The 72,089-nt window shown below is 41.9% G+C and overlaps 1 protein-coding gene across 1 annotated transcript; it reads right to left on the reverse strand.

Moving 5' to 3' along the window:
* Positions 1-19,118: 19,118 nt before the first annotated feature.
* LOC128474908 (alpha-2Db adrenergic receptor-like) lies at positions 19,119-47,415 on the reverse strand. Its single transcript, XM_053457371.1, has 4 exons — positions 47,259-47,415; positions 20,978-21,269; positions 20,031-20,067; positions 19,119-19,148 (listed from the first exon to the last, which is right to left on the reverse strand). Exons 1-4 carry the CDS (start codon positions 47,266-47,268, stop codon positions 19,119-19,121), a joined length of 369 nt encoding a protein of 122 aa, XP_053313346.1. The 5' UTR covers positions 47,269-47,415.
* Between the last annotated feature and the right edge of the window lie 24,674 nt (positions 47,416-72,089).

The following is a 72,089-nucleotide window of genomic DNA, read 5'->3' on the forward strand; positions in this document are numbered from 1 at the left end:
CTTTTAGGTGTGAATGGACATGTGCTGGTTGCCCAAATGCATAAAACGTGTGATTTCAGCCACTGCTCCACCATCCGAGGTAGCTGCTCCCCGGCAAGTAGGGATCAAGGGCCAGTTGGGGAGAAGCGCTGATCTCTCCTGACTGGCCCAGGGTGCTGTAAAATCAATAAACGCCTGTGCCATTGCCCAGCCCTGCCCATTCCCGATGCTGACCCTGCCGCATCCCACCGTCGATCTCTGCCCACCATGTACACCCCTCAACACAGGTTTCCTGATTTGGAAAACTGAAGTGTTCCAGGTACGTGTACATAAAACTATGGAGTCCTGTATGCTCCAGTATATTGTACTGCATGCAAATTCAAGCATGCATTATTGTTAATAGGAACTAGAGAGCAAGCGTGTGTGTGTGCGTTAAAATACCCTTCAATCCATCAAAAATGGTCTCCAATGTGCAATAAAAAATGTAAACATTTAGGGACTGGGACGTTTCTTTAGGGCAGATTGCATGTGTCTCGGGTAAGATAATATCATTTTGCTGTATGGTTGCCCCCAGCATGTTTGAAGCCCCCTGCCTTTACTGCTATAGTTATTGGAGGCTGCAATCTACTCGCGTCCTTGTATGTCACGTTACTGTCCTTGTGTTCTGATTATAATTACCGCCTCCCCTCAGGCATCTACTCGCGAAAGACTACCTTCAATCATACCCTGACATATCTGTGTCTATATTTAGCTGCATGTATTATGTTTTATTCAGATGCACATTACATGGCGCTTAATACATAAAACAAACGAGAGGCTGCTACGGAGAATAACAGAGCTACGTTACAGTAACCTACATCACGTAAACACGATAATAATAATAAAGAATTAACGAACATATAAAACAAGGCAGGGACGGCTTCCCATCAAATGGATTTCCCATCAGACAACCTATGCATGCGTGGAGGCAAAGGTTCTTCAGGACCAAAAGAGGAGAGACAGAATACTGACCCCACTCACTCCAATGTGTTCACACTCACGCTTCACTAAGGTTCCACCCCCCCCCATTTACTGAACCCTAGTGCCATGTCCATCAGTGATCTAATTTTAATCTTGGCCCCCGGCAGCAAGAACTCCCCCAGACAGCGAAGTCATGGAGTCGACACCACAACTCTTACGCGAAGTCTTCACAACTTTTCCCATTGGGGAAAAGACCCTAATGAATCGAGAACTGTAATTGGTGGAACTAAAAAGAAATGTATCCATGTGATAAAACTGGTTTTATCTGATATATAAACATAACTTTATTATTATTCATTATATTTAATATATTTTAATAAAATGAATCGTCTGGTGGGGATCGTGGTAATGCTATTGTCTATGGGATCTTGAGGAACAATTAAAAATAAAAACAATGACCACATTTTATTTGAAAATAATTGACCTTTTAGAATTAAGAAGGTTTTATGGGACCATTTGGTGGCCTCATTGAAACTGGGAGCAGTAAGTTCCCTTTAAAGCATCAAACACGCTAAAATGTTTGACTGTATGCGGGGGGGAGGGTGCGCCCCTTTTTTACTTAAATTTCGACCAAGCTTAAAAAAAGACGGGCATTTTGAATAATTCAATTGTCTATCCCAGGGGTAGGCAAACTTCGGCACTCCAGATGTTGTGAACTACATTTCCCTTGATGCTTTGCCAGCATTATGACTGTAAGAGCATTATGGGAGATGTAGTCCACAACATCAGGAGTGCCAAATTTTGCCTACCCCTGGTCTATCCTAACGAGCAGGAACATTTCTGGACAGCATGCCCAGGGTTAAATATATTTCAGGCTCTTCAAAGCCGTATCACTGGTATGATATCACAATTCGGCTGAATATTAGAGAGGAGACGCAGTGTGCACCTTGACGTGACCCTCTCCGGGTGTCAAGTTCCGCATACCGGACCCCGACGAAGTCACTCACCTGATCCAGCGACGCGCCTCCTACTTTCTCCTCCGCATCCAGCACACACACGCACACACACACATGCACACAGACACGCACAGACACGCACACAGACACGCACACACACATACATAAAATCAGTTATAAAATTTGGTACAACTGAATTTTTCACGGATGCAGGGAATAAAACAGGACATTTAGTTTGATCTTTGATTAAACAAATTGAAATCCTCTGTTCAGGAAGCTTATGTCGAAAGATTAAGGAGCCGCTTTGGACCTTTGTGTTGTTTCAGTATTAGTCACAGATCAATAGCGCATGCCGAGGAATATTAAAAAAAAAAAAAAAACCTGTAACAATAAATGCTTCTGGCATTAGATAGAACATAGCATCGGAGGTCGTACTTAGAAAGCAATAAACCAGATGTTTCTTAACCGAGAAATTAGGATTGGAGGGTGAAAAAAGACAGAAACTGCTTGAGTCTTTATGTATTAAAAAAGACTTCATCCTTAACCCCTTGAAGACAACTGACGAGCCAGGTACGTCATTGTCTTTCCCCTTATCGCATCCTTGCGAATGAACCAATCACCAAAAGGAAGGAGCAACTTATTTCCCCTATATATATGCCCTTTACATAGGCATGGCTTTATAAATAAAATAAATAATAAATAAAATAGGAAAAGGAAATATATAGATAGTATAAGAAAATATATAGATATTAAAGAAAACAGTAGGGTTAGAATGGTTAGAATACAATTGTGTGTCTATATACATATATCTGACAGTTCACACATTCGCACCCTTATTCATCCTTACACAGGCACTACTGGGACAGATTGAGTGCCGTACGCAGGACTCCTCCATCTTCTCACATATGTTTAATGTAAGCCTATCATTTCTTTTTGATAAATTGTATTTATATGGATGTCACTACGAGATGTCCTTTTGCTTTACATTATACACCTTTTTGATTTATCATCTCAGAGTCCTGCGTTTCAGCCTTGGTGTGCGGTTCCAAGCGTAGTTAGCTAGAGATCGATTGCTCCTAATCACGTACATGATTGCATTTGGCTCTCACTTTGTTGAGCTTGAAGTTTGTGTATAACAGAGCGCTCTATTGTGTATTTTATTTTGTTTATTCCATATAGACGCCAATGATGGAAGAGATTTATTTGTTTTCCCGTCTTCACATTGAGTTCTATTTGGTTTCCCCTGATCACTGACATTGTGTTCCTAAGGAATCTCAGGCTTACGTTCCTCTTCCGCTAATGGAGCCGTTCATTTCTCTTATGCTTTGTCTTACACAAAAATGACCTTTCAATTACATCGTACAAGAGAGTGGATTTCACCAAGGTACGATCTCCGTACTCGCGCTCTAATATCGTATATTTTACGTGACATTTTATTGTATAAACAGATTATGTACACTGTATAACAGGATAATGTAGCCGAGCAGCAGGGGATGTGGAAACAATTTTATGTCGGAAATGAAATCATCATATGATGTCATATAATAATTGCAAAAAAAAAATCACGGAACAGAAATTATTGTTAAACAGGGTATTTTCGGTCTTATTTTTAAATGTATAAATAGATTGGAATGTTTTTGTCATACATATTATATTATATATATATACTTTATATATATATTATATACATGTATTTTAAATAACACTGGACAACATTAATATATAAAAAATATAAAAAATATACATGTATTTTAAATAACAATGGACAACATTAATATATAAAAAAGGTAGAAGAACAGTTAACATAAGATGAAGTTTTGAACAGTACTGTATTTATATATATATATATATACACTGAATATATCTATCTATCTATCTATCTATCTATATATATACCATTCTATATCAGTATGTGAAGCTCCATTCCTTGAGGATCAATGTTCCTCTGCTTAAGGATCTGCTATTTTAGCCGCTTGATTACTTAGAGAGATTATAAAACTCTGTTCCAATTCGGCCACTGAGGGCCGAGCACTCAAAGTGCCACTGCTTAATTTAGAATGCCGTGTTGTACATCAGAGGCTGCCGTATTCATGATCTCCATCAATCAGCTTAATTCACTTTCCGCTAGCCATGAATTTCTATTGAATAGCTTCCTAGAGAGAACGTAGCGCAGTTGTTAATAATGTCAACTGTGACACGGAATCTGAAACCGAAAAGATTAGGACATCACTCAAGGAAACTCAATTACGGCCACGCTCAATCAGGAACAGGAAAAAGCGCGGGGGCTTGAGTATGTAATACATGTTATGATATATACATGTTTTCATGTTAATTCATGTTCTTTTTGGAAGAACGCTATTTATCTGATAATAACTGCTAATTCATTGTTTAAGAGAGATCCTAAATTGGTCATATAATCATCAGAATATGTTTTTTTTTGGTTAGTAAACATGAAATAAAACCAAATCCAGGCCATATATCGGTAAAACCATTGATTTGTAGTCATGGAACGTCATTATGAGTTTTATACTTTTATAATGTAGGCGTTATCATAACTGTGTTATATTCAAGCTGCTGTCCAAGGTGCCAACGCTTTGCTAGACCCTGGATCGAGGCCGCTGTCCGTGGTCCTACAGACACTCGCCAGAACTTCATTCAAGCTGCAGTGCGGGGGTTCCATGGACTTGCTATAACTATATTCAACCTGCTATCCAGAGCCTTATAGAGGAGCCCCCCTTTATAAAGCCCAAGTACAGCTTCCTCTTCTAAAGGTAAAGTTTCATAAACGCTTTATTGATCCACATTTAGTCACCAAATGTAGGGTTCCATTCTGTACGAGCCGGTCCTTTCATTCTTCATAAAGGGAGGACGGGCATTATGTAGCCCAGGCGTCAAGTCGAAGCAAGTTGACCTGCAAACATTTGGCCAATAGTATGTTGAATAAACTCAGGGACTACACAGAAAACATAAATGATCCAGTCAGGGTATAAATGCTCAGTAGCGGTTTGACACCTCCTAGAAACCCTGTTGGTATGATATGTAATTTCAGTTAGGAAACATTTAGGCAGTGGACCCAAGTCTTCCTTGCGAGCCCTCTTCTGCTCATCATTTACAGTTCTTGGCCAAAGGCTCTCCTGAAGATGAGACTGGACCAAAGACCAAGTACTGTTTAAGGTCGTATAACAAGTAGGGGTCTAATGCCTTAAATTGTTTGTCACAGGCTATCGTCCTATGTACCGTATTGGCTCGGAGATAGGCTGCACCCGAATATAGGTCACACCCTAAAAGTTAGGTGCTTTTTTTAAAGAAAAAAGTTTCTGCCCCCCCCCGGAGATATGCTGCCACTCTGTCCCAAAGATGTACCCCCCCGAGATATGCTGCCACTCTGTCCCCAAGATGTCCCCCCCCACCAGACTTACCGGTGCAGACTCCACAGGGTCTTGCGGGGCCGGCGGGGGACATCTACAAATAACGCATATTCTACTTCCGGTGCTGGCACTTCCGCCGTGGGGAGTACCGGCAAGGAAGATTGTTCGCGCAGACATTCACCGGCAGCGGCGATGCTAGCATAAACAACCTCCGCTGCCGGCACGTCTGCACGATGCGCTTGTTAAAGCACATCGAGCAGAAGTGCCGGCACAAGGTCGTTCACGCTTATCGCCGCTGCCGGTGAATGTCTGCGCGATGCGCCCCCGTGGAAAGTGCCGGCAGGGGAGGCTGTCTGAGCGTATCCGAGAGTAGGATGCAGGTCCCCTGCACCGCTGCGGGGGATCTGTATTCTAACCCCGCTGCCTGCCCGGCGCTCGGAACTTCATGTCCCGGGCGTCGGGCGCTAGACCCCGAATATAAGCCGCACCCCCACTTTAAAGACTTAAAGTGGGGGGAAAAAGTGCGGCCTATATTTGGGCCAATACGGTATATCTGTGGTTCTTTTCAACACATATTCCTAAAAGTCCTTAATCCCTAAAGCAAATACCTTTCGAATAGATATTGTGATTCAAACTCAATGCAATTCTACGTCCTCCTACATTTAAGGTTGTGGTGACTTAGTTATTTCACCCAACTATAATGGCGAAGCCAACTACTTCAGAAGTAACTTCTCCCATTTGTGAAGCTTTGACTATGTGCTTGGATTATAAATACATGAATATATAAAGTATGTCAATCTGCTATCTTAAGAACGGAAGTTTTCAAAAGAAGCAATTACCCTGATGGCGTGTAACATTGTCATTTGAATTGTCTTTTCATGAGGAACAATCTGTGATTTCCCGCTAAGCAGCCATTTGCGGAGTTTTGGCCCAGTTTTTAGATATCAATGGGAGGGTTTTGTCGGAAGATGGCACAGACTCAAAGCCGATATAATCTCTCCTGCAGGCTTTAAAACGGAGCTACAATATGCTTTAGAATCAGAAATGTTACTTCTGCAAAGAACAAATGACTCTTTTTATTATTATTATTCTCTAAATTGTTATCTAAGGTTGTGAGGAAGCATCTACACTACCGTTCAAACGTTTGAGTCACCTAGAAATGTCCATGTTCCATGAAAACAGATAGCTGTGCTAACATAATTGCAAGAGGGTTTTCTAACGATCAATAAGCCTTTGAAACTTAAACTTGGATTAGTGAACACAACGTGCCATTGGAACACAGGAGTGATAGGAGTGATAAAGGGCCATTGGAACACAGGAGTGATGGGAGTGATAAAGGGCCATTGGAACACAGGAGTGATGGGAGTGATAAAGGGCCATTGGAACACAGGAGTGATGGGAGTGATAAAGGGCCATTGGGACACAGGAGTGATGGGAGTGATAAAGGGCCATTGGAACACAGGAGTGATGGGAGTGATAAAGGGTCATTAGAACACAGGAGTGATGGGAGTGATAAAGGGCCATTGGAACTCAGGAGTGATGGGAGTGATAAAGGGCCATTGGAACACAGGAGTGATGGGAGTGATAAAGGGCCTCTGTACGCCTATGAAGAGATTCCATAAAAAATCAGCCGTTTCATGCTACAATAGTCATTTACAACATTAACCCCGTCCGCGCTGGATTTCTGATACATTTCATGTTATTTTAATAGACAAAATTTGCTTTTCTTTCATAAATCCAAAAAAGGAAGAGATGCTAGATAATAAATAGAATAATGAATATGGGGATAACCCGTTCAACTAGATACCAAAACCAAAGAGGAAAGAAAGGATTCAAAAGCAAATCCTTGCAAAACCCAGATATAAATGATATAATATATAATATAACTTATAATTCATAGAGATAAAAATAAATGTAGGAAGAAATAATGAATAAACTCTACCTAATATGTATGAAAAAGGGGAAATGGGTGGGGAGTGGGGCGCCTTAAGACCCCGCGTCCCGGAGGATTCAGGTGTTGACTCGGAGAACCAGGAGAGTTCCCAGGTATTGGGCAGGTCAGGTGGCCAGATGACCAGCCCGGCCCTGCCCCATATACTGTATACTAAAATATTGAAATGGTGTATCATATTATAATTAAAAAGGATATGGCACTAGCATTACGGGAATACATATTAAGAGTTTATAAGGCTGGACAAGCATTAAAGCGTTTATATTGAAATGTCCCAAATTGTGTTGCTATTCAGAAATATTGGATATTTTTCATTTTCTCTTCATATTCCATCACCATCCACATGGATAGGCCTTCAAATTGTGCAATCAAAAGCTAGCGATTCAGTCCCGTTTTAAAATATATTTTTATTCATGGCATTTCCAATGACCGTAAGACCATAATTTCCCAAGGTTTGTCAAACACTAATCCGTGCTTTCATCCATTATTTCTTTTCACAGTTTAATGATTAATGGCAATTAATTGTGGCCTTTAGGAGCAAAATCCACATTCCCAAAAATTGTAAAAAACGATTGTAATATCTCAGTCATTCGCCCGCGCAGCGCTGAGAAATACGTCCTGTATTTCTTTCTCGAATAATGCAGACAATGTATGGTCTGAGGGGCTATTCCCCCCATATATTGGCAGATTTAACGATGTGGCTGTTAGTACGTTTTTGAAATATGTTTGTGGCTACTTTATTGCGTTCTTGTTTAAATGTCCTACTCAGTGTTATATTTCATGGTGGAACTGTCATTTCTACTAAAATTCTACTTTTATACAGTTCTGTATACTAAGTAAAGCTATTTAACAGTCATATTATATATATATATATATATATATATATGTAAACAGTATATATATATATATATATATATATACACACACTGTATATATACACTGTATATATACTATTTTTATACTATATAATATATAATGTATATATATATATAATGTAACAAAATAATATATATATATATATATATAATGTTAATAGTTAACCCCTTCAGGACTGGTGTTTGCGTACTACGTCTTCCCTTGAAGACCGCAGGTTTTTTAGAATATTTTAATTCCATGCTCGTGATTCGCTTCAAATCGATCACGTGCACGGAATTGGGGGGGGGGGAGTGGCTTCCCGGTCTGGCCGTGACCTATGACCAGGAAGTACCAGGTACGTCCCGGTCTTGAAGGGGTATACAGTGTGTATATATATATATATATATATATATATATATATATATATAATCAAAGAGAAGGTACCTCAACTTCCTCTGCATGATTATTCCTATTATTTTATCTCTTAACTGTTAAGTTGCTGATTGTTGTTAATTCGTTCAGGCGACCTTTATAAGGGTGGCTGAAAAGAATAGGAAATGACTTCCTCTCTCTTCATTCTTTTCGGATATGAAATTAATCGTATAATATTCCCTTTGCCACATTGAGACACAGGTCTCAGCTTCTATGTTTTAAGAAGTGCGGTAATTACCGTTTAATTAAATATGTCCGTTTCCCTTTTTAATATTAGGTTGTAATCCTAGTTGGAGCCAATTCCTTGAATCATTAACCAAAAATAACCATTCCACGTATAAGAATGAGACGGGAGATCCAGCTAAATGAGACATTTTGATTGTAATTCTATCTAAAAATAAGTGTTTTTCACGCTACAGACCCTCGTGCCAAGAATGAGTCGGGCTCCTCTTCATCTTTTATGCGTCAGTAAGTGTGGCTTCGTTTAATCTGTTTTAATAGAGGCTAGTAGCTTAATTGTAATAAAGAACATGATGCCAGTGAGTAGGTTTATTGCGGGCACGATATTAACCCCTTAATGACAAAGCCCATGTACATGTACGGGCTCTAAATGCATTGTCCTTAAGGGGTTAAATGGGAATTAAATGTATAGTCTGTTTAAAAGACATCTCATCTTTAAACGCTGATGTCCAAGAAGCGTTTGTTGGCAGCGGGAGACACTCGTTTTGCTAACTATCATCAAGGGAGGGATCATACAATTTATTATAAAATAAAAATCAAAGGGAACACAGATCGTAGAAAAGCTTAATGCTTAGGTCTTCTTAGCCGCCTGGACACGGTAAATAGCGTAACAGGGCTACACTCTATAATTAAATTCTATAGTAAATATTAGTGTATATGAAGAGTAAGACATACAATAGCTCACAATCAAATATTATACCGCTGAAATGTCCTGGATGAATCAGCACAGGCTTGGCTTTATAGAGTCATTGGCTAAAGCAAGAAGGGGTTAGATATAATTAAATATTTTTATGGAAAGTAAAAGGTCAACACAGTTTTATGAGTCATAGTTTCTGCCAAAAGTCAATCTTTGCCTTTTGTAGATAAAAAAAAAGCATGTTTTATAAAATGTGTTTCATCAGCAGCATAACATAAATGGTTGCCCCCAACCACCCAAGCCCTCTTCTGTGCTGCGGAAAAGGCCGGCTTTTGGCCATAAGTCCTGTTGACGTGATCTTGAATATTTCGCTAAGCTCTATTAAAGGGCCACCTTGTCATGAAAGAATCTTGTTTTGAAGACGACCTTTATTTGGTTGGGAGTAGGAGGAATGGGGGTGGTAAATGGACTTGGTCCCTTGCCTGGAGAAAGGAGAAACTGACCCGAAGACCCTGAGAAACAGAGCTTCACTAGGAGACTCCTAGTCAACCCCCCTGAGTTTTCAGATTTGCATATATTACCATATCATATCACTAACTCACCACATCACTACAATTAAATATTATTATTAATACCTTTTCATCATTAAGCGCCATTTCAATGGGGTAGTTAACACATACATAACAAATGTACATGAATACATCAGAAGCTGAGGACATCTGAAGATAAATAGAATAATCTATGCTTGGGTCCATTGTTGTTTTTAAGATTTGCATTGTTAGGCGGGATAAAACTGTGGCTAATTCAACCTAAAACGTATTATCTTTAGATGTTCATCGGCTCTGAAATCCTGATGGAAAAGCTATCTAGAATCATGACAAGCAGCATTGTTTTTATTTGTCTGAACACGTGTTACCTACTCAAGTACTTTAAATAATTTCGTATAAATCACAAGGGTAACTTGTCCTAGTTACACGCAGTGCTTCCTTAATCAGAGATCTACAACCGTGGGGCGCGTGGGGCGTCCACTCATCTCCGTATGAAAGGAAATTCACAGCAGGTTACAGAATAACTCAAAGGGACGCCTGACAGTAGAATCTGTCTCCCCGCATGGCTTCATTATCCATTGGAGAGAAGACGAGGACTGAACGTTGTAATAAGGAATCCGTCGTGCACAGATTGTAGCTTGGAATTCACAGAACTACTTACGAGCTTCAAAAAATCCACTGAACAGCGATAATGACTCTGACAGCAAGCCCGAGCATCTGAAGAATATTACAAATGACCGCCTTTGTTCCAGCAATACATGGAAGTGTAAACCGTGGGGTGCCACAAGTCATGTCAATCGGCTATATAATAGTAACAAATGGTTACAACGGCAACGCTTTTTTATTTTACAAACAAGTGAATGTAACAATACACAAGATATTGTACCCCCATATGCTCTTATCTCTAAATAGCCTTATATTCTCCCTCTTCATTCCATCCCATGTCCATTACAAATATGCAGAACACATTTTACAATACTATGGGTTTATAATATATGTAGATATACAGTATATATATTATATAAATATATATAGATATACAGTATATCTATCTATATATATATATATATATATATATATATATATATATATACACACACACTATATAGCCTTACTTATAATCCTTACTGGAGTATGTTGAGAATGTACTAGGTTCTGCATCACCAAATTTCCCCTTGTGATTCCGGAAAGCTTTGTATTTGTTTCCTGAAGACTCAGATCCCGAAATCCTCTGCCTATTGCCCACGGCTATCACCATTAACAAAGACCTGTCACTTTCCAAAAACATATATTTTTCACCGTTCGCTGCCCTTAATAGCTCTGTGCCATAAAGAATCACAGTAAAGTTTAATATCTTCATTCTGTGGCTCGAGTAACAACAGATTTATGAAACAGTGGCTATAAAGTCACCGGTATATATATATATATATATATATATATATATATTGTAGGGAACAGCTCACGCATGGGGCGGCAATGACAGTCTTCACACAGGTTTCCAACGTAAAAGCGTGTTTATTTAGATGCTGTAGGCACAGAGCACCTGGTAAACAAAACAAACTCTAAGCCTGTCCGGCTCTAACTAAACAGCAGGATACCTCTCTAGCAGCCTACAGTCTGGCACAAAGCAAAATAACAGGTTTTGTACGGGGTAAAGCTTCATACCTGGTGGGCTGCAGCGCTGGCTGTAGCTGCTCCTTCACTCAGTTTCTCCTCTCTCTGCAAACCTAACAGCCCTCTCTTTTAAGGCTTCCTCCCCAGTAACGAGCTTAGGAAGCCTCACCTGAGAGCACCTGGGTTTGCTACCATGCCTGGCTGAGGTAACCAGGTGAGATATATATCCCATCAACCACTCTCCCATACACTTTACCACATATCCCCCCGTCGACTCCAGACCAGAGGTCTGGACAGCGTCAGCAACCATACAGTACACCCTGGACAACGCATCCGCATTCCCATGTAACTTCCCTGGTCTATGCTCCACTGTAAATCTAAAATTTTGCAAGGAGAGAAACCATCTGGTCACTCTTGCATTTCTCTCCTTATTCTGTTTCATCCATGCCAAAGGAGCATGGTCAGTCACCAACACGAATTCCCGGCCCAGCAGGTAATATCTCAGGGACTCCAATGCCCACTTGATGGCGAGACACTCCCTCTCCACTATGGCATAATTTTCTTCGGCTGGGGTCAGTTTCCTACTCAGGTACAGCACTGGGTGTTCTTCCCCATTAACCACTTGCGACAAAACTGCTCCCAAACCTGTAGCAGACGCGTCTGTCTGAACCAGAAATGGTTTCCTAAAATCTGGGGAAACGAGCACTGGCTGGTCATACAGGGCAGACTTCAGACTCTGAAAAGCCTTCTCTGCCTCGGGGTTCCACTTTACCATCACTGACTTATCACCCTTCGTTACGTCTGTCAATGGTGTTGCCATTGAGGCAAAGTTGGGCACGAACCGACGGTAGTACCCGGTTATGCCAAGGAAAGCCCTCACTTGTTTCTTTGTTACTGGCCTAGGCCAGTTCTGTATCGCCTCAATCTTATTGATCTGGGGTTTAACCAGCCCCCTACCAATGATATAACCCAGGTATCTTGCTTCCTCCAGACCCACTGCACATTTTTCAGGGTTTATGGTTAGGCCTGCATCACAAATGGAGTCTAACACGCCCTGTACCTTACAGAGGTGACTTTTCCAGTCAGACGAAAAAATTACCACATCGTCCAGGTAAGCAGCGGCATAATCACGATGCGGTCTCAAAATCAGATCCATCAGCCTCTGGAAGGTAGCAGGGGCCCCATGTAACCCAAATGGCATCACAACATACTGGAACAGGCCCTCTGGAGTGGAAAAGGCAGTCTTCTCTTTAGCCTCCTCAGTCAACGGTATCTGCCAATAGCCCTTTGTAAGGTCAAGTGTTGTGATGTACCTTGCCTTCCCAAGCCTCTCAACCAGTTCATCCACTCGGGGCATGGGGTACGCATCAAACTTTGAGACCTCATTTAATCTCCTGAAGTCATTACAGAACCTCCACGTCCCATTGGGCTTTGGGATTAGCACAATGGGGCTTGACCATTCACTAGTGGATTCCTCAATCACACCTAATTCAAGCATGCGCCTGACCTCAGAGGATACCGCCTCTCTACGTGCTTCTGGTATCCTGTATGGCTTCAGGTTCACTTTACTGTGAGGCTCAGTTTTAATATGGTGTTTTATGAGGTGGGTACGGCCAGGTAGGTCCGAAAACTTGCGTCTGTTTTCCTGCAGGAACTCCCTCACCTCCTGCTTCTGGGGCACTGACAATGCCTCTCCTATTGTTACTGGGGGAACGGGTTGCCCCACTTCTTTGACCCCTGCCTGGGTTGCCCCCAAAGACTCCCGATCTTTCCACGGCTTGATCAGGTTTACGTGGTAAACCTGGAAGGGTTTTCTCCTGCCTGGTTGATGGACCTTGTAGTTCACCTCACTCATCTTCTCTACAACCTCATAGGGACCCTGCCACTTGGCTAAAAACTTACTTTCAACGGTGGGCACTAAAACCAGGACACTGTCCCCAGGATTAAAGGCCCTCAACCTGGCAGATCTGTTATAAATTCTGCTCTGGGCAGATGCGTTTTAACTATAGGCATCACTGTCGCTATTCGGTCCTGCATCTGAGCCACATGTTCAATAACACTTTTATATGGGGTGGCCTCGGTCTCCCAAGTTTCTTTGGCAATATCTAACAAACCCCTTGGATGTCGGCCATAGACTAACTCAAAGGGGGAAAACCCTGTAGACGCTTGGGGCACCTCCCGGATAGAGAACATGAGGTAGGGTAATAGACAATCCCAATCCCGACCATCCCTTTCTACCACCTTCTTTAGCATATGCTTGAGGGTTTTGTTAAACCTCTCCACTAACCCGTCTGTTTGAGGGTGGTACACTGAGGTACGGAGGTGAGTGATTTTAAACAACTTACACAGGTCTTTCATGACCCGTGACATAAAGGGCGTACCCTGGTCAGTAAGAATTTCTTTAGGGATCCCCGTGCGAGAGAACATGTAAAACAACTCCCTAGCAATATTTTTGGAGGCCATGTTTCTTAAGGGTACCGCCTCTGGGTACCGGGTAGCATAATCCAATACAACCAAAACGTATTGGTGTCCCCTAGCAGATTTGACAATGGGCCCTACCAAATCCATGGCAACTCTCTCAAACGGTACTTCGATGATGGGAAGTGGCACCAAGGGGCTACGGAAGTGTGGTGTTGGGGCACTTTTCTGGCATGTGGGGCATGACTCACAATACCTTTTTACTTCTTCATATACCCCAGGCCAATGAAACCTTTGGAGGACCCTCTCTTGTGTTTTATTAGTCCCCAAGTGCCCCCCAAACACATGGTTATGGGCTATGTCCAGCACCAGTTGTCGGTATGGTTTTGGCACCAGAAGCTGTTCCACAATTTCCTTGTTAACTTTGGTGACCCTGTACACTAGATCCCCATTCATGGCAAAATGCGGAAATTTCTGGTCAGCTTCGGGTTCCTGTGGTACCCCATTTACTACCGTGACATTTGCCCGTGCAGTTCCCAGAGTGGGGTCTCTCACTTGCTCGGTCCCGAAGTTACCCCAAGACATTTCTAAATCTAAGACCTGTTGGCCGGGTAGGGAAGTTTCTTCTTCTTCCTCCTCCCCAGCTAACACCTGCAAGGGGAAAGAATCTTCACTATACATTTCAGGTGGGCCTACATCCTTTTCATCATGCCCCTTACTGGTATCATTGTTTCCAATGGCCGTCTCACATGACCCATTATTTACAGGGAAGGGTACAGACTCTGCCGGAGTTTGTTCCCCCGCTGCAGAAACGTTCCCCCTTCTCCACAACTCCCAGAACAATGGGAAATCGGGGCCTAATATAACCGGATGCATAAGTCTTTCTACAACTCCGACTTCGTAGGTCACAGTTCCAGATGGGGTCACCAACTTAATGGGGGCCACAGGGTAAGCGACAATATCCCCGTGGATGCATAGCACTCTTATGTGCTTGTTCGGCACGTAGTCCATAGCCACAAGGCCGGCCCGAACCAAAGTCACCAGGCTACCCGAGTCCAAAAGTGCCTTCACGGAGCAGTCATTTATTGTCACCATACAAAAATGTGGCTCAGTCTCTGACTCTGGAATGGCTGCACAAACAGGTTCTGCAAATAGGGACTGACGCCGACTAGCGTCACACACCATGGGTTCTGAGTTAAGAGGGCAATAGGCGGCTATGTGTCCCCACTCATGGCACCTCCAGCACTGGGGGTCCCTGGCCTCTTTAGTAGGGAGCCCTTTCTAGGACTGTGGGGCACCAGGGGTTCAGGATCAGTCTTTTGCCCTCACCCAAACTCTAGAGCCCTGCTCTCGCTCACATTTTTCCATACACCTCCAGCTGGAACTCTCTTACCCAAAGATGTCGCGGGTCTGACGGTCTTGGAAGGTGTTGGTGCTGCAGGGACCTCACGGAGGAAGTCCTCGGTTGCTATGAACCTTTCCACCATGTTGACAAGCTGCTCAGCAGTTCTGGGGTCTCCATGCCCAACCCACCGTTGTAGCTCCGCCGGGAGGGCGCGGAAGTAGTGGTCCACTACCACCTTTTCCACCATCTGGGCTGGTGTAGTGGATTCTGGTTCCAGCCACTTACGTACAAGATGAATAAGATCATACATTTGGGACCTGGCAGGCTTGTCCATGGTGTATTTCCAACAGTGGACTCTCTTGGCCCGAACAGCAGGCGTAACACCCAGGCGAGCAAGGATCTCCATTTTTAGTTTTGTAAAGTCCCGGACATCCTGCTCCCCGAGGTCATAGTAGGCCTTTTGCGGTTCACCAGTCAGAAAGGGTGCAATCACTTCTGCCCACTCTGCAACTGGCAGTCTCTCTCTCTCCGCCATTCTCTCAAATACGGTGAGGTAGGCCTCGACGTCGTCGTCGGGCGTCATTTTTTGTAAGCCCCGCTGAACGGCCCTCCTCACATCAACAGTCTCAAGGGGGCTTGCCTCCACTCGTTGGGGCTGAGCCACAACAGTCTCTCTGAGCGCAGCAATCTGCTCCATTAACAGGCGATTCGTTTCCTGTTGTTGGGCCATAGTCTGCTGTTGCGCATGTTGCAGGGATTCAAAAGCCTGCTCATGTCTCAGGTTAGCCTGTATCAGCTGTTTTATCACCTCCTCCATTGTGCTGGATGGGCCGTACAGTGCTGCAGCTTTCACTCAGGACATACGCTTCCGGCCCTTTAAATGTCAACAAATTTCAAATGCAGTGTTTTGTCCTGCCGTTGCTCCTAGCACCACTTTGCCCGCATTCTCCACCAATTGTAGGGAACAGCTCACGCATGGGGCGGCAATGACAGTCTTCACACAGGTTTCAAACGTAAAGCGTGTTTATTTAGATGCTGTAGGCACAGAGCACCTGGTAAACAAAACAAACTCTAAGCCTGTCCGGCTCTAACTAAACATCCGGATACCTCTCTACAAGCCTACAGTCTGGCACAACGCAAAATAACAGGTTTTGCATGGGTAAAGCTTCATACCTGGTGGGCTGCAGCGCTGGCTGTAGCTGCTCCTTCACTCAGTTTCTCCTCTCTCTGCAAACCTAACAGCCCTCTCTTTTAAGGCTTCCTCCCCAGTAACGAGCTTAGGAAGCCGCACCTGAGAGCACCTGGGTTTGCTACCATGCCTGGCTGAGGTAACCAGGTGAGATATATATCCCATCAACCACTCTCCCATACACTTTACCACAATATATATATATATATTACAGACAATCTACTTGGATGTAGCAGATTTTATCAGCCTTGGAAGGTGGGCTGTAGAAACAGTGTTGAAACCAGGCCAGGAAATGAATTCATTTCATAGCTACTAACAGTCCTGAATTTACCAAGGACTTTGTCCAACCAGCCCACAGAACACCCCATGCCGTTACTACAGTCCTCATGTATTGTGGACAGACCTTTGTGTGAGATCTCCCTCTCTGTTTCCTAGTGCCGGAACACTTTACAACATGGCGCGTTTCGCCGATTAGGAGGCTTCCTCAGAGGTGGAATAAATATGAATAAACACAGCAAGTGCTACAGAACATATAAAACAATTACCGTATTGGCTCGAATATAGGCCGCACTTTTTTCCCCCACTTTAAGTTTTTAAAGTGGGGGTGCGGCCTATATTCGGGGTCTAGCGCCCGACGCCCGGGACATGCAGTCCCGGGCGCCGGGCAGGCAGCGGGGTTAAGATACAGATCCCCCGCAACGGTGCAGGGGACCTGCATCCTTCTCCCCGATACGCTCAGACAGCCTCCCCTGCCAGCACTTCCCACGGGGGGGGGTGCCGGCACGGGAGGTTATCTAAGCGTTTTACCTCTGCCCACCCCCGACTTACCGGAGCAGACTCCCGGGTGTCTTGCGGGGCCGGCGGGAGACATTTACGCAATACGCAAATGCAACTTCCGGTAACGGTACCGGAAGTTGCATACGCGTATTGCGTAGATGTCCCTCGCCGGCCCTGAAGACACCCGGGAGTCTGCTCCGGTAAGTCGAGGAGGGGGGGCAGAGGAGGACAGCGGCAGCGTATCGCGGGGAGGGAGGACAGCGGCAGCGGATCTCGGGGAGGGAGGGCAGCGGATCTCGGGGAGGGAGGGCAGCGGATCTCGGGGAGGGAGGGCAGCGGATCTCGGGGAGGGAGGGCAGCGGATCTCGGGGAGGGAGGGCAGCGGATCTCGGGGAGGGAGCGCAGCGGATCGCGGGGAGGGAGCGCAGCGGATCTCGGGGAGGGAGGACAGCGGCAGCGTATCGCGGGGAGGGAGGACAGTGGCAGCGTATCGCGGGGAGGGAGGACAGTGGCAGCATATCTCGGGGAGGGAGGACAGTGGCAGCATATCTCGGGGGGGAGGACAGTGGTAGCATATCTCGGGGGGGGGGACAGAGTGGCAGCATGTTTTTTTTGGTGCTTTTTTAAAGAAAAAAAACTTTTTCTTTAAAAAAGCACCAAACTTTTAGGGTGCGGCCTATATACGGGGGCGGCCTATATCCGAGCCAATACGGTATTATATCTCCCTTATTAGTATAACGTAAAAAAATGATACAAAAATTCTCTATGCTCACACATATAGATTCTGTCATTTATATCTTCAGATTGTTACATTGTTGCAAGCAAACCTATCGCATAGTGATTTATGTCTGGGCTATTTGCAAAGTTAGCGGTATGATATCGGAAGAGATTACTTGTTTAATGGAGCAAGGGAAAAAGTTATTCCTGTCCTTCACGGGAACCTTATAATGTTTGTGGGAAGTGTGTTTTAACGCTAAACCCAAATCTATATCGCATGAATAATGTCATTTAAATCCGTACGTTCCAAGCCAAGTGCGGGGCGAAATTCATGTTTTATGTAGGTTACAGAAACTTTTCTCCTCCTTTTTATTTCCGCCTACAGAGAGGCATTTCAATTCGTTCTGGTCCTTCTCATTTTAAAACCTATGTGGGGCTATACTTTAAAAAAAAAAAAAAAATACTTGGTGGTACAGCGAAGCTTGTGTTATCGGGAGGTTTATACTTCATGCTACTCGGATATACTACTCGGATATTAGGTTTCTCTGCTAGCAGGGAGGAGATGTCAAAATCATCTCCATATTGTGCACTCAACTTCATAGAGTCTTCGATTATTTAAACCTTCCATTTAAGTGACCATGCAACACACTCGACCAAGGATAGCTGCTTCATAGCCTGTCCTACAGTTTGTCCACACTTGGGAGCATCTCAAGTTTTAGCTCACTTTTGTCATTACAGAGAAAAAATCTCCATCATCAATCTGATCCTGCTCCAAGGGAAGCCAATAACTGGTAATTGGTCTCCTGGACAAGGGCAACGCCAGAGAAACATTTTGACCTTCATTGTCCTCATCAGGGTGACACAGTTGATATCCCTCTAGGCACAAGAGAGGAAGGAGGTTCACGTCTGCATTCACCTTTTCACTTAAGGTGACCCCAAAGAGATCCCCAAAGTGTATAATATCATGCAAAAAATTAATGAAACGCTCAGCCAAGAACGAACAGCTTCTTCATTGCCTGTCCTACGGTGCATCCATGCTTGGAGGGCATCTCAAGTTTTAGGTCTCTTGTGCCATTACAGAGGTCATAATCTAAAACTAGAAAGTCAGAGGTTTAGATGCAATTTTAGGGATTCACGGGATAAGCACAAAGATATCCTGAATCTAAGACAAGATGAAAGAGGTCTAAATCTTTACACCAGAAAAAAAGGGCATACTAGGTGGGCCAAATGGGTCTTATCTGCCATCAGATTCTATGTTTCTGTGACACTTTTGCACAAAGAATACTTTTGGATCTTGAGGTGAAAAACTTTTTCAACTGAAATTAAATTCAGTCATTCAGGTTCCGTCTCCTGCACTGATATATACAATCCTATTTGCTCATCAGAGCTGAACAGCTTTGGTCTCTGATATAACCAATGTTCTAGTATGATGCTGTTGACAATTATGATAACTGTGGCATTTCTTACATTTACAGGTGCCCCTTATTACAATTATTGGCTACCACTGTGTCAGGATTGGGTTTGGAGCGTAAGAGCAAAGGATTGTCCAAAACAATGTCAGGAACAGTCCAATAGGCCAGGGGACGGCGGCGAACAGAGAAAACGGTAGTCCAAGCTAGGGTCAGGAAACAGACAAACGGGGTAGTCCAATAGGAAAGCCAAAGGTCAACTAATGGAGAATCCAATAGAGGGTCTGTAGCAAGGCGAGCAGAGAAGAGCGTGAATCTGGAGTCCAAGGACAAACAGGAACCAAAGTTCTGGAGCACTGGAGTAAAGTGGTCACGGTCTGAGGGGTTTTTATAGCGCTGCAGATATCTACTCCGCCCCTGTGCTGAACTCGTCACTGGATTGGTTGTCAGAGAGGAGTGATTTCACAGCACCTGGTTCATTATGTATGTGTGTGAACATTATTGGTGGATAGTTGATGGTTGGATGCATACTTCACCTCCCCTCCACAGGTGTACAACATTATGCTGATATCTGGGCAACACCTGGAAGTCTCCCTTGGGTTTTTTTGTAACTTTAGGCCGCGGTTTTGGCCTACCATAACGATCACGCAGAGCTTCAGGGACGGAGGACAGCTGGGGAGAGCAGATAAGGGTGAGAGGGGCAGGACACACAGTCTTTTAAATCATGATTGTTTTGGGTACCTTAAGTCTCAAAAAATTATATTTTTTATATTTTTGAGCTCTTCTTTTTTTATAACATTTTTTATAACATATGAAAACATATGAGAGTTATGTTTTATTACAGGAGCACCAACCTCCAGTAGGGTATCTATTTCCAGGGGTTAACTTCCTACCCATTACTTTCCTACTGAGGTCCCAACGAAAGAGCACAAATACCATTTGAAATATGTTTTCAGAAGTGCAAGATACCATGTTTAATTAAGCACTAAGACATAAAGTTTATCTGATAAATATCATGCCAAGTACATAGTCATTTAATCAGCACAGAATCGTAACTCCACGAGAGGCAGATGGTAAAACAGTAATTTCATTACATATTATAAGATCCTCCGGCAGCAAATGAACAAAATAATAAAAAGCTTAATTAAACATAAGCTATAAACCACTTTAAAGGGGAAAACTCTCACCAATTTCTGCCACTGATTGGTTGATTAAGCAGCCAATCAAAGACAGCTTCCCATTGAAAAAGACCTCCAGCACCGGAGCTGACCGGGGGGTAAGTGTATCACATGCACAGAGACGTGGTCAGTCAAACATACAGTATCTCCTGCCAAGAATATAGCAGTGGGGTAGGGAAAGGGGGGTAAATGCGTTTGGGAAATCCAGAATCCACGTATTTTGCAAGGTGGGACACCACAAAAATTTTAAGTGACTATGCAGCTTTCATATGCGTCAAACTTTTTGTCATTTTTCTTCAATAACATACATAATTTTTCATTAAATTCCATTCTGTAACATTCTGTAATTATGATATTCAGCTGACACATTGACCATAATGAAGTAGAGAGAAAAACACTCTTACCTAAAAGGCATAACCAAGCAGGCAACCAGGAGATCTGCCATGGCTAAAGACATGATAAACATGTATGTAACAGTCCTCAGTCTCTTTTCCACCACGGGACATATAAACACAACCATGTTCCCAAGGAACGTGACCAAGTCAATGACGGTGAGTAACATTCCAACAACCACCTGCTGGGGGGCTATCTCTGCTCCTGACGTTCGGTTGCCCTCTTTTCGTAACAAGGGTGCATAGGAGAAGTTGGAGAATGAAGATAAATTCTTATCCAGCTGCATTTTCACTTTGGTCTGACCTGAAATACAAAAAAAATACCACCCAAAAATTATGATTTTACAATTCTATACTTTTACAGAGTGCTACAGACTAGAGTATATGGCAAGGGTGGGCAACTTAAGTCATAGGCATGTTTATAAATAAATTACAGTTCAACAGAACTTGCATTCATCAGATAAATAGCTTGTTATTCATGAAGTCTGTAAAAGGAAAGTAAATGCAGCATTAGCTCAAAATATACCTATGAACATGACCACCCTTCTGAAAGCTTACCAGATATGGCAACCAACGTATGGTTAAGCATCAATAGACACAAAACACATAGGCGTCCTTTTTGTCCCCTGTGAGGTCTTGTCATGAAAGAGAAATAATGAAACATATTTTACGGAATTCAACTGACTGCGCTACATGAGGAGGTCTCGATGACTGCTTGATGTCCCCTAACATTGCAGTTTGGTCTAGTAGATCTGAGGGCTTGTGGTGTGCGCCATGTTGCCCGGTGCCTCTTTTTCATTGGAAGGAACTCATCAGCTGCTTGAACCTGATGTTTCTTATATGCCATCTGGGAGAACAGCTATGGCATTCTTTCAAGCTTGTTTTCAATCTCTAAGTTATTTTTTTGTATTCTTTGTATTTTGTGTCAATGATCTTAGAGAGGCAATGATTGCTGCCCATCAACCTGGGAAGGGTTATAAGGCCATTTCCAAACAATTTAGAGTCCATCATTCTACAGTGAGAAAGATTATTCAAAAATGAGAAACATTCAAGACAGTTGCCAATCTTCCCAAGAGTGGACATTCAAGTTAGCATGTTAACAAGTATGGTTTGTTTGGAAGGGTTGCCAGGAGAAAGCCCATTCTTTCTAAAAGAAACATGGCAGCACAACTTAGGTTTGCAAAGTTGCATCTGAACAAACCACAAGACTTCTGCAACAATGTCCTTTGGACAGATGTGATCAGAGTGGAAATGTTTGGCCATGACGCACAGGGCCACGTTTGGCTCAAACACCTCATACCAACTGTCAAGCACGGTGGTGGAGGGGTGATGATTTGGGCCTGTTTTGCAGCCACAGGACCTGGGAACCTTGCAGTCATTGAGTCGCCCACGAACTCCTCTGTATATCAAAGTATTCTACAGTCAAATGTGAGGCAGCTAAAGCTTGGCCGAAATTGGGTCACGCAACAGGACAAGCACACCAGCAAATCCACAACAGAATGGCTGAAAAGGTAGAGAATCAAGGTTGGGCCAAATTCCTCCACAAGGATGTGAGAGACGGATAAAGTCATACAGAAAAAGATTACTTCAAGTTATTGCTGCTAAAGGTAGTTTTATATGCTATTGGATCCTAAGGTGTACTTATTATACTTATTATATTGTACTTATTAACTATTTTTGTTGGATAAATCATGACACGGTGCAATATGTCATCTGCGGTTGTTCGTCTGAGGTTATATTTACCTAATTTTTAGACCTGTTAAGGAACTGATGATTGTTATTATGTTCTAATATGTGAAACCATAGACTTCAAAGAGGGTATACTTTATTTTTCACATGACTGTATTATGAAAATAAAGATGAACGTATCGTCCTATGAGTTGGATAAGCAAACTTCTGTAGTTCGTGAAACATTTTTATTTCAATTGTCCCAAATTTCAGGTTTCACAGAAACGTTCCATGCGATCCTCAGAAAAGTTGCCACAGTTTGAATCCTGTATTTGATTATCAAACAAAATGGAAAAAAATAAGAGTATAATAAAGTAGATGTTATGTTTATTCAATCACAGCGGGGGAGACATGCTTCCAAAGCAATGTCCTCGCTTCTGTTTTTTTTTATTGAAATGTGTAAATAAATCATTTGGCCAAACAAATATCACGGTTCCTAGATTCCGAGTGGGCATAAAATAGTTTTTGGATCACTAATCCTGGCTTTGGATCATTAAATCTTTGAAAATGGAAGGCGGCAGCTTTAAAATAAAAGGTTGGGGTTCACAGGAAATAATGGACTATATCAATCTGCTCTAGAGATATATGACCTCTAAAAGTCTCGTCTGGCCTAACCAACACCCATACCTGCCATCTTTCCCGATTTGCCCATGAGGCTGGTCCTGTATAATGCATGGTTTAACTGGTGATATTCTATGGATCTCACTGATTCAGCTATGCATTATCCGGGGCCAACCAAGCCCTTCTTAGAGGAGAAGCAGCAAGGACTTAGCCTTTATATAACAGATAGTGATGGTGGAAAAAGTCCTGTCAGCTCTCACTTTAGTGAATAAACCCCAAAGAGTACAACTTAACAAAAAATAAAATTCAGCAAAGCATACTATGTAATAATGGGACGTGTTATTCCATAATACATTCCAATAACTGCAGTACATACGCAGTGCCCAAACTATGTACTGCGCATGCAAAAAGGAGAAGATCCAGGGCATTCTGTGAGAGGAGCGTGATGTCACAAATAATTCTGAACTGAACTGTGAGGTTTCATTGTATAGGCAGGGAAACCATGTAATAAATAACTCAGAAATTCTAGTTATATGATTCATATGAGTTACTTTAAATATAAACTAAGAGTGTTTGTGGCAGATAACTGCTTACACATGTCAGACATAAAATAAAACTCAACATACATAACATATAGCCAGCTTATGCTATATAGCCAAAAGTATGCGGACGCCCCTCTATTTATTGAGTTTAGGTGTTTCAGCCGCAGCCGTTGCTAACGGGTGTATAAATGCAGGACATAGGCCGCCGTCTCCATAGACAGACGCTGGAAGTAGAACGGGTCGTACCGAAGAGCTCAGTGACTTTAAATGTGGCTTCGCCATAGGATGCCATCTTTGCCACAACGCTGTTCACAAACTTTCTGTCCTGCTAACTCTGCCCCGGTTCATTGTTGGAAGAGTCAAGGTGTAACAGCAGCTCAGCCACCAAGCACTAGACCACTCATACTCCACTGAGTGCTGAAGTGCATAGCTTGTAAAAAAAAAAATGAATTAGCTATGTCCACTTTTGCCAACTTTTCCCAAAGAACTCAGCACTGCCAACGTAAACAATTAGACTGAAAAATAACCAAACAGCCAAGCCAGAGATACTTTCAATAAATTAAGTTATCGATGCCAACAGCTGTGTAGGTGACGTTCCTCTCCATCCACCTTTATTAGCTCCACACATGGCTTAGAAATAGTCCAGCTGGGAGCTCCTGGGAGTCTGCTGATCGCTGATGATGGTCATTAAGCCCCTGTATATTTTTATGCTCTCTGCACGTTGCCATGCTTTGCGTGTCCTCCATAATTATGTAAATGCAAATTCTTGTCTTGGCTATGCTAAGACATCATTTAGTACGCCATCGATATACCATCAACTCTGATTCATCCATGCGGAAGGTGATTTTAAAATTACAGGATACACAAAAACATCCGTTATACTGTATATGTATGTATGGTTATTATTACCTTTTCACAACATATGAATACATCCGAGAGCTCAACGAGGAAATTTTACAGATGATCTATAAATTGTTATTATTTTCCTCTGCTAGACGTATCCTACACTAAATAACTTAGTAACCCGCTGGGTTTCCGCGTTGCTTGGTTAAATTGTTAGTCCACGTCAGCATAATCGCATATAAAGCTCTCCAGGATACTCGCGGCTGATAGCGTTGTAATTGTAAGCCTAGCATGGCGTGCTTTATTATGACATCCAGCAGAAGTCGGTGTTGTCAGAACTCTGTTTACAAATTTCTCAGCTGAATATTTTTTCGTCTTATTGTCGATTTGGAAAAGCAATAAGTCTAAACAATAGGTTACAGAGTTTAGTCTCAGCGTGGAAATCGACTCAAAACTTGGTTGATCTAATTGGTTCTCAGCATAACGTAAAAAAAAGAAACTGATGGCTTGATAATCTTGTCTTGCTTTTGTCTTCACAGAACTATGGTCCGTTATTAAATTAAGGATGGGTCTGAAAATGCATTATATATATATATAAATGAGTTCTGTGGAGTGATAAATCCTACTTCTCTGCTCGGCAGTCTGATGGGAGAGTATGGGTTTGGTGGATGCCAGGAGAACGTTGCCTGTCTGACTGCGTTGGGCCAACTGGAAAGTTCGGTGGAGGAGGAATAATGGTCTGGTGCTTTTTACTGGTGTTGGGCCACTTACTTCTAGTGAAGGGAAATCTTAATACTTCAGCATACCAAGATATTTTGGACAATGGTATGCTTCCAACTTTGTAGGAAGAGTGTGGGGAAGGTCCTTTTCAATTCCAGCATGACTGCGCCCCAGCACACAAAGCAAGGTCTGTAAAGACATGGTTGGATGAGTTTGGTGTGGAAGAACCTGACTGGAGTCCTGACCCCATCTTTGGAATGAACTGGAACAGAGATTGCGAGACGGGCCTTCTCACCCAACATCAGTGCCCGGCTGTCCTGGACCGCGAGGATCAGGGTGCCAGGGTCTGGGTTTTTCTGATCTTTGTAGATCTGTAATAAGGTTTTTGGTACTCATGTCACAATGATCACAGACAAAAAGGGACTTTTCATTTGGAGTTTTCTATACTAATAACAGATAGATTCAATTTACATTTTTAACATCCTGGGTAATTATATATATATATATATAATCTTATGTATGCTGACCATGCAAGTGGCATTTCCATAAAACATTTATGCTGGGTCTTTAATGAAGTTAAGTGAAGTTTTAAAATATTATTTTCTCAATTTTTTTTTAAAAAAATGTATGTATATGTACATGTGTGTGAATTTAGGATCCATATGTATTTGTGTGGATTAGTTTCATGAAAATAAATAAATGAACAATAAACATTTTCATACAGAACACTCTAGGGAAATAACGTTTTTATAGATAAAATAAAAACATCAAGAAAAATAACCTATAGGGCCATTCTTATTAGATCATAACAGCTGTGGTTTTATTAGTGCAATCTCTTAGAACCTGGCTTATCTTGAGGCAATCTTTTTAACCCGTTTGACAAAAATCGCTACATTTCAAGTTGTTTGTAGAAATGGCTTAAGGTAAAAATATAAGGTTGTTAAGCTTGTTAAGTACTGGGGAAACCATTGAGAACTCTGGTTTTTATATCATTAAAACATTCTACAGCGATTGAGTGAGTGAGACAGAGAGTGACAGAGGGCGGTAGTGTCTATGTATGCATGTATTACTGTAGGTATGTTAGCATAAATGTGCATGTGTTAGCATGAATATGTATGTGTTAGCATGAATGTATATGTGTGTGTGAGTCTGAATGTGTATGTGTGTGTGAGCATGAATGTATATGTGTGTGTGAGCATGAATGTGTATGTGTGTGTGAGCATGAATGTGTATGTGTAAGTGCCAGCACTTCCCGGGAAGAAAGATGAGGTAGAAACGTTTAAATACATAAATTGATTTAACAGGAGGCAGATGTATTTTATATGACAAGAAATGTTATAACCATAGGTCATAATCTCAAACTAGAGGGTCAGGAATACCGAGACGTTGGTAGATAAATAGAACACCCTTACAGTAGAAGCATTAGATGCTAATACAGTGAGAACATTTGAAGATACATGAAAGAGGCATAATCTTGAATCTAAGACAAGACCCAGGGCTGATTAATGGGCAAGCTTACAAAATGGTAGCTTTGTACGCTCCAAATAGCAATGATGTAGTATTCGTGACCAAAAAATGGCTATTGCTGAATCTAGTAGAATATCTAATATCAATGCTCCTTAAAAACCTTAAAATTGGCTCCAAAGACATTCATTTCCTAGTGCGAGTCTCACCCATAACATTTGAAAAGTAGAATGCAACTCAAACTCAATACCTTTGCTCATGTAGAGTATAATTAAACCTTATTACATCTCTCGCAGTACAGGTAGCTAATTTATTCTATGAAATGAATTCACGGACATTTTTCGAATACGCCACTGAATAAAAAGCTCCATAAAATAGAATATAGCAAATCATATTGCTATAAGGGGAAAAGGCAAATGTTTTATTCATCATCTTCTCAATAGCTGGCCGTTGGTGAGATGTTCTGCATGGTGTCCAAGGTACCGAGGAGGGTTCCAACAGGATGAAACAAAAGCACAGCTGTGCTTAATGACGCGAAAGACGTTCTGACATGTCATGGAATTTTTTTTTGTCTGTTTTTAGAATACAGATACCCAAGGTTTCTCAAAAATGGTTTGTGAGAACATAAGCAAAAATGGTTTTGTGATCATATTTTAACCTACGCATAATTTACATTTAGAGCCATGCATTTTCAATGAATGAATATACTGTGATAGGTTCACACCTTTCCTCCCATGTAATGTCTTAAAAAGAGGTTATTCTCCACCCTAAGTGATAAGTTACCAAATTTCAATTTTATACATGTGGATAGGTCTCACATTTAATAGATGAAATCGTGAGCACAATTATAAGAAAGGACTGAGAATTCAAAATAGTAATTATTTATTTAAAAATAATAAAAATTACAGAAATCCAAAATTAAAACAGAGTATAACATAGAATGCCTGTTAAAGCTTATATGCATAAAAAATAAAAATAAACATACCAGTCAGTCTCGATATGAAGTCTAGCTTCAGTCTCTCGGTCTGCCCCAGAGTATAAACAAAGGTCTACATATATATAAGATTTTGTAACTAGACCTGCGTATCGCTACCTCAAAAAGAGTACTAACGGTCATAAAAGGAGAGGAAAATCACCAAGGCCGAGCTGTTGATCATTTTTACAGAATAGCCAAAACATTCTAATCTTAAAACATTAAAAAAATCTTATGTAACAGAAACTACTAGTACTGCGTAGTTAAATCCTTAACCTTAACTTCTACTGAGACCTGTAACAGTCATTAACCTTAACTTCTACTGAGGCCTGTAACAATACGATATACAAATCAGCATTAAAGATAACTAATTAATATGTGTTGTTTTTTTTATCCACCCATGTTGAAATATTTGAAATAAGACAGGCAGTGTTGCCTCCATTGTAATTGAGCTGCCTACTTGACGTGATGTTTTTGGCACGGTGGCAATGATCTGGACCCCCTCCTACAACCCATTGTTACAAAGATTTAAAAGGATGCTGACCAAGCAGCCAATGAGGGAGAATGTATAGGTTGTATTTCCCCCAAAGAGGGCTACTTTCAGTTTGGGGTTACGTGGTTACAGATGCGGTTTAGGGGCAGGACTCAACCAAAGATTATTTTATTTTGTCGCCTTTAAATGAGTCTTTCCCCCGGCAAATGGGAAGGAGGTTAAATTTTGAACCCGCATACATTTCTCCACCTGCCAAACGAGATCTCCAGGGGTTCTAATGAGATTGCCTGCACCCATGAGCAGAGAGCATTCCCGTTATGTGATTTAATTAGACGCCCAAGGTACTGGTGGTTGTGTCGTTGTAAAGCCACGAAGGAATACCAGGTCCCCAATCTTCTACACCTCCCAAAAGGATATGTAGAATCTTCTAGAATGGATCTTCTGAGAAAGGGATCTTTGCGACCTCAGGGTTAAGACCAGAGGATCAAGCTTTCAACTTCTCACAGGTAGATCTTAGCCAAAAGTCCAACATTTTATTGGGGCGCTTTCCTTTCCAGCGATAGACAACCAAAAGTGTCACTAATGCTATACTCCAGCATCTTCTAGAGGCGAGGGAGAAGGTTTTATTTCCCTTAATACCCTTTAATACGCCTTCTTAGTTGATGAGGCTCTACGGGACATCAAACTGTCCATTTTGCATGTGGATTCTATACACATTATTGCGACTTTGCGCTCACAAAAGTTTCAGTGAATTTCAGAACCCTTCTCGATGGAAATAATAGAAAAACTAAAAAATGTATTTCCCACAAGGTATTAATATGATAATTGATCATAATGTGATTAACCTTCTGAATTCTTCATATCTTTGAATTTTACTTAATGGGTTTTATTTATGGAAAGCTAATTATCTGATAAGCTTTCTTCGTGGATGACTCACATGAAATGTATCCATTCTAAAGTGCTTCTAGTGAATAATTTGAGGTGCATGAATGTCAGAATAAAATATCACTATCGTTCTGCAGTTCTTTTTTTTAAAGCACATACCATCGAATGCATTGGTTAAACTGTAATTTTATCAGGAATTATTAATCCATTACAAATCTGTTTTTGATATTTAATGAAAGAGAAGGTATTATATTCCAAGTATGATTCATTTTGGTTATAAACTGAGGGTTATCAGAAGTTTTGCTTATATATATTCAGTATTCTGACAACAAAATCTCAAAAAAAAGTATAAACGTCAAAAAGTTCATGTCAGGGCAGGAAGAGTGGTGTCATTCTCAGAAACAAACATAAAGCCAGGAGGCTACCATCCGTGCTGAGTTAGGGTACGATTGGGACAGGTAATTAAACAATAGATTGAAGATAATCCTAAACGGACAGGTATACTGGGAAGGCAGAGAATTAATGGATCGGTGCTGTCCATCAGTATCAATCGGTTGTACATCCTGTCGATAAATCAAACCCTGGGATTTGGATGATCATCTGGACGCAGATAGAGATAAGATGAATAAGGCAAAGTGGAGCGAAGGAATCAATAAAAATGACAAGGTGGTCATGGTCTAGACATTAAAGAAAGAGAATGAAGGTCAAAGATAACGCGGCAACAAAGACAACAAGACTGGGATTCATATTTATGATAACAGATGGATGGTTTTAACTTACTGGTATACATGGGCTCTGGATGGGGTGCAGAAAAACGCTACAAATCCTCATATTGCTGAATGATGAGTGACTGGGCACGGGGCAAAAGGGGCAGCTGCCCATTGAGCCTGTCAACACAGTCGCACTGTCGATTTGAAAATCATGATTAGAAAATCGTTTCTCACTGTGCTCCCCACAATCTCCCCTACAGTGATCACGCTGTGATTAACATAGGCTGCGATCAGCCAGCAGGGGAGATCCCAGCAGCGTCAGGACAGACCCTGCTGAGTCTCTCCTATCCTCCAGTGACCTTCCAGTGGGTGTCAGCAGTGACGCCAAACCGGAAGGTACCCAGTTGTGTGATTGGGCATTCCTTATGTAACAGTGCACCAGCGCTTGCACCAATCGTCGTTGCATGCAATCAGTCAGCAGGAAGCCAGCGAAGCTGGCTTCTGCTTACAGGTTTCTGCTATTGTAAAAAATGCATGACGTACAGGCAGGGCCGGCCTTAGGGGTGTGCGACCGCACAGGGCGCCATGGTAGCAGGGGCGCCTGCCCGGGACTTAACTTAAAACATTCATGTTAAATAAAGTTTAAAAAAAAAAAAAAAAAACGATGCTTTAATCTAAGTCCCGGTAAGAGGCGCCGAGCGGTTGCTCGTGAAGTTCTCAGCAACCGCTCGGCGCCCCTTACTCTCCGTGACTCCGTCGCGGTGCCGGCGTTTCATGTTGAGCGCCGGACTATTCCGGCGCTCAACATGAAATGCTGGCACCGCGGCAGAGCGAGAAGACGGATGCCTCCCGCTCTCACCGCAGGACTCCGGCAACAAGGTAAGTGTGTGTGGGGGGTGTGTGGTTTGAAGGGGCATAGGGGGTGGTGTAGTTTGAAGGGGCATGGGGGGGTGTAGTTTGAAGGGGCAGAGGGGGGTAGTTTGAAGGGGCAGAGGGGAGGGGTAGCTTGAGGGGGGGTAGTTTGAAGGGGCAGAGAGGGGGGGTAGTGGGGGGGGCGCCAGAGGAGTAGTCCGCACAGGGCGCCACAACGCCTAAGGCCGGCTCTGCGTACAGGTACGTCCACAAAAGGTGTAACAAGATTTGCTCTATCCACGGAGGTCCCCGTCATGCCCAGCAAATAACCCAGGGCTGAACTGGGGAAGAGAAGCAGCCCTGACACGTAAGAACAGAGGCCACTGAATGACTCACATGTGTCCACCATTCTTACTAGACTTGGGCACCAGGGGGCTCTTCGTGTTCGTCTTCGTGCTCGTCTTCGGGGAAAAAAAAATCTTCGTATTCCGCGAATATTCGCCCGTTCCTGTCTTCTCTTCGGGCGAATATTCGCGGACATTCTTCGTGCTCGTTTAATCTTCGTTTTCCTCCTGGTTGCCTAGCAGGGGTTAATACGGGGTTAATAACACATCACAGCAGCAGCAGCTGCCGTGAAGGTACGTGTGTGCAGCTCTATTGGTCGTTTCGGCAGGGGGCTGGTCTGGCATCAACGAGTGAATTGCAGAACTGCAGAATGCACTTCATTCGTTGATGGCAGGCGAGCCCCCTGCCGAAACGACCAATAGAGTTGCACACACATACCGAGGTGTACTGTCCATAGATGTTTAATAAAAGAATAGGGAATATTTTACATTTTTAAATTGATTTTGGACCACTTTACATGCCTAACATTTGCTACCTATTTACAATGGCATACTTTGCAACAACCCAACTTACTTATTGGACAGGACTGGAAAATAGCAGGACTGTCCACCAAAATCTTGGGTGTGTTGGCAGGTATGCTGATGGAAAAATGTTGGACAAGAACTAAAAAATAGCTTAGGGTTAATGTACGGTTATGTTTAAGATTAGTAGCAGTGCACTGGTTTGGTTAAAGATGGATTATGTCTAAATAATAATAATTTAATTTTAATGTTTTTTTTTTAAAAAAAAATAGGGGTTTATTTAAATGTATTTTAAAGTTAGATTTATTATTTAGTACTTGATTATATTTATTAAATGTTTATAGTAGCGTTACCTACCAAGCTATAACTACCTATGTGTATTTGCATTTTGCATACCTAGTTTAGCTAAATTAGATGGGACAGGACTGGAAAAAAGCAGGACTGTCCCTGAAAAAGTTGGGTCTGTTGGCAGGTATGTGGATGGAAAAATGTTATAGGGTGAAGTGTGAGTTATAGTGTTAATGTAATGCTATTAGTGAGTGAAGGCCAGGGCAAATAACAAGGAAAACGTCCTTGTGTTTTGTGCATTGTAAGTGTGTGTGTATGTGTGTTATGTGTGATGTCACTGTGTGTTATATGTGTTATATGTGTTATTGTGTGTGTTATGTTTGGTTGGTTGTGTATCAGAAGGAAAATAATGAAATGGAAAAGGAAATGGGAAAGGCAAATGAGTGGGCAATTGGCGACCCGCTCACCTGTTTCACCCCAGGGCAAAGCACCCAAACACTGTCAGTCTTAGACGTTTGGCAGCAGACTTCCAGAGCTCAGACACAAGGCCCTAGCGTAAGCTGGCCACTCCGGCGGAGGTAGCAGGCGTTGCCACACCGCAAACAGAGGCAGCCAGGGGGGAGAAACTGCCCTTACCATTAGGGACATTTTGGGCATGACTCTAGCCAGGAAGCGAACTGGCAGAGAAGAGATGCTGGCACCACCACCAGCAGCAGCATTGAAAAGGCGAATGAGTGGGCAATTGGCGACCCACTCACCTGTTTCACCCCAGGGCAAAGCACCCAAACACTGTCAGTCTTAGACGTTTGGCAGCAGACTTCCAGAGCTCAGACACAAGGCCCTAGCGTAAGCTGGCCACTCCGGCGGAGGTAGCAGGCGTTGCCACACCGCAGACAGAGGCAGCCAGGGGGGAGAAACTGCCCTTACCATTAGGGACATTTGATTCATGACACTAGCCAGGAAGCGAACTGGCATCGAAGAGACACTGGCACCACCAGCAGCAGCAGCAGCAGCAGAATTGGGAAAGGCGAATGAGTGGGCAATTGGCGACCCACTCACCTGTTTCACCCCAGGGCAAAGCACCCAAACACTGTCAGTCTTAAACGTTTGGCAGCAGACTTCCAGAGCTCAGACACAAGGCCCTAGCGTAAGCTGGCCACTCCGGCGGAGGTAGCAGGCGTTGCCACACCGCAGACAGAGGCAGCCAGGGGGGAGAAACTGCCCTTACCATTAGGGACATTTGATTCATGACACTAGCCAGGAAGCGAACTGGCATCGAAGAGACACTGGCACCACCAGCAGCAGCAGCAGCAGCAGAATTGGGAAAGGCGAATGAGTGGGCAATTGGCGACCCACTCACCTGTTTCACCCCAGGGCAAAGCACCCAAACACTGTCAGTCTTAGACGTTTGGCAGCAGACTTCCAGAGCTCAGACACAAGGCCCTAGCGTAAGCTGGCCACTCCGGCGGAGGTAGCAGGCGTTGCCACACCGCAGACAGAGGCAGCCAGGGGGGAGAAACTGCCCTTACAATTAGGGACATTTTGGGCATGACTCTAGCCAGGAAGCGAACTGGCAGAGAAGAGATGCTGGCACCACCACCACCACCACCACCACCACCAGCAGCATTGAAAAATTGGAAAGGCGAATGAGTGGGCAATTGGCGACCCACTCACCTGTTTCACCCCAGGGCAAAGCACCCAAACACTGTCAGTCTTAGACGTTTGGCAGCAGACTTCCAGAGCTCAGACACTAGGCCCTAGCGTAAGCTGGCCACTCCGGCGGAGGTAGCAGGCGTTGCCACACCGCAGACAGAGGCAGCCAGGGGGGAGAAACTGCCCTTACCATTAGGGACATTTGATTCATGACACTAGCCAGGAAGCGAACTGGCATCGAAGAGACACTGGCACCACCAGCAGCAGCAGCAGCAGCAGAATTGGGAAAGGCGAATGAGTGGGCAATTGGCGACCCACTCACCTGTTTCACCCCAGGGCAAAGCACCCAAACACTGTCAGTCTTAGACGTTTGGCAGCAGACTTCCAGAGCTCAGACACTAGGCCCTAGCGTAAGCTGGCCACTCCGGCGGAGGTAGCAGGCGTTGCCACACCGCAGACAGAGGCAGCCAGGGGGGAGAAACTGCCCTTACCATTAGGGACATTTGATTCATGACACTAGCCAGGAAGCGAACTGGCATCGAAGAGACACTGGCACCACCAGCAGCAGCAGCAGCAGCAGAATTGGGAAAGGCGAATGAGTGGGCAATTGGCGACCCACTCACCTGTTTCACCCCAGGGCAAAGCACCCAAACACTGTCAGTCTTAGACGTTTGGCAGCAGACTTCCAGAGCTCAGACACAAGGCCCTAGCGTAAGCTGGCCACTCCGGCGGAGGTAGCAGGCGTTGCCACACCGCAGACAGAGGCAGCCAGGGGGGAGAAACTGCCCTTACAATTAGGGACATTTTGGGCATGACTCTAGCCAGGAAGCGAACTGGCAGAGAAGAGATGCTGGCACCACCACCACCACCACCACCACCACCACCACCACCAGCAGCATTGAAAAATTGGAAAGGCGAATGAGTGGGCAATTGGCGACCCACTCACCTGTTTCACCCCAGGGCAAAGCACCCAAACACTGTCAGTCTTAGACGTTTGGCAGCAGACTTCCAGAGCTCAGACACAAGGCCCTAGCGTAAGCTGGCCACTCCGGCGGAGGTAGCAGGCGTTGCCACACCGCAGACAGAGGCAGCCAGGGGGGAGAAACTGCCCTTACAATTAGGGACATTTTGGGCATGACTCTAGCCAGGAAGCGAACTGGCAGAGAAGAGATGCTGGCACCACCACCACCACCACCACCACCACCAGCAGCATTGAAAAATTGGAAAGGCGAATGAGTGGGCAATTGGCGACCCACTCACCTGTTTCACCCCAGGGCAAAGCACCCAAACACTGTCAGTCTTAGACGTTTGGCAGCAGACTTCCAGAGCTCAGACACAAGGCCCTAGCGTAAGCTGGCCACTCCGGCGGAGGTAGCAGGCGTTGCCACACCGCAGACAGAGGCAGCCAGGGGGGAGAAACTGCCCTTACAATTAGGGACATTTTGGGCATGACTCTAGCCAGGAAGCGAACTGGCAGAGAAGAGATGCTGGCACCACCACCAGCAGCAGCATTGAAAAGGCGAATGAGTGGGCAATTGGCGACCCACTCACCTGTTTCACCCCAGGGCAAAGCACCCAAACACTGTCAGTCTTAGACGTTTGGCAGCAGACTTCCAGAGCTCAGACACAAGGCCCTAGCGTAAGCTGGCCACTCCGGCGGAGGTAGCAGGCGTTGCCACACCGCAAACAGACGCAGCCAGAGGGGAGAAACTGCCCTTACCACTAGGGACATTTTGGGCATGACTCTAGCCAGGAAGCGAACTGGCAGAGAAGAGATGCTGGCACCACCACCACCACCAGCAGCAGCATTGAAAAATGGGAAAGGCGAATGAGTGGGCAATTGGCGACCCACTCACCTGTTTCACCCCAGGGCAAAGCACCCAAACACTGTCAGTCTTAGACGTTTGGCAGCAGACTTCCAGAGCTCAGACACAAGGCCCTAGCGTAAGCTGGCCACTCCGGCGGAGGTAGCAGGCGTTGCCACACCGCAGACAGAGGCAGCCAGGGGGGAGAAACTGCCCTTACAATTAGGGACATTTTGGGCATGACTCTAGCCAGGAAGCGAACTGGCAGAGAAGAGATGCTGGCACCACCACCAGCAGCAGCATTGAAAAGGCGAATGAGTGGGCAATTGGCGACCCACTCACCTGTTTCACCCCAGGGCAAAGCATCCAAACACTGTCAGTCCTTGGCGTTTGGGAGCGGACTTCCAGAGCTCAGACACAAGGCCCTAGCGTAAGCTGGCTACATTGGCGGAGGTAGCAGGCGTTGCCACACCGCAGCAAGTGCAACCAGGGGGGAGAAACTGCCCTTACCATAAGGGACAATTAAGGCATGACACTAGCCAGGAAGCGAACTGGCAGAGAAGAGATGCTGGCACCACCAGCAGCAGCAGCAGCAGCAGCAGCAGCATTGGAAAAGGCAAATGAGTGGGCAATTGACGACCCGCTCACCTGTTTCACCCCAGGGCAAAGCATCCAAACACTGTCAGTCCTTGGCGTTTGGGAGCGGACTTCCAGAGCTCAGACACAAGGCCCTAGCGTAAGCTGGCTACATTGGCGGAGGTAGCAGGCGTTGCCACACCGCAGCAAGTGCAACCAGGGGGGAGAAACTGCCCTTACCATAAGGGACAATTAAGGCATGACACTAGCCAGGAAGCGAACTGGCAGAGAAGAGATGCTGGCACCACCAGCAGCAGCAGCAGCAGCAGCAGCATTGGAAAAGGCAAATGAGTGGGCAATTGACGACCCGCTCACCTGTTTCACCCCAGGGCAAAGCATCCAAACACTGTCAGTCCTTGGCGTTTGGGAGCGGACTTCCAGAGCTCAGACACAAGGCCCTAGCGTAAGCTGGCTACATTGGCGGAGGTAGCAGGCGTTGCCACACCGCAGCAAGTGCAACCAGGGGGGAGAAACTGCCCTTACCATAAGGGACAATTAAGGCATGACACTAGCCAGGAAGCGAACTGGCAGAGAAGAGATGCTGGCACCACCAGCAGCAGCAGCAGCAGCAGCAGCAGCATTGGAAAAGGCAAATGAGTGGGCAATTGACGACCCGCTCACCTGTTTCACCCCAGGGCAAAGCATCCAAACACTGTCAGTCCTTGGCGTTTGGGAGCGGACTTCCAGAGCTCAGACACAAGGCCCTAGCGTAAGCTGGCTACATTGGCGGAGGTAGCAGGCGTTGCCACACCGCAGCAAGTGCAACCAGGGGGGAGAAACTACCCTTACCATCAGGGACATTCGAGGCATGACACTAGCCAGGAAGCGAACTGGCATTGAAGAGAGACACTGGCACCACCACCAGCAGCAGCAGAATTGGGAAAGGCGAATGAGTGGGCAATTGACGACCCGCTCACCTGTTTCACCCCAGGGCAAAGCATCCAAGCACTGTCAGTCCTTGGCGTTTGGGAGCAGACCTACAGAACTCAGACACAAGGCCCTAGCATAAGCTAGCTACACCGGCGGAGGTAGCAGGCGTTGCCACACCGCAGCAAGTGCAACCAGGGGGGAGAAACTACCCTTTCCATTAGGGACATCTGAGGCATGATTTCAGCCAGGAAGCGAACTGGCAAAAGATACTGGCACCACCACCAGCAGCAGCGTTGGAAACGGAAAAAGGTGAATGAGTGGGCAATTGACGACCCACTCACCTGTTTCACCCCAGGGCAAAGCATCCAAAGACTGTCAGTCCTAGGCGTTTGGGAGCGGACTTACAGAGCTCAGACACTAGGCCCTAGCGTAAATTGGCTACACCAGCGGAGGTAGCAGGCATTGCCACACCGCAGCAAGTGCAACCAGGGGGAGAAACTACCTTAAACATTAGAGAGAAAAAATTTAACTTTCCAAGCTAAGAGCTGGGTAACCCAATTTGGGCAGATTGAATTTAAGAAAGGCAATCTGCTCCATCAGATGAGGTGCCATGCGTGAGCGCTGTGGACTCAGTATGTTTCCAGTCATAGAAAACACGCGCTCACTTTGAACAGTGGTTGGCGGACATGATAGAAGCTGCTGCGCAACCCATGAGAGTGCAGGCCACACACTCTTCTTTTCATCCCAGTAGCTAAGAGGATCAACATTAGGAGCAGAAGGAACTTCACAGAGGTAAAGTTTGACCATTTCAGCAGCACTACTCTCCTTTCTGCTGCTAGCTCTGTCAGATGGTCCAACTATACTGCCAAGTGCCTCTTCCCAAAACGCAGCTGCTCCACTCAGCTGTGTTGTGCTGCTTGTGGCACTGCTGCTGATGCTGCTGCTAGGGGTAGCAGACCACATCATCTCTTCCTCCTCCTGCACCTCACCCTCCTCGGACAGCATTCCCATTTTACGCTGCCAGTCACGCACCTTGTTGACCAATTGCTCCCGGTAGCTACTGAGAACATTGAATTTCAAAGCTAGCTTTCCCTTAATTCTTGGATCACAAAGGCACGCTAGCATCATTTCGGGACTCTCTTCCATTCGCTTGCGAAGGTGTACTTTTAGCAGATCCTTCAGCTTCCTGACTATGGCTGCTACGTCAGGATGTAGAGTGCCACCTTGAACAGCCTCACGGTTTCCAAGGAACACATCCATCTTGCTGCCTAGATGGGAGAACACTGGGATTACCTGGGCCAGACTGGCAGTGTTTGAGCTTAAATTTTCTGTGGCATCCCTGAATGGTTTAAGGACTGCCACTAGCTGGGCGATCACTGTCCAATCCTCCCTATTCAATGGAGAGGTAATCCCTATATTGTGCTCTGAGGCAAGATTATGGATTGCCCTCTGCTGCTCCAAAATCCTCTCTAGCATGTCTAACGTGGAGTTCCACCGTGTACTGACATCCTGACGTAGGCAGTGTACGGGAAGACCTGACCTCTCTTGCTCTTCCCTCAAAAGTTGGCTAGCCTTAACACTATGGTGAAAGTGCCCAGCGATCTTTCTGCAGCGGGACAGAACTACTGCTGCCACATTAGTTCCTTCTGACATTGCTGCCTTCACTACAAGATGGATGATGTGGGCTGCACAGCGCACACCAACAATATGACCATCTCGCAGCGCTTTCACCATATTGGCACCTCCGTCAGTTACCACAAAACCAACTTCAACATTGGTGCCCGCCTCTGCTCCCACCCAAAGGCTAAACATTTTCCTAATCGCATGCAGAATATTTTGGGAAGTGTGCTTTTCATCCATCACTTCTGCATGGAGAAGGAATGATCGGTAGCCTGCTGCAGCAACTTCCTTAGACACACCGGGCTGCCACCAGTGTGCTGTCAAAGAAAGAAAGGCATGCTGGGCGCTAGGTGCACTCCACAAATCTGTAGTGAAATGAACACACTGACCAGCAGCCTTGGAAAGCTCCTCTTTCACTGCTGCAACACAGGACCGATACAGCGAGGGGACAATGTTCCTGCTGAAAGTGGAACGTGACGGAACTGTGTATTGTGGAGCCACAGCCGCCATCAATTGTTTGAAAGGCTCCCCTTCAATCATGGAGAAGGATGCCCCTCCAACAGCAATGAACTGACCAATAAGTCGCGTTACTTTATTGGCCTGCTGTTTGGGCATCGTTCTCTTGGAGTGGAATGCCCCAAATTCTTCCAGGGTGGGCTGGGCATGCAGTGCTCCAACCTGCCTTGGTCTCTGGCTGCCAGCACTAGTTGCTGCTGCTGCTGCTGCTGCTGCTATTGGCTCAGAAGAAGAAGCTGTTGGGGTTTTTCCACGGCCACCAGCTATGCTGCCTGCACTAAGTTTTACCTCTGCATCTTTCCCCAATAGCACAGCGTTGTGTTGAGTGCTGAGGTGATGCTTCATGCTAGCACTGGTAAAATGGCCAGACACTTTCCCTCTGCTTATTAGCTTCCCACAATGTTTGCACTTTCCATAGCGCCCTTCTTCAACATTTTCAAAGTGCTCCCAAATTGGGGCGCGCATAGCCTTGGAGTGTGCCTTGGGTGCTGCTCTTACTGCTCGGGGTGGATGAACAGAGGCAGAACTAGTGGTGGTGGGACTGGTGGTAACAGTACTGGCCATAGTGGGACTGCTAATTGCTTTAGATTTGCTAGGTTTTGCTGCTGCTGCTGGTGGTGGTGATGGTGATGATCGTAGCGGAGAAGGTGGAGGCTCAGGGGAAAATTGTGCACTAGTCATTTGGACACTGCTCCCTGAGGAATCTGATTCCTGACCACTCATCTCCTCTACTTCCTCTGGCTCATAGTCTAGCTCTTCATTAGCCAGATCGAATGGAATTCCTGCTAGGCTGGAGCTAAGACTGATATCGTCGTGAGACTCGTGACTAGTAGTAGTGCGAGCAGGAAGAATAGACTCTGCACTTGGCCTCTCAGTCTCAGGCTCCTCTGCTACCTCGCTAGGTGGAGTTCCACTATGTGTAGCCCTCTCTCTAACTGTCTTTACAAAAATTTTGTAAGGACTTGGTGGCTTGCTAGAGGTACTAGGAGGACATGGCGTGGCGGTACCAGTGGGAACAGTAGGCGCAGCACTAGTGGTGGTAGAGGCGGTAGAGGTGGGGGTGGTGGTGGTGGTTTTCCCTACAAAGGAATGAGATCGCTTTGGTTTGGGACCCCTCTGAGTCTTGCTGCTAATTTGGCTCTGCTTGGTACCTTGCATGCTGCTGGTGGATGGGGAAGATGCTGCTTGGGGCAAAAGGCACTTCTTTTTAGTCACTGGGCTGGTACTACTTGTGCTACCCTTTAACTTTGAACGTGCTTCTGGTGCTTTAGGCTTTCCGTAAAAAACCATAGAGCTTGTGGGCCTAGCCGCACTACTACTGCCTGCTTTTGGTGCCTTTCCTTTACTTGATGATCCTTCAAGCAATGCTTCCCCAAATGATAAGCGAGAGCTTGGCCTACTTGGCCGACTAGACTGACGCAAAGGCTGCATCTTAGAACTGGTGGTGGTGCTGGTGGTGGTGCTGGTGGTGGTGGTGGTAGATGGAGCTTGTCCCTCCTTAGTCCCAAAAGGAGGATCCATTTCAAATTTTGTGTTGTGTGTGTAGTGTAGTGTAGTGTAGTGTAGTGTAGTGTTTAAAAAACTATAAAAAAAAAATAAAAAAATAAAAATAAAAAAAAGGAAAAACGAATTAAAGACAAAAAAATTAGAGGAAGTTCTCTTCAGTGCTACTGCTTAAAAAGTAAAACTATGCACTACTGCACTGTGCTGTGTGCAATCTGCCAAAATCCTAAAGTTATTTAAATTATTAACTCAAGATTAACTATTTAATAACTAGCAGTATTTTATTTTTAATTTGAATTTACACGGGCCTAAGAGCTTAGCCTACTACTATGCTAGCCTAAAGCTATATTTCCTTACTATAAGTCTACCTCTAGGCAGACGCTCTCAAACCCACTAAGCTAAAGTGAGGTTAAATCAGATTCAGTATATGATTTATTAATTAATATTAAGTTATATAATATTAATAGATTAGAACTAATTTACTTATATATTATGTATTATAGATAGAAGAATATAGATTATGAATTAGAATTTAGAATTAGAATTACTTATATTATAGATTATGAATTAGAATATTATTATTTATAATATATTATAGATTAAGATTAAAGAAGATTAGAATTATTTTAGTACTACAGCTAGTAGCTTGAAGCTTTGCTTAGTACAGCTCGTCACAGTCAATTTTTCTTGAAAAGAATTAGAAATAAAATAAAATGTCACAGCAAAACAGTTATCTTCACTGCTTGCTGCACTCACTAGCCCAACAAGTTCACTTCACTGATGGACTGAGGTGAGCAAAACACTAAGGGTACTTTTAATAAAATTGAAATAAAATGTAAAATAAATGAGAAAATCTTTGCAAAACAGTTAACGTCACTGCTTGCTGATCAAAAAAAAACACAGCACTTATGCGGCTGCACTCACTAGCCCAACAAGTTCACTTCACTGATGGACTGAGGTGAGCAAAACAAATGAAATAAAATGAAAGATTAATTAAGAAAAATTGACTTGGTCTCTTACTGTTGCTAAAACAAAGCACAAACTATAGAGCTGCAGCACCAGTACTAATAAGATTAGCTGAACTATACGCTAGTAGTAATTAATTAATATTATTACTTTTATTTATAGCTAATTTAATTAACTATTAAGATAAGAAAGAATTAGAGAATTATTGATATTACTGATTTTAGATTAGACACTAGTAGATGTTCTGAATGTCTACAGTACACTCTACACTAGTATACTATTACTAACTATAACTGACAAATATATATATTTTATAATGAATTCAATTATTAATTATATTAATTAATATTACTGATTTTAAATTAGACACTAGTAGATGAATGTCTACAGTACACTCTACACTAGTATACTATAGTATATATATATATATGACTGACAAATATATATATATATATATTATAATGAACTATTAAATTATAGATTCTATTAAATTGTAATTTATAAATTCTATTTAATTTATTTAAGCAGGACAGGCAATAGGCACTAGTGCCAGCCCAGGGCAAGGGCACCCCAGTGCCACTGAGGCACTGGGTGCACTGTCAACTCAACAGCACTTACACTAAAGTTGATGACAAATTAATTTTAAAAAAATTAAATTAATCAAATTATTATTATTAAATTAATTATATTAAGTAGCACTGAAGTGAGGATGAAGTACACTGTGAGAAAGGCTTACCAGTCTCACACAGAACAGAACAATCTCTCTCTGTAACGCTCGGATGCAGCACAGCAGTGTTGCCAAAGCAGTCACAGCGAAAAATGAATGGATCTCTCAGGCAAGCTCTGGTCTTATAAAGGCGCCTTCAGAATTCAAAAAACAGCAGCACAGGCATTGGACGAGACCCTTAGCGTTACGTCACAAGAGTGAGCTGATTGGACAGACGAGGATCAGCTCACTCCTGTTTGAAATTTTGGCGGTTGCGCGGCAAAAACGAAGACGATCACGAAGAATCTTCGATTCTTCGTGATTGTGAGTCTTCGTCTTCGCCTACGGTTTGCCGGCACTGTATTCTGTTCTACGTTCCTTCGGAACGAACAAAAAAACGGCCTCTTCGTGCTCGTTTTCATGTTCGCCCGAAGACGAATGCACAAGTCTAATTCTTACACTGTCAATGCAGGATCTGGCAGTAAAGATAAATACGGACTTAAACTGCCCACTGGGCATTTGCTTTTTGGACATTTTCTTCTTATGTTTTTTTTGCAAATGTTAGTGGTGCTCAGTCCAACCTGGGAACTCCCTGGATTCTGGATTGCGGTACCAGCATTGTGGCACGCCCCATTCCCCGCCCACTTCCCGCAATGTCAGCAGCACCTCCCACCAACGTCAGCGGAACCTCCTACCCACATCGGGCAAGGGGGGCTCCGGATAGGCGGTGCCAGAGAGGTGCACAGTACTGCTAAAATATCCAGATTAATGCCTACAGATATAGGCGCTGGAAAACATCAGTTTAAATGAAATGTATTATAAATAAAAAATATAACGAAAATGATGTATTGATAGGTAGTGTTTTTTTTACACATTGCAGGTTCCCCTTTAAGCAGGCAACCCCATAAATATTAACAATGTAGGTTTAGGGGAGAATTTTAAACTATAGACATTTCTTTCAGTTGCTACAAAAATGAATAATGGATTTTGTCTGAGCTTCACTGATTTTCTTAAACTTGAACGGTTAAAATCAGAAAATAATAGAAATGTGCTCACTGAGGGCAGCAGCTAGCAAAGCACGTTGACTACAAATGTAGCTCTTGAATGGGGGAGATTTAAGATTTGTCAAATGATGTCTTCTCATCTCGGGAAAAACTGTCTTTAGCAATTTGTTTTGTTAGAGGATTCATTGGTAAGAATTTAGAGCTAAATACTTGACTAGTTGATTCTATAATTATTGTTGTCCTCCATGACCAAGTCATTCCTCATATTCACTTCATATACATAAATTATCATATATTTGGAATAATTTTTATAGCTATTATATAAATAAGAGGACAGGATGGAATGTACTTAAATAAAAAGTACTACAGTGAATTAGTGTGCTACTAGTCTCCACCAGGTGAGGTCAAAACTATTTTAGATAATTGTTTTCAGCTTTGTGGGAACAGTTTGGGGAGGGGTCTTTCCTGTTCCAGCATGGTTGCGCCCCAGCATACAAAGCAAGGTCCGTAAAGATATGATCCAATGAGTTCTTTGTGGAAGAACTCGAGTGGCCTACACAGAGCCCTGACCTCAACCCCATCTAACGTTTTTGGAGGGAACTGCAATGGAGATTGCGAGCCAGGCCTCTTTGGACCCACTGGGACCTATGTAAGGGCCAGCTTTGGTCCAAGTATATATGTAAATATACATATATATATATCTATATATATATATATATATATATATACTGCCCATTAGTTTTTATTATTTCTTCCAAAACTACAAATGTAGCACTAGAATAACCCCACTTCCTTTTCTTTTTATATATAACTATATCCTTTAACTACTTTTAAAGTTTTAACAACTAAAATAAGCAGCAGCAGCAAAAAAAAGCAATCATGAATCGGGGAAGTTGAGTTTTAAAAAAAAATCCTTATAGATGGCTAAATGTAATGGCTGTCTGTTTCGAATTCAGAGGGAAATTACCTGAGAAGAATAAAAGAACGAAGTGTAGTTATGAAGTACCTGTTATTGACAGGATGATCTTCCAGAACAATATAACTATTATCAATATTCTTTTTTTCTTCCAAAATGCTTTCTTTTCAAAGATCCAAGAGAAACTTTTACAAGAAATAAAATAATCTTTCCCCGAGAATCCAGAAACCAAAATAACAATTTAGATAGACGCTTATCTACAGCATTGAATGTGACCAGCGGGTCATTGTCACTTATTCAGAAGAGACGTGACCATATAACCAAAAATATGGGGTTGTTAAAAGATGTGTTTGGTCACGTGTGGGTTTTCCAATACGACATACTAGAGACTGGTCATTTTGGGGGTTATAGTTAGAAAAAGGGAGGAAAAGACCATGACATATTCCAAGAAATTCTCCCTTTTTAAAAGAACAACCTAGCCAAAAGAGATTTGATTCCACAATTGAAGTGCTCCAAACCTCCGTTCGCAGCTATAGAACATGTAATCATGTATAATAATTGGATACAATTAGCCATTTGTCTCCATCACGGCAGATCTGCTAAGTCGAATGTCCGTTACTTGCGCTGCCATTTCCAAGCAGAGGTAGTCAGCAACAGTGTTTGTGAAGGACATTTGACTCAGCGGCCCAAAAGCAACAATGACTTCTGCAAGCCTTGACATTGGTGTCTGGATACTCTACCTACCCCTGCTTGCAAGGGGTTAGTGCACTTGGTGTGTAAGCAAGGTTCTGCGGTCCTTGAAATAAATGAGCAGGGCATTAGCAAACATTCCACATTCATTCACATCTTGCCATCTTCAGTAGGTCTTAACTTGTGACCCATCTACAGCATACCCTTTTGGGGTGATTTTTAGATTCAGAAGAATCTTAAAAGCTGTAATCCATTTGTGCTTTGGATTAAAATATGGGCAAGAAAGTTTACATATGGCACCTTCTGGTCTGGATATTCCACGCGGCATAATGGAAAACACCTATACAATTCTGACAGTGGTGAGAGTTGTAGTCCATGGCAACTTCTAGTACCAGAGATACGTATCTGCAGATGGGAAGCAGAATTGGAGCTCAGGTGGTTAAATACTGTTTGTCTTCCATTTCTATCGCCAGCCCAGGTAAAATTCATCATGTTCACTGTTTACTTGAAGCGTATGTTTGTATCTGACCCAAAGCGGATTTTATTTCATTTACCGAAAAGAAAAATCTCATGTTTGGGAAACTTGACAGATCCATTTTAAATACCTCCTGCAACCCGATGCATGTGCGGACTGTGTAAGGTCGCCATGAAGGCTGTGCACACTAAATACCATGCACAGTGATACATAGTGTATTTGGGACCGTTACTATCTCTGATCTCCCCCAATCAGTCGATAAATAAGTGGCACGATGGGCCCAATGGGCATACCTGGGAAATCTCCTGGTCTCGCCCAGAGACTCGGCATTCCAACATGACCCCTAGTTGAGTTATTCCACGAGAGCTTCCTCTGAGACCCAGGTGATAACTTACTGTTTAATTATCAGAAGCCCCCAAAATTGAAAAGGACATTGAAATGCAACATTTTTTGGATCAATTTACATGTCTGGAATTCTACACCTAAACTTTAATGGGTTGCATCTACACTTAAGGGGTTCATATTTATTAGTACCCCAGACCCAACACATATGATCAGAAAGACATTAAATGGGTGTTCTAGCTACAAAGTGATTTTTTTGCATTTTACAGTATGAAAATCAAAGCATATGTTCATATTTGATTGCAGTTCTCCTCCTCCCATGGCTGCTTCTACTCAACCAGGCAGCATACTCGAGTATGCTCTCTGCACTCGCACAGCAGTACATGTAGGCTCAACTTGAAAAATGCAAACCGAGCTCTTCTTGAAATCAATGTTCCCCATCATTAAAATTCCCCTACCACTTCTCACTCCATTTATTTTCTCAATCTTCTCTTGGTCTTTCTCCAGGCTGCCCTCCCCTCGTATCATCACTCTATTATCCTTTACCCCCCAGTAACTTTACACCAGGATGAACTGGAAGGGCATGGCTGCAAGCAAGACTTTTGATATTAACAATTATATGTCCAACGCAAATTCCTTTTCATTATTCAATGGACTTGGGAAAGCAATTTTGCTTACATTTGCTGCCTATTGCTGTAAAACACATCAGATATAGAAACTACCTGGGTAAATATTTGTCCCATACCAGGTAAGCACATATATAAATTCACAAGTTGTTTCATATCAAAGTAATTTTAACTTTTATTTTTTATACAATTCAATTTGATGGACAAGCTTTGATGAACAATATTTTAAATGAACAAATGGAGCAATCTTTATTTCCAGGTGTGTTATAAAAATGGAAGTTTATATTGGTGCCCATTGGAACTCGAATAATGACCTTGACTGCTAACCATTATTGGTTTAGGTTGGGAATTGGTAATACCTTCCAACCATCATCCTTTCCAATATTTAAGTTACAACCAACTTAACCCATTGAAAACAATGCATTTTGAGCCCGTACATGTACGGGCTTTGTCATTAAGGGGTTAATAAGATTTCAAATAAAAATCACATTACAGAAAACATATAGAAGCTGCAAATGGACTAGACATGATTAAAGAACTAATATAAGGCATATGATATAATATATAAAGTAATTAATAAGGAGGAAAAATATCATCTGCAGTCCAGTTATCAGCATGATATTTCCTAAATGGATGGTTTAATTTCCAAAGTCTTATAATATTGCATTATATATAAATATAAATAAACATAAAACAGACCAACCACTCAATAAAGCAATAAAAAAAACTGCCACAATGTAATACACTAATAGCACGATTGCTTTGGTATTAAATTGTATATATTCTTGAATGAAAATAAAGGAATCTTATTCAATTCAGCAAAAATACATCATACATGTCAGTATGTAGAAGCAAAGCAATGCACTGAACATGTCAAAAGGTTACATATACCCACCTACAAAAAACACATATAAGTTTACAAGGGTCTAGGTTTTTTTTCCTAATGCTACAGATGTTTCATAACTTGCCAAAAATCAGAATATCACACAAATCCTATATATTACATTTCATAAAGTGAATGCACAAAAAAAACACATTACCTGAAGCCATTCCAGCCTGGGCTTTTTAAGGAATTGCTTGTAGGTAACCCAGGAACATTGTTAGAGAGTAAAGCCACATCTTCATGCCAGTGCCAGCTGGGTTCAAAGCTGATGTTATGCCTGGTGATGGAGAGCAGACCTCAGTGCTGACATCACACTGTCCATTGATAACAATACACTCAGATGGAGGCACAAGGAGCAGAATTTCAATCACCTGCTAAGGAAAGTTGGGAAGGATGATCCAGGGAGGTGAGTTTGCAGGAGGTGTGGAATGATTTAGAAGATGCTGGGCATCATCCAGGAGGCTTCTTCAAAAGAAGGGTGCGAAAAAACAGTGAGGCAGGCAAGTATACAGGGGGAAAAAACAATATTCCAAGGTAGCATTGCTGGGTGACAGCTGAACAGAGGAGGAAAGAGGTGAACAGTGGGGAGCTCAGATGTGATAGGGAGAAAAAAAGAGAAATGATCCTGAGACACTGAGAAGGTTGTAGACCTGTGGTACCGGTGATCGCCACTAGAGGGCATGAGGCTCATATTGTAGTTATAGGGAGAGTTATACCAGCTACAGATAAAGCCATACTAAAAGAAATACAATAAAGGAGTGTGTTTGTGTGTTATTTTTTTATGCAGTGCTTACTTTCATAAGAGCAATGTAAACGTGTAAAATGCATGTATAAATATATTGTGTACTGCACACTTTTAAAAAAATGTTTAGTTTTTTTCCTTTTCATTGATGGAATCTGACAACAGCATGGATTCAGTTTAAACAGGGGAAGCGAAGGAATGCTGCATGTTATACCAGAATAAAAAAGGTTATATGCATCTTAATGAAATGAACTCATCACCTGTGGCTTTTAAATTGTTATTGTCACCTGCCTGAGCCAATGGAATTAGATCGCTGATGTCACTGTGGGAGCCTGAATGACATCATTGTCCTAATTGTCTTGGCAGTGTTACCCTTAGTTGGATAATGAAGCAGCAAAAGTAGACAGATGTTTATAGCAGGATCAGTTATTATTACTCAACCACGCATATTCTAATTTTGTGTAATAGTTGGCTTACCCATTCTTGCTGATAGTGATTCAATTTGCTCTTCTAATGCGGATGGTTAATAACATGGTTGGTTAGCAACATCTTCTAGATTGTAAGCTCCTTTGAGGCAGGCACTCCTTACCTTTTGTCTAGTAAATTCCAATTGTGCACTTCTTGTTATGTCATATTCACCCATTGTGCAATACTGCATTGTACAGCAATATACCAGCTTTACTGTATATTTTTTATTTTTTAAAGTATAAAGATTGCCTATAATGTACTAAATAAAAGGCCGGGACACAAAAAAAAAAGAGATTTCAAAAACCATAGAATTAAAGATGTCGCAGGTGTATTTCATGAGCTACACAGCAAAATCTCAGTAATTATGTAAATTGGAGTTCATGTATCTTTGGTATAAATGGCTCTTACAATGCCATTAGATTGCTATTATGTTCCATTGCTCATGCATGCGCAGCACATAACGCTAACATTAATGGAATGGTCCTATGACATTTAGAAAGTAGGCTTTATTTATAAATGGGTTTTGCCCATTAGCTCCCCCACAGGATGACAAGGCTGTTAGAAACACTCCATGGGAATAAATAATATATATATATATATATATATACGGTAATACAGTGAGGGATTTAAGTATACATGAGAAAGGCATTAGAAGAGAGCAAGCACCCAATCATATTTGAGGTTTTTACAGCAAGAAGACAGACTAGATCGGCCAACTGGTTCTTATTTGCTATCATATTCCATGCTTCTTTGTTTCTATCTTTATTACAAAGTCACTATTTCACAGTGCGTTCTTGTATCTGGGGGCTAGTCCACTGGCAATACCATGACATTCAAGGTAAAATAGCTAAAAAAAACCCCACATTTTTCATCAAAGATCTTTTCTTATGAACTTAACTGGTCAAAAACCAGCATCCATCAATCTTTTAACTTTGAAGAACAACTGGGAACGGTAAATATAGATTTTTATATAATGTCTTTTTTTTTTCAGGAAAATAATAAGGAGATAACCAAGAAGAGCCAGACATATGTATAATTCCATTCTCCAAATACTCATTGACTGGCTCTTTATGACAGCATGAAATAAGCAAGGCACGGGGTTTTCATGCCGGTATAAAGAATTCTCAGCCTTCGTTCACGGACACGTAGGTATTTCTCAGAATGACTCATTTTGTCAATGATAGAACCTAAAGTGTCATTTTAGAGTAATTTAATAAATGGAATGATATGATTGAAATCTAATTGAATCACATAGCCAGAGATGTGATTACGATTAGATATTTGGCATAATCTCGGCATTAACTCTGACATTCTAAAAATCAATATCTCATATCAATTTGTGGTTTTTTTTTGCATTTTTCATATTTAAGGATATTGCTTCTGTCGTGGAAGCAGTAAAAGTCCTGATCTGTTCAGCTAATGTTGATCTCTACCTGTGCTCAGTGAAGGCCAAGATGGGACCATTTGAGAAACATCTAAATTTAAAGGAGATTTGGGCTAGGAGAATTTACACTTCAATACAGAATTGGTTGAAACGGTTAATAGAACATTCTCCAGTTAAGAACCCAAAGGGTCTGTCCTTGGTTTCATTTTTTAAATGTATTTATCAATGATCTGGAACAAGGCACTGAAAGCAACATCTTACTATTTGCATATGGCAAAAAAAAAAAAATTAAGATAACTAAATAAGAAACAAATGCCATCCCTCGGCTAAAGGATTAAGACAAAACCTAAGACTGGGTGGTAAAATGGCAGATGCATTTCAACATAGTAAAGTGTAAAATGATGCAATTGTAGAAGGAAAACTGGAAAAAGTAGGTATATAAAATATGTATCAGGAAGACCACAAGGTGACTAGTCAAAAAATCAAATGTAATAAACCTAAAGTACATTATATATCAATAAAAAAAATAATAAAAGATAAACAAAAAAGATTAAATATTGATATTAACAAAATGTGTACATAGTCCAGCACCTTCTCAATACATATTTTAGATAGCTATCATTCCATTTAGATAACGATAAACCTTTGTTTGATTGGACTCTATAGGTGTCTTTTGGGTTGTACACCTTTTTTGGTATCAAGTGACTGTGATTAGTAGAACTCCCTCACATTGTGGCATTAGTGTTCACTTCCATAAGACCTCCACTGTGACATGTTACTCTCTCTATGTCTGTTTTGGGGGAAATCTACCATAGAGAAGGATTAGAGTGTACGTCCCATCAGGCAAAACGTATACCATCAGGAAGTATAGCCACACATCCATGTACAATCAGGGATGCCGTCCCAGAACAGTTGAAAAGAATACGGTGAATAGATACACATAGGCAAAAAAATCCAAAAGTGAAGTACAAAAGGGCAAAGCTGAAGATGTGGTCAAAACTGAAAGCAGAGGTCAGGGATGGCAGCAAAGGTAGAAATCAGGGCACAGGAACTTTAGGAGCACAGGTCACACTGAAGTGTAGCTTAATCTATAACTAAGCAAGGTATGAGAGGAGGAGGAGCTTTATATATATAGCATCACGGTAGTAATCTCTCACCTGAGGAAGATCATCTGCCAATCGGTTACTATGGTGTCTCCATAGGAACTTTATTTGGCCTTCCAAGTACTTTATGAGGTAGCCCGTTGCCCCCCAAGACAACCCACAATGGGCCATGCCCCCTGACATATGACCGTGAAACACCTATCTGTTTTCTGAGGGTGTGCTTCCGTGATATCAATCTTTCTCTTTCAGACAGTTGCATCCGCCATCTTGATTTTTGCCAGTTAGGATCCCCAGAATAAAGAAGGAGCAGCAGTAGGCACTTGGCCTGGGCAGGCACTGGCAGACAAACACACTTGGTTCAGGACTAAATTTCCACAATATTTAAAAAAAAATAAAAAAAAATATATGTGGCGTGGGCAGGCACTGGCAGATGACAGGCACAGTTAGCCCCTTGGTGCAGGACTGAACTTCACCAATATTTGAAAAACTGAAGAACTTATCCCCCAGAGTTCAGAAGAACAAGAAGATGCTAGGGAAGAAGCAGGGCAAGGAGACATGGGCATGGTCGGCAGAGAAGGTAGGGAGACATTCATCGAACGCGTGAGAGAAAGTGAATGAGAATGTGAGAGAGAGTGGGTGTGAAAGCGCATGATGAATGAGGGTGAGTGACAAAAAAGTAAAAAGCCCTCTGATTTCTATCTGAACCGAAAGGGCAGGAAACTAAATTTGTTGTCTGAAAATAAATGGACCAAAAACGAAACAAAAATTTGTCTAAAGTGTTTTTTACTAAAAAGGTCGCATTGCGTCTGAAATCAAGAAGGGATTTTTGTTTCTCTTTTTGTGGATTAACAGATATGGACAACTGGTAGTTTAGGCTAAGCGATATGGTGTTATACGAGGAACCTATAGGGCAAATAGGAGCAATACAATATACTTGAAATGTGCTTTAAATAAAATTGATCATCCATGCTTAGAAAAAAATCTTTAATAAACAGTAAAGACCCCTGAGGCTGTTTCTCAGAGGCCATTTCATCATCGTCACTACTCATGGATTGTGAGAAAGTAACTCCTTCTTTAAGATCTGAGACTCAATAGCTTGGAATGTCACCTGCACACAGAAGGCATCTTAATATAATACATCGTAATGTAACAGAATGCTGTGCCTGACTATTCTGCAGTAGAATGTAAGCATCCATTAGGGATTTGTATGACAATAACACTTGATGTGCTTTGAGATGGCATATCATTTTTAATTAAACACAAATAACATGCAACATAGAATCCGGTCTGTGTAGTCTGCTCATTTTTCATACCAAAAAGTCCTCAAAACGTATTTAGTCCTTGGTCGCGTCTTATAGTCAGGATAGCAATATGCCTATCCTATATATCACTGTATTAACCTCTATTGATTTTTCTGGTAGACCAGATCTGTATTTCTTCTTTCTTTCTTTCTTTCTTTCTTTCTCTCTCTCTCTCTCCCTCCCTCTCTTATCTCCTTTCCTCGCATTTTATTCGCTTTCCTTCTCTTTTTTTATAACAGTATAAAACCACACAGACTTATTCCTCATTTCTCCAGTGTTCCAGAACTTTTCTCCCTGTGTATCATTGGACGTTAGTCTTCAGACCTTGCCTCCTTGATGTGTTGCAGCGTCTCTTTTGGATTACCTGGTATTTTACCTCTTCCTTACCTCTTAGATTACCCTGTTTGCCTTTGGCCTTGACCTCTGCTTGACATGACTGCTTAGGCCTATAGCCCAAAGAAAATACCCACCCATACCCGAAATAAGAAACAAGACACATTTGTTGTGGGTAGGGCATAGGCCACAGCTTTATTACATTCCCCCCCTTTATCGACCAGCAGAACATAAACCAAAAACGACATAATTATATACTTAAACGACCCGCCAGCTACCGAACCTTTTGGGCCCGATAGGCGGTTATTGTACCACGTGCACCAAGAGTCCTAGTCCATCCGATGCCATCAGCCGTCTTCAGGACACGCCTCCCCAAGCCCGTAGGGCAAATTCCAGATAACAAAGTCATAACCGCTGGCCAGGGGGGGGAACAACACCGCTGCTGTGACAATAAAAACAGAGAGACAGAAAACAAGGAAAAACAACCTGACCTGACAGATAAAATACGGGGTGGGAGGGCGGGACAATCACAGGTGCTGTGGCAGCTTCAGGAAGGCAAAGAGGGAGATGACCCCCCTTCACCTTCCTATAACCCCTAGGTCCTGCAACAAAGTTGCAAAGAGCAGCCAATAAGGACAGGGGACACTGACAAGCATTAGGCCTAGGCCAGCAGTCATGTCCCCCTTCCTTACTGGTCCAGGGGGGCCCTTTCTCTTCTTCCAAGATGGGAAGGACAGCCATGGTTTATAAGCTAAAGAGAGCCTAGAAATGAGCAATATGGAGTAAAATTAAGAAGAAAAGTTACTGCATGCTATGGTCTAATGGCCTGCCTAGCGACCACAGTAAGACTGCCCAAAAGTGCTCACCAACTCACAAAACAAATGTTATTAGTACCAATACATAAAAGGCATCCTTAGTATTGACAGGAATGGGGGGTTCTTGACAAAAAAGGGATTTGCAGAATATGCCTTAGCAGAATTTTGGAAAACCATTGCATCTATATAAATGATATGTTATATTCACTTCTTTTTAACCCCTTAATGACAAAGCCCGTACATGTACGGGCTCAAAATGCATTGTTTTCAATTGGTTTAGGGACCGCCCATTGTCCTTAAGGAGTTAAATCTTACTGTATATATGGATGCAGGTTATTTCCAGGTACCATTGTTCTGGGAACCTTTCATTTTGCTTTGTTTTACGAAAAACTATGTATATTTAATGCTTTTTCAGTGCCATTTGTAATTTGCATCATTTTTCCATTTATGCAAACGGAAATTATTTTCAGCCTTTAATAGAAAACCTGGTAATGAATGATATTTTACAGAGATGAATACAAATCGTATATAACACATAAACATGAACATACGTTCCCGCTAACCTCTGAAAGCATACTGTTAGTTATTCTTATGGCGTCTAGCTGTGTAATTAACCTTTTCCACCTAACGTATAAATGTTTCTGTGTTTTATGTTGTAAAATGGGAAATGCTGGCGCAGAAAATCAAACACATGTCTGGTATCCATTGAGAGAGCTCAAGGCGATCGTCAGCATAGGAAGGGTGACAACCAGTCGTGGAAACCAATGGAACGTTCCTACATGTTGAACATTTCCAATAGATGAATCGTCCATATACTCCGCCAACCATATATTATGGCAGCCCCTCAAAAAGTGGTTGGATCACCCTATTGGTGTGCGGATCATAAATGGGCCAGTTCTCTGACCTCCTACGCAGGTCCATTTACTCTATTGAGGATTGTATAATGCGCGTCCTCAAATAAATCAGTGCCTATAATCTATATTATCCCGAACCTGGATCGTCGGAACTCATCTCTGCCCACCAGGACAGAAAGAAGACCAGAGAAAATATTAAGCAGCTTTGCTTTTCTATTAAATTCCTTAAGATGCAACCCTTACTTTTTTTTTTATTAGCTACCGCATGATATGAGATTAATGGCGTACCAAATACACATTTATCTTAATAATCTGAACTAATGTAAAGAATTAATACGGTTATATTAATAAAAATGAATACAAAAAAGATCAGAAACAAAAAAAACATTATTAACAAAATTTTCCAATTTTCTATTTTCCCTGTAGTTTTATTATAGTGTCTGGTTCTGCTTTATAATCTAATATACCGTATTTGCTCGATTATAAGACGAGGATTTTTTCAGAGCAAATGCTCTGAAAAATACCCCTCGTCTTATAATCGAGGTCGTCTTCTAATTAGACCTCAAAAAAATGTCTGCTGGGGCCAGGCTGCTTACCGGTGCTTTGGTCCCGAGCAGCGTCTCTTCTATTAGCAGCAGGAAGCTAGCAGCGTGTCACATAATTCTGCCTCCCCCTCCTTCCTCTGGGGGCGGGGCCAGAGAAGTTGCTCGCACAGCCGGGCCCCTGCAGAAGTCTGCGAGTGGGAGATCTGCAGTTCAGGTAAGGGGGTGGGGGGTTTGAGTGTGTGTGTATGTGTGATTAATGGAATGAATGAGTATTTAAATGTTTGTGAATGAGTGTGTGTGTGATAGCATGGGTGTGTAGGGGGGGGTGGTAGCATGGCATAGGGAGGCTGTACTCAAACTCCTATCATCCCCAGGTTCCAGCATGTACTGGCTGCCTTGGCTTGATAGGAGTTTGATTGCTGTTAGCAGTTATATATATATATATATATATATATATATACCTCCAGAAATGCCTTTTAACCCCCTATATGCCACTCTGGCATATAGGGGGTTAAAAGGCATATCATGGGGCAGAGTGGCATATAGGAGGGTATAAGGCATTTCTGGGGGCAGAGTGGCAACCTTGGGGGCAGATGTGCATAACGGGGGGGGCAGGTTGGCAAATAAAAGGAAATAAAAAAATATATATTTTTCTCAATCATAGCTTTTATTAAATATGAAAAAATTGTTTAAATGAATTAATATTTACTAGTAAAACTTTTTTTCCTATAGGGTAGTCTTATATTCAGGCTTTTTGTTTTTTTTCCTAAATTAATATTTAGATTTTGGAGGGTCGTCTTATAATCAGGGTCGTCTTATAATCGAGCAAATACGGTATACAGTATATATATATATATATATTTTTTTTCTTTTAAAATTGTTGATCTAGAAAGTCAGCTGAAGTGTGATTTACTGAAAATCCTTAAGTCTTAGCTGCTTGAGGATTGCTGTCCAAAGAATATCCAAAGCAATTTCCTACTGTGTATTTCTACAGCTGAGAATGAAAAATCCACTTTGACGCTACATGACAGATTCTTTTTCAAGTGTTTCAGATGCCTTCCATACAAATATCCCGAGATCGGTTTTAGACATGAATCACAGGTCAAATAAAACTAAGCGATGTGCATATAATGTGACCAGCAAGCTCTATGCAGAATTACAAAATAAAGTATTTGATTTCTTAATCTCATCGTAACAAATATTAAAAAAAAACAAAAAACAAAAAACAAAACAAAAAAAAAACAGGTATAATTTTTTAAAGGGAACCTTTAAAGTTGCTCAGGATCCCTCAAAAATATTTTTTTCTTTTTAATTTTATAAAAAAAAAATCTAAAGTTGCACGGGCACAGTAAGTAGTGTTTTCTCCATTAGGTTTAAAAACATGATAGGCCAATAATTGATTTGATGTTTGAGCTTCTTGAAGTCTACAAGATGTAGAATGGGAAGGTGAGGAAATTGTATAAGTTGGGGAGGATTTTAATCTTTTTTGCTTTTTAAAGTAAGAAGATCTTGCTTATGCTGGCAGAACAAAGGTATCTCATTAAAAGAATAGTGACTCTGATTGTATGTTGGTCCTGAGGCAAATGGAGCGCCTGTTTAGGCAGCTCAAAAATGGCAGCATTCCTGGTCCCCTGAGTCTCCGGATCAGTTTCTTCTTTCTCCGGGCAGGGCCAAAGTATTTGGCTTCCCCTCCTTACACATCTTGCAGCTAGCAGCACCCTACACATGCCCCATCTACACATTCTGACCCCCCAAACCCACTCCCCTCGAAGAGGGAGAGCTTTGAGGAGCCTACCCTAGGAAGTTCCCAGGTATGCCAATCATCTTAGATCAGATGCCAAGTGAATGATCTCTCACAATTCCTCCAGTGAGGACAGGGTTGGACTGGTGATGACCGGGTGGCCCTGGCATTTTAAGGTGAGAGCTGGCTGATGATGTCTGCTCAGATATTGTGTGGCCAGGTATATCCAGCCGCTGGCGGCACCGACTTAGATCAGGTTAGAGATACTTGTTTTAATTCCAAATCAGCATCTACCTGATATCCCTGCTATCGATCTAAAGTAAATGCTGAAGCGGTGACTTTTGGCAACTAGATCATTTTTCAGTGCTGGTCGCCCAGAAGGAAGCTGCTTTATCCAAAAATTCCCGAGATATTGGGAAGATAAAATTGGAATATTCAAAAGAAACTACAATCATTTTTAAAGTATAATGTCACTTGAATCATGAAACTCACAATTAAACTTAATCTTTTTTTTTTAGCTATTTTTTTTTATTTTCCAAAAAAATATAAAAAATACTCAGCACATTTTTGTTGAAATCCAAGTGACAAAATAATCACTGTATAAATGGTGAATCACACAACAAGTAAATGCATTTTTATCCCAGGTTCAATCTCTCTACACGACACACACATTAAAAACATGCTCTTGAAGTAATTCTATTCATCGTTTCCCTGGTCAACAAACGCATCACCTGAAATGATTTGATTCAATCACTAGACCCTCACACTGACATTTTTTCCTAGTTAAAGTTTGTAAATGTGTTATACAAGGTAAGCTTATACGCTGCACTTCACGCCGCACATGCATTATCTCTGAGAACACCACTTAAGAGACTTAGGCAACTTGCTGTGAATCGTGGCGTAGTATTGGAAAATGCAGAACATTTCACTGCAGGAGAGAAGAATGTTATAACATGTGGGAAAATGTATATATATATATATATATATATATATATATATATATATATAGTAAAAACATCACTTTATAGAATTTTTTAAGCAGCATTTTTCTCCTAGTGTTTTTGTAAAGATTGAGTTCTTCAGTATGCTCTTCTATTAAGAATTGGACGTGAGATTCGTCATCCCCCAAGACCAAGCCGGCTTGTCGTTCCCAGTTCGGCCCCGGCCAAGACTCTTGCAAATATTATCACATGTGGTAGTTCCCCTTTAACATCAGGCAGGTAAGGGATAGGACACAAAGGTTTACCATTAGATAATATGGCGATAGACCATTAACGATCTCAAGATTAAATGATTAGACCATTCTTATGCCTGGGAACCTTTAGGCTTTCGGCTACCCGGAGCTCTCGCTCCTCGGGGGGGGGGTGGCCTTGTCAGGGGCAGGGCTTATGATACACAAGGGTGTGGCTTTCAATGTATGTGGGCAGTGATATTCTAAGAACGCCTTGCGTTATTCTCTCTCTCTCTATATATATATCTACTTTAGGTATGAGTGAAACATGAATGACAGGAACATGTGTTTTAACCTGTGTGGACTAATAGATGGACTGGATGACTGGTATGAGGTAATAGTAAAGACCATAAACTATGACATCACCACAAAAAGTAAACCCTTCATACAGACTAATTTAGAAAAAGGGTATAAAAACGCGTGTGAGGTTATAGAACGCTAGACATCTACCTCTTAGACTACTCACACTCTCCTCCGTCATTCCCAAGAAAAGTAACCTACAGTACTCAAGTACATCGTCATTTGGTGCTGTATGTTTATATGCTTTGCACTATGTAATAAATTAACTTATTTAAGAAGACAATCTTAGCCAAAAAATGCTAAACACAGGATTCTTCTTCACAGCATGAGAAGAAAAAAATAATTTTTAGTTAGTATAATTATTATAACTGTACTCATTAATTCTTCCAGATTAAAAGGAGCTGCCAAGTAGGCGATTCTGCTGCAATGCAATATGTTTCTACAGATGTCACAATATTTCACAAGGATCTCAATATGTTTATTTTAGTAGAAAACCCATAACAAAAATTACGGTTTTACAGGGAGAAAAAAAGTTAGAAGATTATACAGGCAAAGTTGATAAAGTCTCAAGCAGTATGTGGCAGGCTAGCAGTGCTAATGTCTGTGGATTTATTCTACAAAAAATATTCTATCTTTTTTTTATTCACACCATTTGGAAAATGTACACCGTTTTAAAAAAAACACTGATTTATTAATATGTTATTATGACATACCGTATTGGCTCGGATATAGGCCGCCCCCGTATATAGGCCGCACCCTAAAAGTTTGGTGCTTTTTTAAAGAAAAAATTTTTTTCTTTAAAAAAGCACCAAACAACATGCTACCACTCTGTCCCCCCCGAGATATGCTGCCACTCTGTCCTCTCCCCCTCCCCGAGATATGCTGCCACTCTGTCCTCCCCCCCCTCGAGATACGCTGCCACTCTGTCCTCCCCGCGATATGCTGCCACTCTGTCCTCCCCCCTCGAGATAAGCTGCCACTCTGTCCTCCCCCCCCTCGAGATACGCTGCCACTCTGTCCCCCCCCCCGACTTACCAGAGCAGACTCCCGGGTGTCTTACGGGGCTGGAGGGGGACATCTATGCACATCGTGTATACAACTCCCGGTGCCGGCACTCAGCGGAAGTGCCTGTACCGGAAGTTGTTTACGCGTATTGCGTAGATGTCTTCCGCCGCCCCTGCAAGACCCGGGAGTCTGCCCTGGTAAGTCGGGGGGGGTTAGAATGCATCGTGCGCACGTTCACCGGCAACGGCGCATCGCCGCTGCCGGTGAACGTCCGTGCGATGCGCTTAGACAACCTCCCGTGCCGGTACTCCCCCCCCGTGGAAAGTGCCGGCAGGGGAGGCTGTCTGAGCGTATCAGACAGTAGGATGCAGGTCCCCTGCACCGCTGCGGGGGATCTGTATCCTAACCCCGCTGCCTGCCCGGCGCCCGGGACTGCATGTCCCGGGCGTCGGGCGCTAGACCCCGAATATAGGCCGCACCCCCACTTTAAAGTCTTAAAGTGGGGGAAAAAAGTGCGGCCTATATTCGGGCCAATACGGTATTTGAAATATGTTACACAATGGTGCCAACTATCCTCTTTAATGTACGGTATCCTTTAATATCTAGTATTTGATTGACGATACAAGGACATTAAGCAATAAGTTAAGCATTGAAAATATCTGAGCATTCCCATGCGTACCCAACCCCATCTCCCTGACAAAGCTCATGCCTATATTGTACCTCCCAAGTGTCCCTCTTTTGACCCTAAATGGCCCTGTCCCACTTTCCATCCTCTGATGTCAGAATGTTTGCTGGGTGTGAGGTCATCACAGGGTTCCGCAGCTCTAAAACTCACAATAATGTTGATAGAAATAGCAGAAAATGTGTCTACAAATTAGATTGCGTTTAAAAATATGTTCATTTCAACAAAGGTGCCCCTCTTTAGCCATTAAAAAATTTTGGAGGTATGCTATATTAAATATGTTAATGTTGTAACTAATACATTATGCATTGATAAATAATCATTGATATTGAAGCATTAAAGATAAACAGAAAAAAAAAAGTTTAAAATATAAAGCAGTAGAGAAGAGAAGAAATGCTTAGATAGGCTATTGATCAAACCTGGGAATAGCTACCAGAATGATGAATGAGCTGTCATTATTTCTATTCTATGTTGTAAAAAGCTGAGATATGTTTGGTTTTTGTGATACAGGAAAAATTCTGACTAATATGTCTAAAATGAATGAAGCTTCTTTATCACCAAGAAAAAAACAAACAAAATAATACCAAAAAAAATGAATGACATTTCAGCATTAAGAATCATAAATAGTTTGGTAATTTTGTGCTTTTTTGCTGGTGTGACAACAAAACTTTTTGTCTTCTCATGTGGCTACTGGTAATAAAACTAAAATGGATTGTAAGAAAATATGTATAGAGACGAATTCTACTGGAAAATTCCAGTTGGGACTCGGGTTTAAATCGATACTAAAAAAAAAACAACAAAAAAACAAAACATGAAATAGTTCCAGGCAAGTAATTTTTGTGTTCATTTGGTTTCCATCGTGTTTTAAATGTGATTATTTTAGGAACACCAGTTATCAGCGATTAATCTGTTTTCCTGCTATTATGTTAAATTCATAGAATCTCTGGATGGAATATTAATTTTCCGTCTGTTCCCGGTATTGCGTATCAGCTGTCCATTTTTTTATGTTTTCATTTTCTTTCTACCCCCCCCCAAAAAAAACGTACTATATTGGCCCAGTTGTAGCACCATATGTCCATATCATGGGGCTTTCTGCTTTATTGGTAATTGCAATAGAGTTGAAATACTACTCACTGTAATGGTACTGCGGGGGAGGGTCCCATGAAGCAGAATAGGCCAGGACTCACAGAACAAGGACCTGAAAGCGAAGTAAGCAGGAGGCAAGGGCCAGAATCTTCCAAGAAGAGCTGTGGTCAAACGTAGCCGGGTCGGAACCAGAAGGACACTTGAAACAAGCCAAATCAGGAACAGCAAGCAGGGTCACAACAGGAAAATCAACCAAAATAGCGAAGGAAGAATATAGGCTGTCACACCAACCAAGGACAGTAGGATTCTGCAGCTCCTGCGCTAATATAGGCCCTTAGTAGATGCATTTCTCGTTCTTGGCTGCTAATAAATATTTTTATCTTGTTTTATTTAAAAAATACCATTAGTGTATTGAACTGCAAATTATAAGAGGGGAAACATTGCCGATTCTCATTTAAAAAATCAGCTTGAGCAACAAGTTCTTTAGAACTCAAAGTGTTAAATGTTGTATTCTGCTTCTAATGCTTGACATGATATCACCTTCAAGATGTGTCTCACCTTCCTGTAATAGGCACTGCTCAGAACGTACAATCTGCAATTTGCTGTCTTGACCTCAATGCATCAATGTGTGGCAGATGAATGCTATGCCCGAAATCCCAAGGTCTTTTTTTCAACTGGCTTGTACTTTATTTTTTTCACATCATAGGCGATCTATCACAGAGTCGAGTTGGGGCCAGATCTTTTTTTAATAGTCTGTTCTATTATTTAGAAAAGTACCTCATGCCCACGGTTAAATGTAGTGGTGGACCTGGACACATTGCATCATGGCAAAATAGTTTACCGACCACAAAAGCAAGGTCCTACCATGACCATCCCGGTCCCCTGACTTGAACCCCATAGAAAACCTGTGGGGTGAACTGAAGAGGAGAGCCCACAAGCGTCAACCTCGAAATGTGAAGGATCTGGAGAGATTCTGTATGGAGGAAAGTTGGGGTCGAGTTTGGGCCAGATCTTTTTTTAATAGTCTGTTCTATTATTAAATGGTATTATTACGTGTATTTATTGATAAATATCTTGTATTATTTTCTTCGATTTAACATAAACGCTCTTTTAGAGGTGCGTCCCTGCCATCATTTCAGGTGCGAACGGGCATACAAGGGAACTCTCCGGGTTTTGGCCGGAGACTCCAGGAGAAGCATTGCTCCTCTGGGTCACCAGGTCAACACCGAAGAACTCCGGGTCACGGGAGCGGCATTGGGACACTTTCTCACCCATTTCCTCCATAAACAGCGAGTTGTCCCGTGTCATCAGCGGAAAGGACCACTGGAGCATTGGTCAGCATGGCCAGCAAGCCAAAAGTCAGAAGTCTGCTGGCCAAGCGCGAACGAATGTTCAATTCTCACACTCTATGTATAGAGATGGATGAAAAAGTTATCATTTATTCCTATGGGGCTCACACTGGAAACCTCGCAATCCCAAACCCTTCTGCAGCGACTCCACTGGGAATGCAGGCATGGAATCTATACGTTTCTAGAAATGTAGCACCTCATGACCCACATCATGTCATGCAAATGGCTATAATTGCTTCCTTTGGGGTTTACATGGCACAGAAAGTACAGCTTTCCAGCATTGTTTGGAGACAGATAGTCAGAAAAGTAGACTTTGACAACAAGTAAGAACCATTCCACCCACCTAGTCTGCCTATTTTTCATAATGTAAAGATCTTGGGCTTGTCGTAGATCCAGGATAGCAAATCCCTTGCATTTGTAAACGTCGTTACTCTACTACTTCTGATGGGAGGCTGTTCCTTTTACCTACCACCCTCTTGATAGACAAATATATTTGACTTAACAATTATATAATAACTTATTATTACACACTACAGCCTGCAATGTATGCCGTATCTTATAACAAAAATAAGGACTTTTATTTTTAGTTTTCCCTTACAAAAAAATTGGAGGGCACCTTACATTTCAAATTAGACAATATTTTTTTTTAAAAAAAAGATACTTTTAACAGTGTAATTCTTCAGGGTTTCATGCCATAGTCATTTTTGAAGTGGAAGGGAGTTGGAAGAAAGGTACAGTTTTACTGATCAACTTAATAAGGAAAATAACCCTTACGAAAAAATTACTGCAGTTTTTCTGAAGTAATACTGCAGTGTTTTGGACATGAAAAAACTGCAATACTGCACTTTTATTGCAGTATTTCTGCATTTGTACTTCACTGTACTGCAGTATTACTGCACATTTACCGCACTTTTTTTTTTATATTGCAAACCTACAGTTGTACTTCAATGTACTGCAGATTTATTGCATTTGTACTTCCGTACAAAAATAACTGCAGTACAACTGCAGTACAGTGAAGTACAAATGCAGTAAAACTGCAGTAAAAGTGCAGTATTGCAGTTTTTTATGTCCAAAAAACTGCAGTATTACTTCAGAACAACTGCAGTAATTTTTTCGTAAGGGTTATTTTCCTTATTAAGTTGATCAGTAAAACTGTACCTTTCTTCCAACTCCCTTCCACTTCAAAAATGACTATGGCATGAAACCCTGAAGAATTACACTGTTAAAAGTATCTTTTTTAAAAAAAATATTTTCTAATTTGAAATGTAAGGTTCCCTCCACAAATATTGGCACCTTTGGTAAATATAAGCAAAGAAGGCTGTGAAAATGTGTCTTTATTGTTTAACCTTTTGATCTTTTCTTGAAACAATACACAAAATGGTTATCAAAAAGTTCCAAACACAGGTTTATAAAAAAAAAAAGTGAAATATAGGTATGCCACAATTATTGGCACCCCTCAGAATTCATATGAGAAAAATATATTTGAAGTAAATTCTTATTTATACTTAACATGTTTTAGTACACCTGGGTGACTAGGAACAGGAAATTGTTCAACCGTGACTTCCTGTTTCAAAGGGGTATAAATATCAGGCAACGCACAGACCAAATTCCCTGAGTCATTCATCACAATGGGCAGGACCAAGGAATAAGTTGTGAAAAAAGCGGCAAAATGATGTTTATCTTCACAAAATGGGAGGTGACTAAAAGAAAATAGCAAAAGCATTAAAAATGCCCATTTCCACCATCAGGGAAATAATTAAAAAGTTCCAGTCAACTGGAAATATTATGAATTGACCTGGACGAGGACGTGTGTCTCTATTGTCTCAATTAACTCAACGTCACCTACATCACCCCAAGTTGTTTGGGAGGGTTTTCAAGAAAAAAGCCAAATTCTATGGTCAGATGAAACCAAAAATAGAGCTTTTTTGGCAATAAACAGGTGGGTTCGGCGCACACAGAGAGGGAGCCATATGCAAAAGTACCTCATGCCCACGGTTAAATATAGTGGTGGCTCTTTAATGTCTTCGGACCTGGACACATGGCATCATGGCAAAATAGTTTACCGACCACAAAAGCAAGGTCCTACCATGACCATCCCGGTCGCCTGACTTGAACCCCATAGAAAACCTGTGGGGTGAACTGAAGAGGAGAGCCCACCAGCTTCAACCTCGAAATGTGAAGGATCTGGAGAGATTCTGTATGGAGGAAAGGTCTCAGATCCCTCGCCATGCATTCTCCAACCTCATCAGGCATTATAGGAGAAGACTCAGAGCTGTTATCATGGCAAATGGAGGTAGCACAAATTATTGATTTAAAGGGTGCCAGTAGAGTTTTACCACAATATTTCACAATTTTGATTTTTTTTTGGGGGGGGGATACATTGTGTTTTGTTTAATATTCATCCAAGCAGAGTATATTTGTGTATTGTTGAAGAAAAGATCACAAGCTTAAATAATAAAGGCAATTTTCACAGCCTTCTTTGCTCATATTTACCAACAGTGCCAATATTTGTGGAGGGCACTTTATTACCTTTATCGTTATCTTCACTATGAAATTGCAAAACTCAGTTTTATTGATTGTGACAGTGCACTTCTGCAATAGTGGAGACTATTTTTATATATATATATCTATATATATTTATACTTTAGTATGGACTATATATCAAGTATATTTTTCATTATTTTTATCACTGGAAGGGTTATGAAATGCACATGTCCATTAGCAGTTGTTGGAATAAAACATTCATATTTCCTCCCGTCAGTAAAAAGTTCCTTTATAATTCATCACAATCTCCCTCCAAACTCCTTCGCTGCTCATTATGTAGCCTTATTATTCCCATTATTTGTCTTCCTTTGTCTTCGTTGTAAACGGATTCCCAAGTTTCTATATAAATCTAGAACATTTTGTACTCTCCCTGCTGTTTCCAGTTTCGTATTATCTACATTTCCTACAATTTGTTCGACATTAAACTCTTTACGTTCATTTTATGTTTTATTGGTATCATTCAACCCATGCTAGAGTGACATGGCCTCATCTGTAAGTGGAATCACCGACTCTGTACCCTATATCATAATAGAATCTGACAGCAGAGAGGAACTATTATGCCCATCTAACCCGTCCATTCATCCTGATGTAGAGTCTCAGACCTTAATCGGTCTTTGGTCTCATCTCAGATTCAGGATAGCTTTATGTCTATCGAATGCCTGTTTAAATTCCCTCACTGTATTGCCCTCTAGGACCTCTGCTGGTAGGCTGGTCCACTTACCTACAACCCCCTCAGTAAAGTAAAACATTACATCTAAGCCTGTGACCCTCTAGGCTTAAACAATAGCCTTGTGTTCTAAATAAACCTCCTAAAATACACCCTCCTGTACTTTCTTTAATCACTTTAAGTATTTAAATGTCTCAATCAGATCTTCTCTTTCTCATCTTAGCTCCAAGCCGTACATATTGAGATCCCTTGGTCTATCCTGATCATTTTAATCCTGGACACCATTTACCATTCCTACAGCCCTCCTATGAATAAATAAATACATTGAGGTTCATTCACTACATTGTAACCAAGATCTTGTTGTTCCACTAAAATTAAAATTTGAGTACCGTCTGCCTAAGAGTTCCTTAAGAGGATAGAACAAGATCTTTTTTTCCTTTCAGCAGAGTATAATCTATTTATTTATTTTAAATATATATATATATATGAGCCCCCGTGTAACCATTTCTTTAAAATCATACCATCCAACTCATATCTGACTTGAGTTGTCAGAGTTCTTGTTTTGTAAGCTTCTTTGGTCTGTTGGCCAAAGATGAAGATTCAAGGGTATAAAATCACAATGTTCAGGGGAGACTAAAGTACGTAGAAAACAGGAGACATTTTAGATAAATGCCCAAAAAATAATGAGTTACACAACAGATATCCTCCAATTTTATCCTTTTATTACCTCCACATGGTATGTTAAAAGAAATTAACACAAGGACCAAGGACTCATTAAGATCTGACTCTTGACATCAGGAATAACAGGCAGACTAAATGTGCCGAATGGGTCTTATCTGCCATCAAATTCTGTGTTCTATGTTTATTTCTAAACATATTATATTATTTATTATTTTAAGCTAGGAATGCAAAAAAATACAATTATTTGATATAATTGCTACTATTATTAATTCATTTTTGGACTGGTTCGGATCTCAGGTTGAAACATTGTGACGTCCTGATTATTTTATATCTGCAGTTATGTTGCTAGAGTTATATTTTACCAGCTCAGTTATAAAGATTTCATGAGGACTAAACTACAACTACCGGAGTCAGCAATCAGCACAGAGTAATGTAATCGGCGTTCACTCCTCCAGACTCCCTGGTAATCATTTTCTGCTGCTTCTGTCTCCCGAGGTGCAATTTAAAGCTTGGATCATGAAAGCATTCATAGAACTCCTCAGCTGACACGCAATCCTAACAAAATATTAACAGAATTTGTATTCTTTACTCATCCGATGGATTTTCAGCAGCTTCTGTAAGTCCGTTTTATTCGATTTTCCACCTGACGGCGTCAATTAACAAGTTTCAGGTTCCTGATAAACCCGCACATTAAGAATCACTGCGTTATGCCGAACGTTTGTGTGTTGCATTTGAACCTGGCTTTGAATTGTAAGCTCTTGTGGTTAGAATTGTAGTCTCAAATTTGATATTAATCTCAACTGTTTGGTCGGGGGTGCTTCCTTCTTACCCCTGGGGTGATGTTTAGGAAGTGGCCTCTTGTATCAGGAATCCTTTTAAATGAAGAAGTTGCTTTAATGAACTAGCCCAGTGGCTATAAGCTGGTCTTAGATCAATGCACTTAGTTCTAATTACAGAACACATCGACGATGACTTTGATGGGATCATGAGACGTTTGTGTCCCAAAGCTGTCCGTTAGGATAATGCAGGTTGTTGTCCAGTCTTCGTTGGACTTTCTCTCCCCACCAAAGCCATAGTCACCAACATGGTGAGCACTGGGCATGGGCACCATCTTTGAGCACCTAAAAGCATGAGTAGTGCTATAGCTTCATGGACGCTCGGCTCCTCTGATCTGTTTTTCCAAATGTTTATATTTTGGGCAAGTTTTCTTTTGGTTTGTAAATATCCACTCGCCCTACTTTCATGAAGGCCGCCAATCATTCATGATTTTCTTGACTTACAAAGCCAATCCGCCATATCCTCTCTAGGTGGAGTACAAAATTACACCCTAGAATTAAAATGCAATTGTTTAAAATTGCCCTTTATGGGCACCGAAAAAAATGTGCATTTCTATCAATGACTAACATATTTTTATAGCAAACATTTTCTTCAGATAACAGAGGATGCAAGGATCTAACCTGATTCTGCTCTATAATGCAATTTATTACTTTTCAGATGCTGCTGATACCTCTGCATGTTCCTCTGTCTCTGATTAGGTTTATCCTGCTAGTTTATCACATTACATACCCAAGGGTTTTCCCTATGGCTTTCATAACCCAGAGCACTAACATACTTGAGACCACTGAAGTACTGCCTATATTGAGATGGTGAGTATAATTATTCACTAATTGCATGCCACGTCCTATTAGAAATCATTTTTTGAAAGCCTACTTGAAAAGATGCTTAACTAGATTTTCAGGATGAAATAAAACTACAATTATCATCTTTGCCTCTTCTTACAAAATCAAGGAGCTGGTGGGCATTATGCGGATGTACTTTTTTTTTTTTTTTACATTAATTACATTTTGATTTATATCCATATAGATAATACTATCCTTTTGCGTGCTTTTTCTGATGCTTAGTAACTATTTCCTAGTTGAAATTAGCAATTAATCTCATGGTCACCCTTACAATTGTGTCAGTTTTATACAATACTTAGAAATCAAGTAAACCAAGGTGACTTGATTAGTGGTAATATTGATTGATTTTTAACCAAAGGCCAAATATAATCTATAATTTTATAATTGATTCCCTGCTTTTCAAACAACATTTTTAAATCATTGTAGCTGAGGTAAGATGGATGACCAAATGGCAAACAATCCATTAGGAATACTAGGCAGGTGCCTAGGGTTGGGTGACCAGACGTGTCAGTGTGACAGAGCCTGGTCTGGTGTGTGTGTTCGGGTGTCGGTGTGGCAGAGCCTGTCCTGGTGTGTGTGTGTATGGGTGTCGGTGTGGCAGAGCCTGTCCTGGTGTGTGTGTGTGTGTGTGTTTGGGTGTCGGTGTGGCAGAACTTAGTTCTGGGGTATCCAGAGGCTCTAACAGACAACCTAGCAATGCACCACCACTGGCTGCCTAGCGCTAGCTTCATGGTGCAGGCTTCTGTAGCCAGAAGGCAGGAACTTAATGAGTTTATATTATGTGATCTACAGTAGTAGTGTGTATTTGGGCGCGCATATGTCTAGGGGAACCAGGGAGTCTTAATCTGGTGCTGGAATGGCCTAGGTCTTCACACCCCTAAACTGCTATACGATGCAGTATCTAAATCTACGCACAGGGTGCTCATAATAGAAATTTGTACCAGAAGAGGCACAGATCTTGGGACACCTGGACTGCCGTTGAGAACCCCCCCATACACACAGATTTATCTGTACTTGTTATGGTATGCTAGGGCACTGAGGGGCTCTTGAAAACATCACTGCTACGGGCTCAGCTAATGTATGGGTAAGCATTACACAAAAAAAGGTAATAAGCGGTCAGGATATATCAAGAAGACTTGGATACCTTTCAGAAAAGGCATATTAATGAAGCTGGCAAAATGTCCAATATCCGAAATCTATACAACCAAAAGAATATTTTTCACTGGAAAGCCCGAGGGAGCTATTGACCGACATTCCCGGAGCTGCCTGTTAAAAGTTTAAATTTAGTGCTGTCGGAAGAGCTCATCTTTAATGAAATCATTATTAAATACCGTTACACATACTTAAATTTCTTCAGACTGAAATTAGCTAACGGCAGTAGTCATTAAACATTTATAGTTGGTGATCATTAAATGGACAATAAAGCCTCATGTTGAGGAAATCCACAAACTAATCTATGAAACTGATCCCTGAGGTTCCAAATAAACTGCTCTTTAAGTTTAACTCTTTACTTTCACAATAAAGACTCACATATTACATTACAGTTTGCATGGAGAAAGCTATATAAATTGGAACCAAAAAACAAAAATATTAAGGGCTCTTCAGCAATTTATTTACCTTTCACACATCATATCCCAGTGCTCTGTGTATTAAAGGTGTGCAGCATCTTCTAATGCAGTCAATGGAGGCTGTGCTGAACTTCCAAAGGCTCCAAAGTCTAACACAGGGAGAAGCTCGCCTTCTTGAGTGATCAGGTCCCCTGGTGTCCTCCTAATCAATGGGATGGTTACAAAGGAGATCTCTGATCTCCCCAACCAGGGACACCAGAGGCCTTGATCACCCAAGAAGGTGAGCTTCTCCCCCTGTTTTGAAGTGGGAGGACTGACTGTCCCCTGGACTTTCCACCCTAGCCCAGGATATATCACTGAGTCTCCGCATAGTAACCTCTCAAACCATTATAGCGCGATATCAATGCAAGCCCAGGAACCTTAATACAAAATAGTAAAGCTTACTCTTAAGCAGAATTGAATAAGACTTTAGATACAATGTCAACCACTATGGGTGCTGGCATATGACATCACATATGATAGAGTAAGGACGGCGGCCTTTGTGGGGATGGTCGAGGGCGCTGGCCTTGAGTAGCCTTGATGGAAATAATTTGTTTTTGTGAACTTACAACCGATTATCTATATTTTTACTGCCCTACCAGTAAATTACAGGGTAAGGTGGAAACTGTGAGCCCTACCTATAACACTTTTTTACTTGACTTTCTTATAAAAAAGAAGGTTTTGATAGAGAATCAGTATTTTTAAGTTTAACTCTTGGTGATCTGAAATTTGCCTGACAAAATATAACCTAAAAAGTAAAAAAAAAATGACATACAAAACATCCACTTCCCTTTTTTTTTTCTTTAACTATAAAGCTTTTTTCTCTTTTTTTACCATTTCTCTATTTAGTGTCAATGGCAGTTGTATGTGATGGAAGCTTCCCGGGAAATGTATGTAACCGTAATGACATTAACATCCCTCAGCTTACATGCTACTTATAGTGAGTTATTTCTTTCTTCCAATAAGAACCTCTAACAGTAATAAGCCATCCAATTTGTGACAAACTCGATTAAGAATCAACAAAACAATATATTATCCCCTGTGAAACATAGAGTGATTTGAAACATCTACTTGGTAAGTGGAGACACACACATAATAGAATTCCATAACAGCGATCAATTTATTGTTGCCTTGATTGTTAGTAATGTCCCGGGTTCTGTATTGTCTTTCGAGAAAGATAGAATAAGACAGGCAAAGGACTACAGAATGGTAAAGAGTCACCATAATTCTGCTGCAAGCTAAGTATATTAGGAGCTATTGTTAGCATGTGTATGTGTGTGTTGATGGCATGCGCTCTTTAAATCCTGTAAGAAATTTTAAAATAATACGTATAGGAATGCACATACACAAAAGAAATCATTTACATTTACAGACCAGAGGGAAAAATGAAGATCGGACCTTGATCATAATATATAAACACACCGCGTATATGGTATAAGCAAATATAGCTAACACTGAATTATTCTTCACACTGAAAATGTTAAAAAATAGATTCAGTTTATTATTTTTAGTGTGGTAGGGAATGCTGTATTTACACAAATATTGTAAAAAAAAAGTTATACTTGCCATTCTTGAATGAGCACTAATAATTTAATGGCAGCTTTCCAATGTCCAGGCTAAACTTTATGGCTGACATCAGGTGTCCTATTGGTGCCCTCAACAACTACTAGGGTTCAGAGGTTACGGTCTGCAGAGACCAGAGACATGGCAGAGGACTGAAAAGCCACCTCTCCGTTAGCTATTCTTTCTTCCAAGCCATTCTCCATCTGGTTTTGCAGAGCTCCGGTGTCTGAGATCATATTCTGGAGTCGGGTATTAAATGGCGCACATAGAGCAGAGGGGGGATCTATAACCTCTACCTCCATTGCACTGCGACACTAGGGGCTTTGTAACATTGGCTGCCAACCTTTAGGCCATTAGGTATAATCACTCAAGTCTTTATTTTGATATATTTTTATATATATATATATATATATATATATTTGATCTAAAAAGCTATTAAAGCTGAAGTTTTGCCTGCTCTGCTGAATTTAACACTTTTGAAACTAAATTTAGAAAAATAATTCCAAGAATTCTTGAACACCCAAACCCTTCTCAGAAACAATAGTTTAACCAAGTAAAACTCGGAGTCATTCATAAGTTTTGCTGAGAACACTTAATTTTCACGTGACGCAAACGCAGGCACTGATTTGTTCTCGCCATAAAACTGAAAAAGTATCTTAGAAGTCCCTGGTTTTGTTTTGACGCAACTTAACCTTCAGGAAAATGTGAAATAAAAGGTTTGTTGGGGTTCTTTGCTCAGACCATAGATTAGTAAACTGTATGGCGGATAAAACAGCGTCTCACGGGTGCTCGAGCTCAAGTGGAGAATCCACTCTAACTATAAAGCAAGACAAAAGGTGAAAGGTGAACGCCGCCTTTAAGAAGAAATCAGAACTTGGATTTCCATTCCTTCTAGTTAGTAGCCACAGGGCATTTGGAAAGTATTTTATAAAATGTGCGGATCATGGAACCGTGTTTCCCCAGGCAGCCATGACACACAACCTGCTAACTTCTGCACAGCATTAAATAATGTATCAGAGGCTCGCAACCCATTACTGCCACTGATACTGAACCGTACGCAGAAGCCTTTGCATGGAGCTTTGGAAGAAATGTCAAAGATCTTATTTGTCAGCATTTTGTTCTTCTAAGGGGATATATGCAAATCTCAGTCTTAACTAAAATTCTCTGCCATTTCATGAAAATGTAGTATTTAAGTACACGTTAGGGCTCGACCGGCAATGACGAGGTGGCCCTGGCACTTTATGTTTTTACACATAAATATCTCTAAACATCTATCATAAACATAAATCTAAAATGTCATTATTAGAT

The sequence above is a fragment of the Spea bombifrons genome, chromosome 1, assembly GCF_027358695.1.
Source record: "Spea bombifrons isolate aSpeBom1 chromosome 1, aSpeBom1.2.pri, whole genome shotgun sequence".
NCBI classification, from domain to species: Eukaryota; Metazoa; Chordata; class Amphibia; order Anura; family Pelobatidae; genus Spea; species Spea bombifrons.

Bases quoted from the DNA above. Each gene is read 5' to 3' on its own strand.
- LOC128474908 (XM_053457371.1), bottom strand. The intron at 20,068-20,977 runs GTAAGAGTGTTT...TGCTCTCCCCAG, and splicing joins TGCTTGGTTATGCCTTTTAG to CTGTCCTCCGTCCCTGAAGC. The intron at 19,149-20,030 runs GTAGGCCAAAAC...ATCTTGTCTTAG, and splicing joins AGCTCTGCGTGATCGTTATG to ATTCAGGATATCTTTGTGCT.